At 32.5% G+C, this 60,948-nt stretch overlaps 4 protein-coding genes across 4 annotated transcripts; 3 read left to right on the forward strand and 1 right to left on the reverse strand.

Annotated features, from left to right (window-relative positions):
• Window positions 1-1,348: 1,348 nt before the first annotated feature.
• LOC126686186 (protein transport protein SEC23 E) lies at window positions 1,349-10,655 on the forward strand. The gene is made up of 12 exons (XM_050380233.2): window positions 1,349-2,382; window positions 2,466-2,639; window positions 3,148-3,309; window positions 3,869-4,011; window positions 5,051-5,126; window positions 5,252-5,424; window positions 5,518-5,599; window positions 6,926-7,003; window positions 7,473-7,634; window positions 7,752-8,015; window positions 8,901-9,005; window positions 9,959-10,655. The coding sequence occupies exons 1-12, from the start codon at window positions 1,612-1,614 to the stop codon at window positions 10,103-10,105; spliced, it is 2,337 nt and encodes a 778-aa protein (XP_050236190.1). The 5' UTR covers window positions 1,349-1,611; the 3' UTR covers window positions 10,106-10,655.
• Window positions 10,656-14,905: 4,250 nt separating this feature from the next.
• On the forward strand, window positions 14,906-22,614 carry LOC126653465 (protein TIC 22-like, chloroplastic). Its single transcript, XM_050347365.2, has 7 exons — window positions 14,906-15,498; window positions 15,585-15,659; window positions 17,153-17,209; window positions 21,890-21,949; window positions 22,029-22,109; window positions 22,186-22,221; window positions 22,361-22,614. The coding sequence occupies exons 1-7, from the start codon at window positions 14,995-14,997 to the stop codon at window positions 22,439-22,441; spliced, it is 894 nt and encodes a 297-aa protein (XP_050203322.1). The 5' UTR covers window positions 14,906-14,994; the 3' UTR covers window positions 22,442-22,614.
• Window positions 22,615-35,998: 13,384 nt separating this feature from the next.
• LOC126653560 (xyloglucan endotransglucosylase/hydrolase 2-like) lies at window positions 35,999-38,326 on the forward strand. Its single transcript, XM_050347476.2, has 3 exons — window positions 35,999-36,439; window positions 37,057-37,250; window positions 37,801-38,326. Exons 1-3 carry the CDS (start codon window positions 36,164-36,166, stop codon window positions 38,162-38,164), a joined length of 834 nt encoding a protein of 277 aa, XP_050203433.1. The 5' UTR covers window positions 35,999-36,163; the 3' UTR covers window positions 38,165-38,326.
• A 4,200-nt stretch (window positions 38,327-42,526) lies between these two features.
• LOC126653441 (uncharacterized) lies at window positions 42,527-47,270 on the reverse strand. Its single transcript, XM_050347336.2, has 9 exons — window positions 46,577-47,270; window positions 46,380-46,494; window positions 45,772-46,238; window positions 45,592-45,694; window positions 44,878-45,485; window positions 44,683-44,785; window positions 43,937-44,592; window positions 42,944-43,042; window positions 42,527-42,820 (listed from the first exon to the last, which is right to left on the reverse strand). Exons 1-9 carry the CDS (start codon window positions 47,249-47,251, stop codon window positions 42,779-42,781), a joined length of 2,868 nt encoding a protein of 955 aa, XP_050203293.1. The 5' UTR covers window positions 47,252-47,270; the 3' UTR covers window positions 42,527-42,778.
• Window positions 47,271-60,948: the final 13,678 nt, after the last annotated feature.

Consider the following 60,948-nt stretch of genomic DNA (forward strand, 5'->3'; position numbering starts at 1 on the left):
ATCGTTTACCCGAATCCCGGACTCGACGCGCTCTCGGCCGATCACGTGGGATTCGGTCTTTATGTCACCGAATCTAAAGAGATTCGGCATTTCCTTCATATCTTCGGATCTTCAGGGGGAGTCCGGTATCACCTGAGAGTGGATCTCCTGTAACTCGGCTCCATTATACTTACAATAGGATTCAGTATCCATCTGTAACTCTAAACCTCTATAAAAAGCAATATTCTTCTAGAGTAAGGGTTCAACATATTTTAATTTATTTTTCTATGCACTTAGAATTTTATTAGCTTTGCACCATCAATAAGATTATCGACAACTAAAGACACTAATACACTGAGAGGTGTTTCATTTAATTTTTCTTGCCATAAACTTTTTATTTATTTTTATTATTCTAGCTAATATAAGTAAAACTTTTTTCGAAGGATTAATGGTGTAGTTATTTTTTTTATAAGTTTGATTAATGAATATTTAATTACACGAAAGTGTATTTTTTTTAGGGACGGTGACAAAAGTATCTAAAAATTTAAAAATATTTACAAAAGTACCTGTAAACTTTTTTTATTTACAAAAATACGACTGATTTAAAATTAATTACAAAAGTATCAAAAAATGAAAATTAATTACAAAAGTACAATTTGTATAATGTCGGTATAATTTTGGTATAATTTTGGTATAATTTTGGAATATTAAAACTATAAATCAGATAATTTAAAAATAATATTTAGTTTATTATTGGTATAATTTCAGTATATTTTTGGTATATTGATTATAAATTTTTATATATATTTTCTAGTTGATAACATGTATTTTTTTTATGTGTATTTTTCACTATAGTTGGTAATGAACTAGAAAATTTGTATACTTTTGGTATACTGATGGTATAATTTTGATATATTATTAATTTAATTTTCAGTATACGATTTGATATAATTTTGGTAAATTTTTATTTAATATTAATAAAATCTCAGTATGTATAATGTTGGTATAATTTTGGTACAATATTGATATAATGTTAGTTTATTAGTATACTAACATTATACCCACAGTATACACCGTATGTTTGATATTATTTTTTATTTTTTTGTACTTTTGTAAATATTATTAATATTTTTATAAATGAAAAAAGTCAACATATACTTTTGTAATTATTTTCATTTTTTTTTGGTAAATGATGTAATTTCCTCTTTTTTTAAGCCACAACGAAGTCCTAATAATTTTATTATTTTAACATAATTAATAATTTTATTCTTTGACATAATTAATAATTTGGTTTTCCTTGACATAATTAATAATTTTGCTAAGAAGAGAGACATAAAAATACATCTGTTTTAACTCCAATTTTATAACGCAAATTTCTCCGCCTTTGGAAGAAAAAAAAAACTCCCATCTTAAACGACATCTCCTGATCTCTCCTTCTCTTCTCTTTCTCTCTCCTCTCTCTCTCACTTTCGGGTGACCCCTTTCTTCTCTCTGTCTCCCTGGGGTCGCCAATTCCTCCATCATTCGTCACCAAAAGCCTTTCGTCCAATTCAATTTTGTTTTTAGCGACAATCAAAAAAACAATAGCAACAAAATTCACATTTTATTTGAATTTTCTTCAATTAATCAGAGATGTCTGAGATAGCCAACACAGATCCGGAAGGAATTGACGGAATTCGAATGACGTGGAACGCATGGCCGCGAACCAAAGTCGAAGCCAGCAAGTGCGTGATCCCACTCGCCGCCTCGATCTCTCCGATCCGTCACCATCCCGATATCCCTACGCTCCCGTACGCGCCTCTCCGGTGCAAAACATGTTCGTCGATTCTGAACTCATTCTCGCTCGTTGATTTCACCACCAAGATCTGGATCTGTCCGTTCTGTTTACAACGTAACCATTTCCCTCCTCACTATGCTATGATCTCCGAGACCAATCTTCCCGCCGAACTCTACCCGCAATATACTACCGTGCAATTCACGCTCCCAAACCCTAATAATCCTGTGCAATCAGCTCCTTCTGTTGCGTCTCCGCCTGTTTTTCTGTTTGTGCTCGACACGTGTATGATCGAGGAGGAGTTTGGATTTGTTAAATCGGCTTTGAAGCGTGCGATTGGATTGTTGCCGGAAAATGCGCTGGTTGGGTTAGTATCGTATGGGACGCAGGCGCAGGTTCATGAATTGGGGTTTAGTGATATGTCGAAAGTGTATGTATTTAGAGGTACTAAAGAGATTAGTAAAGATCAGGTTATTGAACAATTAGGACTCGGTATTTCGGGTCGGAGAACGGGTGGGCCTGTTGGTGTGGGTGGGTATCCTCAGAAAGCAATGCAAAATGGGTATACGAATACTGGCGTCACGCGGTTCTTGTTGCCTGCATCTGAGTGTGAATTTACTCTTAATTCTGTGCGTGTTTTGTGTTTGTTTTAATGTTGAATTTTGATTTGAATGTGAATCGTTTTGTTGATTTGAGTCATTTTTTTTGGTAGCTTTTGGATGAGTTGCAAACGGATCAATGGCCGGTTCCACCTGGTAGCCGGGCTTTGAGGTGTACTGGAGTGGCGTTGAGTGTTGCAGCAGGATTGCTTGGAGCTTGTTTACCTGGGACTGGTGCTAGGATTATTGCTTTGGTTGGTGGTCCTTGCACAGAAGGGCCTGGCACGGTAATGTCTTTTCTTTTTCCGAGGATCTATTTTAAAATCTAATTGAATTTGGTAAATGTGAATTGGTTTCATTTGTGGTTTGAACTGTATATTCTTTAGCTTGATAACTGAAGATTGCTTTGTCTGGAACTCTGTTTTACTTTCTATAGCAAGCAAGTTTAAAAAAGAACTTTATTATTCATATGAAACTTGCTGCCTCGTTGGTGATAATACAAGTCAATGTTGCTTATCGTCATACTCGGATTTGGAAGGACAAAGTGTGTTTTAGAGTTTGTGTAAAGAAAGAATGATATTCTGTTGCATGTTCTAGGCTTAGACTATTATTACAACTAATTTGTAAATATGGGGCTGCTAGTGACTGGAACAATGGGTTTGAAGATTCGATTCCCTTCTTGTCCACCATTTATTTGGAGGAAAATCACGATGATAAATTGTTCTGTTAAATTGAGAATCTTCTACTCTCAACATTCTTAGCATTAGAGACAGTGTTGACTTTGACTTTTTGCAGATTGTTTCAAAAGATATGTCAGATCCAGTGCGTTCCCATAAAGATCTTGATAAGGATGCAGCGCCGTATTTTAAGAAAGCAGTCAAATTCTATGACAATCTATCAAAGCAGCTTGTTAGCCAGGGTCATGTTTTAGATCTTTTTGCATCTGCACTTGATCAGGTGTGTGTCCTTGGGTTTTTAGATTCTTTTATGAAATCTGCTGCTTGACTTGCATGATATGATACCTAGTACAGTAGAGCCCCTAATACTTGAGTAGAAGGGACATACACATTTAATATATATTTTTTTGCATGAAAGTATTTAGTAAAGATTTTCTTTGCTTTTTTGAATTCGCCCAACAATATATGGTTTACCGACTTTTCTCTATGTGCATCAAGAGGTGAGACAAGATCTACTACTGTCTTAGAGAATGTTTAATTATTTATGTGACTACTTTGATTACTTGCTTGCAAGTAGCTCCTAAACAATAACCTACAACATGAAAAAACTCGAACGTTGATATTCCAGTAGGTTCAGTAATAGTTTGTTTCTGTTTGTGGTCCTATATGTGCTATATGGAGCTGCCGATGAGGAGTGTAACATGGAATCGGTTCAATTCTCAGTTTTTCCTCCTTAGTTTATAACCAGTAATAAAGAGAGAACAGTGTCTATATCTACATAAAGCAAATGTCGCTGTTATTTAGTTATTATTTGCACTTATTCATGTTGCAACTTCTAGGTGGGGGTTGCAGAAATGAAAGTTGCAGTAGAAAGAACTGGTGGTCTTGCTGTTTTAGCTGAAAGTTTTGGGCATCCTGTATTTAAGGACTCTTTTAAGCAAATTTTTGAAGATGGAGAACAGTCTCTTGGTCTCTGTTTTAAGTAAGTACCATATATATTTGAATGCTTCCTTATCTTCTCTCCTCCTTTATTATCTTCTCTCCTCCTTTATATAGTTTTATAATGAATTATGACAGCATTTTTTTTTAATTATATATATACAAGCACCAATCGTGGCACTTTCTTGCATAACTATATGTTCTTCTAATTCCATTTTTTTTACTATTTCAATTCTTTGCTATCATAGGATGCCTCAAGCTTATTGTTAGTATAGAATTTTAAGTTTACATTTGAGCAATAACCTTTAATTTTTTTGGAACAACTCTATTGAAGAAAATGTTAAAAGTGAAGTGATAAATTATTAGATTGCAAACCTTTGATAAATCATATATGCTATCGTCTTTCTTTTGAATAGAACTGTATACCTTTATTTATTAAATAATACATAGCAAACAAATAAAAATAGAGCCTTACATCCAACTTGCAAAATCTTAGTGATGCAGAATATTTTTATGATAAAAAACTAACATAAATGTTTGACCTAGTTATCTTAAAACAAAATAAAATATGTGACAAACTATATAACAGAGAACTTGGAATTTAGACAAGTATGTTAGCTATAATTATTAATTTTTTGAAAAATAATTGTATACCTGTGTACTTATTGTACTTGTATTCATTTTTTGCACGAATCTTTTAATTATCAACTCATATATCTTGAAAAGGAAAATTTTCTAAGATGGAGAAAGCAAAACCTTAATCTCTTCGATGAAATGTTCAAGAGTTTCAACCTAAAATAGGTGGTTCTTAGAATATGATTTGAGATCATGGATCTGACGGATTAATGATTTGAGCACTTCACTTTGGAAATCAGCAATTTATTAAAGCTAAGTGGCTGATTCTAGTGATGGTTTGAACTAAATTTCTTTGAACCAGAACTCATATTCACAGCTGTGTTGATTAGTTTTTCTGACGATTGTCTTGGTTTTTTTGATTGATAATTGTAGCCGTGTAAGCTGCTTGTATGACATATACTTCACCTTCATCTTAGCAGTCTTATAATATGTTTATTTCTTGACAGTGGAATGCTTGAGATTAATTGCTCTAAGGACATTAAAATTCAGGGGATTATTGGACCTTGCACATCTATGGAGAAGGTTCAATCTTTTATCTTATATATATATATATATTATTTGGTTTTGTATTTACAGTTATCCTCTACAAGTAAGGACTCGGTTGGTTTGCATTTGTTTGATACTGGATTCCATGCAAAATGTTGCAGAAAGGTCCTAATGTTGCTGATACAGTTATTGGAGAGGGGAATACTACTGCCTGGAAGATGTGTGGTCTTGACAGGAGTACTTGTCTGACAGTCTTTTTTGATATTTCATCAAGTGAAAAGTCAAATGTACCAGGAGCTGTAAACCCACAGCTATATATTCAGTTCCTTACAAGGTGATATAGATCATAATGTTTTTATTTTCCACTGAGCAGACTGTTGTAGAATTGACTATTTAATTTTGCTGACTGATATATTGTGCATTGCAGTTTTCAGAACCATGAAGGTCATACTTTGCTTCGGGTTACAACTATTTCTAGAAGATGGATTGATAGTTCTGTTAATTCAGAGGTTTGTTATGTTTATTTTATCATTTTCTGGTACTATAGATGGAACTTTACTTGTATTATCTGTGAAAAAGTTCAAAACATTATTTGTAATAGGGTTTTCCTATTGACTGCCATAGGTGTACTAGTTAAACAGAAGCTATAGTTGTTAAATCTGTTTATGAAGGTAAGATTAATAATTTGTATTTTGAATTTTTGATTCTTTTGCACAATGATACAAATAACTTACTAAAAATTAGAAGTTAATAGAAAATGAAGAAGAGTGTATATACTTAAATTTATAGTTTATCTTTTTTAAATTTTAGGGTTTAGATTTTAGGATTAATTGGTTTAGACTTAGGGTTAAGGTGGTAGAATTGAGAGTTTATGACTTAGTATTTATGCTTCAGAATCTTGGATTTGGGAGATCAAGTATTTATTTTGAGCTTCAAAATTATTATTTTTAGGGGAATACTGTCATTGCACAAAAAGTCTTGCTTAAAACTAATTTTATCTCTTGTAACTAATTTATTTAGTATGATTTCTACGATTCAATGCCCTTAGGGCACTTGTTAAAAAAACTCTTTACAATAATAAATTCATGAAAGTTAGGAATTTTAATGTGTCATTTTTTTTCCTTCTCTCTCTCTCTCTCTCTCTTTTTTTTTTTTTAATTTTTAGATGTTCAGTTGTTTTAGTGTCATAATTTAATGGAGGATCAGTGATACGTGAATTTTGTAGTCCCGAATTTTCAAGTCTCTATTATGACCCAAAAGAAGTCACCCTACCTCCCATCCCTAAGGTAGGTCGGGTGATGATTATGTTAACTTTATGATGAAAGGTACAATTGACTATAGAAGACCTAGGATTACCATTTGGAGGTCTTGTACTTTAATCCTGCTGGCTTTAATGGTGGCAGGTTATGGTAAGAGGAGAACACAAATTTGTCACTCATTTCAACCAAATTTTTCAGAGCTGTAGCTTTCATCTTTCATGTAATTGCTGGATATGTGGAATGTGTATTTTTTTTCCATTTGTGTGAATTAATAGAGAAGCTTTTATCTATTTCGAAAAGAAAAGAAACAAACAATAAGGTTTTGTCATGGAAAGTAAGGAAGGACCTTGAAAAACTGTTCTCAAATCTCTTTTCCATGTTTAAGGATGATTTTATATCAGACTATCGGTAAATAATTGTGTTGGTTACTGCCTAATTCTTAAGACTTGCAGTAACTGATCTTTTTTAGATTTTATTTCTCCATTGCTTTCTACCTAACCAGCACTGACATTGCCTATATTACTTGTTTAGTATATTTTTTTAGAAATTCTTAGATGGGAGAATTTCCTTTTGTAGGAATTAATACAAGGTTTTGACCAAGAAACTGCTGCTGTGGTAATGGCAAGATTAACATCCCATAAAATGGAGAGTGAGGTACTTATCAATTCTCTCTTTTATTGCTTGTTTTAGTTGTAATTATTTTTAAGTAGATGCAATTCTCTATTCTTCCTCATCTTTTATCCTAATGAGAAGTCTTATTGTAATTGGAACTGGCAGTGAGGATGCATTCTATGTTGGGTGTGCACGGTCACTTATATTGTTTCCATGAGCACAAGTAAATTTATATTATTTTCGAAACTCGTCCATTGATGGTTTTGTTAATCATTGATGGGAAACTCTCTTATTTATGTAGATGCTTTTCTTCTCATATTATATATTTATGTTCAGAGTTTCGGATACAGTTGCCATGGTGCTGATTTCACGACTGTTTTTTTGGAAACTTATCTATTTTTGCTGATTCAACTGCTATGCAATCAGTGCTTAAGCTTTTCTTTATATTCTCTCAATCCTTCACCACTGACATTTTCCTTTCTCCATCTCTATGTTGGGGTTTGTCTTACAGGAAGGATTTGACGCCACTAGGTGGTTGGACAGGAACCTCATTCGTGTCTGTTCAAAATTTGGCGACTATCGGAAAGATGATCCTGCATCTTTCACGCTGAACCCTTCTTTTTCATTGTTCCCTCAGTTTATGTTTAATTTGCGTAGGTCGCAGTTTGTTCAGGTAACCGATGGTTTGCCAGTCTATTATCACAATATTATCTCTTTTTTGAATTTTGGCACAATTGAATTACATTTATGTATACGCATAGTTGATATTGATAAATTTGATTTTGGGCAGGTCTTTAACAACAGTCCAGATGAGACAGCTTATTTCCGCATGTTATTGAACAGGGAAAACATCACTAATACTGCTGTCATGATTCAACCATCACTAATATCATATTCATTTAACTCGCTGCCTCAAGCTGCACTGTTGGATGTGGCTTCTATCACTGCTGACCGTATACTCTTGCTGGATTCATATTTTAGTGTTGTCATTTTCCATGGAATGACGATAGCACAATGGCGTAACATGGGTTACCAAAACCAGCCAGAACACCAGGTATATATAATTTATAGTAACCTTTTTGTGCATGTAAATTTGAGATGCATGTAGAACTGCTACATGTTTCTAAATTAGAGATGCGTGTAGAACTAATACATGTATCTTTATTAGAGATGCATGTAGAATTTCTATGTTCATTTTTATCCTATGAAGTGCAAGGAATACATTATGTAGCCATTTATATAAGCATGTATTAATATTAGAATATGCTGCTTCTATTTTTAAAGTGTCGAGTCAAAGATGTTACAGAGCCTTCTGCCGTCATTAGTATCTTCACCTGACGGTTGTAAGAGAAATTAAACTTTCTGGCTCTTGGTTGTGTAAAACATTCTCCAAGTTTTCATTTGAGAATTTTATTATAGGTGGATGGAGAAAAATTGTCAGGCTGGCATTATTTAATTAACAGAATTAATTCTTTTAAGAGTTAGTTTGTGAGATTTCTTGGCTTAGGTAATTTCGCATGTCGATATATCTATTTTTAGTGAGTCAACTCAACTGATTGAAGTCTTACCTTTGTTTATATTATATGTAAGTATTTGGTTTATATTATGATAATCTGATTTTTTTGGGGCCAATTGCCTACTGGTATCCATTTTACCTCTAAACATTAGGAGTATTACGAAGAGTACCATCAAGGTTTTACCTATGGATATCCTTGTCTCCTCCTCCCTCCATCCTTTATCCCAGTCACACAGATCTAGTTTGTGTTAACAATATAAATTTTTGTATAGAAATCTGGTATTTCTTTTATGATTATCTTTTAGCCCAAGGATACTGCTTTAGTTATTTTGGTCCTATATGGTTGCCTTCCTTTTGCTAGCATGCAGTGAAATGGTTTCTGCATATACTTGGCTAACCTTTTTCTTTTTTGGTTTCCATTAGGCATTTGCACAGCTTTTGCAAGCGCCACAAGATGATGCACGTTTGATCATTCGTGATCGTTTTCCAATTCCTAGATTGGTGGTATGTGATCAGCATGGATCTCAGGTCAGTTCATTTTACTACCTTGCTTCTTCACATCCAAGTCAATGCTAAAAAGTTTGATTACCTTTGTCTGTACTTCATGATGGACAAAATAAGAAGAGTTAGCATCTACCGCAATAGAAAAATAGGCCTTTGAACGTTTGACCACTTTTTAAATTGACCCAAATAAAACTTCTAACCTAGTGCATTTTCCTCTCATTTTCAATTCAGCCGGGCCATTTTTTTTCACATAAGACAAAATTTCATTGTTGGAGCTGTGAAAATAATGAAATCGTGTTTGTTGCAGTTTTAAAAAACTATCTTAGAAATTTAGTTTTAAATGAATTTTATTGTCATCACGAAAAAAGCTACACTCAAATTATTCAACTATAGTCAAGCTCTTGAAACACATGATTCTCATTTGTTCTGTTCTCCAAGTTGTGGTAAGATTTAAAATCAGTGTCTATCAAAACCCAAAATTGGAACATGAAAAAATTCAATCAAGAAATATTGAAAAGCCCAATGGTGAACCCGTTCCAGTGAGACAAAATGGAGCCTGATCCAAGTCTTCAAAATCCAATTTGATGTCTTAAAAGTCCTCTGAACTCTTGAATCGTTCAAATTCTTCGCCACCAGCCATGCTTCTTGTTGCTTATCTTGACTGCCAAAATCACTAGGAACCTTTAGCTACACAAGCAACCGACGAGGCCAAGGAACTTATCTTAATAATAACAGCTATAGTCGTGCTCATGCAAGTCCATGTTACTTTGTATTTGTCTACTTTTAAACTTAATTGAGCCTTAAAAAGCTTTGAATCATTTTCATGGTAAGCCAAAGTGCTTGATTAGCATGTTTATCTTTGTTATAGAATGGTTAATTAAGCATATGTGTGATTTGCTGTGCTAAGCGCTGAAATTTCTTTATATTCTTATCCAAGTCTTATTTTGGTTTCATAATCTCATGTCATGGTCGAGCAGGCAAGGTTTTTATTGGCAAAATTGAATCCATCAGCTAATTATAACAACGCCCACGAGGTTGCTGCTGGTTCGGATGTGATATTCACCGATGATGTGAGCCTTCAAGTGTTTATTGAGCATCTCCAGAGGCTAGCTGTTCAGTCTTAGCAGTAAACCCCTGTATGTAGAGGTTTTCAAGTTCAGGGGAAATAATTCCCCCCAAGTGTGAGTTTTGTATCTTCTCTTTTATCCTTCTACTCCGTTCCGTTGTCTGCCTTTCTTCCTTTCTTTCTTTTGTTCGTCTACAAACGGTATAGTTAAGCCTCATGGAAAAAAAATAAGGCGGAAAATTGATTCTTTAGGGGGACTGAGAAGAGGTATTTGCGCCCTTTAAATAATAATAAGGGACGCAAAGGTCGGTGGAGGCTAGTTTTATACAGAAAGAAAGGTAGTCAGGAATACGAGTAAGACGGGATCAATGGCGAGTTGAGTTGGCAACATTTTGACAGATGATTTTAATTAATCTTTTTTTAATTTATATACAATCAGGTCAGATGTGATTTATGTATGTGAATTTTTTTTAATTTAATACTCAGGAATGAGTTCTTGCTTCTTAGGTTTTATAAGTTGAGGAACCTCAGTCATTCTAAACTTTATTTTGTTTGTCATCTCAATTTGTACACCATTTATATACATAAACAATATTTGGGTCTGTCTACACTTATCCCTGTTGGATTCATGTGTTTTTCTTTGTCTAGCGTCGAGTTTTACGATTCTTTTTCTTCAAAAGCGGTGTTGTTTCATACTACAAAAAATCAAGTAAGGAATTTAATATCCATTAAAAAAAAAAATTCATACTACGATCTCTTTCATTTTTGGCTCATCGCAATATTGTAAGCCGGGAGAACAGTTTTTTCTCGTTATGTATTCAGACGGAAACATAAGATCGCATCTTCATCCGCTGCAGTTTTGCTTCGGTTATTTGGGCAGAAGTTCTTCAAGATGGGAATTATTTGGATCATTCCAAACACTCTTCAGAAAAAATTTATTCAATGGCTTGGGTCTTTTCAAGAAGGGGATAAATGCTAATTTGAGAGCAATATTTGGATTCAACTAATCTAGGATATTTGGAATAGTTGACAAGGGGAGTCTCATATTCAACTGCTTCATAAAGGCTGTTTCAATCCTAGTTTTGCTTATTTTTGTATGGATTTCTTTTGAAATTCGGATTCTATTATTCGATCTTCATTGTTTTTCTCCTTTTTTAAAGTCGTAATTTTTATTGTGCATTCATTAAAAAAAAGTAGTTACCGACTTATGCAAACTACTTAAGATTTTAATTTTAAAAAATCTTTTATTAATTTGATTCATCAATAACAAATTTTCAGTTATTCTTAAACTATTCTCGGCATCAATGAACTTAAAAGATGTAGATCTCTTTTGTAATGTTCATTAATTTTAATAGAAACTTATCACTTCGACAATTGTGCAGCTTATTATTCTCCAAAGTCTAGTGCAAAATCAAAATTATGAACTCAATCTTTAATTACAATTTTTTTTAGATTTTGCTTCAACATTTTATGAATTTAATGAACAAATAATTTCTTATCAAAGTTAATCTTAAATATTAATTTTTATCAAAATAATACACTTATTATTATTATTTTTAATTAGAGATCATAGGCTATTTCTTTTAATTTTTTGAAAAAAATTCAAAAGATATTCTTTTTTCGAAAAAAATTGCATGGATGTCTTCGGAAGACGTCTCGTATGGTGGGAGACGTCCTCCCATGGTCAACGACGTCCTCGGAAAACGTCTCTCCCCATGGACGTCTTCCGAGGACGTTTCCCACCATGGAACACGTCTTCAGAGGACGTCCACGTGAATGTTTTAATTAAAAAGGCAAAAGGGTAAAAAACTAGAGGGCGGTACCAAGTAATCTAGGGGCAGTATTTAACAACTCCCAAAAATAAACTAAAATATGTTGAACCCTTGCTCTCGGAAGAAATATTGCTTTTTAAAGAGGTCTCAAGTTACAGTAGGCTTATCGAATTCTTTTGATACAAAAACACTTAGGGGTCAAATTTATAGTTAAATCAAGTCATATAATAATTTTCAGCTCAAAAACAGCAAAGCTCGCACATCATTCAATGCGCATACACTTCTCGCGCTTGTAAAAACTATTGTCAAATCTTGATTTTATATGACCTTTTTGGTTTGTGTGTTTAAATGGATTGATTATCTTGACGTGTTATGCCATGATGGTGCTTCAATACTCATTCCATGTGTATTTTATGTGAAAGATATGATTTCTTGATGTTCGACTTATATCATAATTGTTTCATGAGTTTCACTTAGTTTTTATGTTAAGTTATGGTGATTTGGCTTTTCAACAACCGTTGAGATCTTTCCGACGACGGTTGTTTCATTATTTGTACTCGTTTTAAAGCCGAAAAGTCAACGACCATTAACAAGATGATCAATGAGAGGGGGTTATTAGCTCTGAAATTAAAACTTGGAAGGTTTGATGACTGAAATTGAGGGTTGGAGGGTTTGGTGATAGAGTGTCCAAAGATTAGGGATAGTAGGTCATAATTAGCCAATAAAAACAACTAAATTTATGTTTTGAAAAAATAACAGGAGACTTAAATATCTTTTATTATCATTATTGTTATTCTCTACTCCATTTGACAACACAAAAAAAGACCTTTTTTATGGCAAATGTTAATATTAACAGTACTAAAAACATATGCATAAATTATATAAATTGTTGCTCATTTTATTTCATATGGTACCAGTTAAGTAAACAAATCTGGATTTTCTCTTTAAATAGTGGTAAATTTATTAAAACCAATTGACTAAAAAAAGAAAAGGAAAACTAGAACGAATTAGTGGGATGCAGATTGGTTTTTAATTTTTATCAAAATATAAGAGTAATTGATCACCAGCTCCAGAAACTAATATAGCGGTCAGAATTAATCTATCACAAAAAACTCAATTGATCACTAGAGCTGCAACATCAGACTTGTTACAACTGCACACTCTACTTAATTTCATCACCTAGCTAGAATGCTCAAGCCATTCGACCTCAACTTGGAGGCACATCTCAAGCTCCGGCTTTTGTCGCTCGAGCATAATCTGAGGAGCGGCCCGTCCTTTCAGGGCCGGAGCGAAGAAAATTGCAGCATTGACCGCAACAGGGTTGCCCTGTGGATCATGCAGGTCATCAGCTACAAAAGACCTCCTCAGGTTAATGGTGCCATCAGCTTCCACAGCAGCCACCTTATCAGCAATAAGCGGGATTCGATGGGTGAAACAGCAAGGGCGAGCATAAATAGAACCAGAGACGGCAGCGAGTGAGCCGGTTCGATTCAAGATTTGAATAGAAATCTTGGCCATGGTACATCATAGCCAACCGTGCAAACATTCGGAAAGAAGAACACTTGTTATTACATTCAGACCTAGGGTCTTGAAACTTAACTTCGATGTCTACAACTCGGCATTGGCGGAATCAGGACACTAATTTAGGAGGGTTGAAATTTTACGTTCGGCTATTTAAAAAAAAGAGTTAATTGCAAATTTATACACGAACTTTACCCTAATTTGCAATTACAACATAAACTTTAAAACTTGGCAATGTTAGTAATCAACTTTACACTTTTGGCAAATCGATACACCAAACACGAAAAACACTAACGTGGACATTGTAATATACCGCCATGTGTCGTTGCGTGATTGGTCGGTGTACCAATTCGCCAAAAAATGAAAGTTGGTTACTGACATTGCCAAGTTTTAAAGTTTATGTTGTAATTGCAAATTAGGGTAAAGTTCGTGTATGCATTTGCAATTAACCCTAAAAAAAATAAACTGCAGTAAAACAATTTAAATGTGTTAATTTTCAGTTGTAGGGGCGGTTTTTAACCGCCCCTACAGAGAAAAACCGCCCCTAACACATGTAGGGGCGGTTTCTAGGAGCGGTTACAACCGCCCCTACGGAAAAAAAATCCAAAAAATTCATTTTTTTTAATTTTTTTTCCGGCGAGGAGGGTCAGCCGACCCTCTTCGACCCTCCCTAGTTCCGCCCCTGCAACTCGGTTCTTAAAACAAGGATAATCTATCCGATCAGGATGAAAACCCGTTACTGATTTTAAATTAATACTAGTACATAACCTCGTCATGCTTCGCGATTATAGTAAACTTGGACACCAAGTTTAGGACTAAATTTACATCTAAAAAACAAAACTACAATTTCATTATTAAAAATAATTGCGAATTCTAACACCGCACCAAGTTTATAAATAAATTTCTACATTTGTTTTAGAAATGAATTTCAGTTTAAAACAATTTGAATAAATTTAATAGACAATTATTTTAGTAATAAAAATAAATAGCAACTTAATTTGTAAACTTGGACAGTAAGTTTATTGCTATACTTTTTTTTTTTGGAAAGAGTTTATTGCTATAATTGGATATCAAATTTATTGATAAACTCAGACACTTGCTTTTAAATTGAATTTCAATTTAAAATAATTAAAATGAATAAATAGTTTTAGTAATAAAAAACAGTTTTGGTATTATGAAAATATATCGATATTTAAATGATATATCCATAATTATTTTATTTCCTAGTAAAATTGTACACCAAAATTCATTTAAAAAATTGAAATAATGACGGTGTAAATCGTGAACATGACCCCTCAAGTTCATTTTGAACTTGAGGAAATCCCAATCCAGACGCATTAGCACATTCGACAACTATTAAACAGTAAAAAGAGCCAAATTTTGAGTGTTCTTTTTTCTCCCAAACCATAAATTTTTACATCTTTGTATCAAGTTTCAAAGGCAAAATAAATTTTTGTTGCTTTTCAATGTTTTAAAAAGTATTTAAATTGATAGTTAAGTTTTATCATATTTGGAGTTGAGCAAAAGTTTAGTTAGCAAACTGACCCTTTATCCAACAATACAAAACCCTCTACCTCCCCAAAATCAAACCCCATAAACCCACCAATTATTCCTCTCCTCAGTTCTTCCTTTTCTCACTCAACTTTCCGGGAAAATGAATTCCCGAGAATCACAAACTCCAGAAACTTTCTCGTCATCCAAACAATCCCCAACTCTTAATTTTCACCAAACCTTCAATGCACTCAAAGACCATTTCTCCACCTTAGTTCAAACCCATCTCCAAACATCTTTTTCAAACCTCCAAATCCAAACAAAACATGTAATTGACTCAACAATTTCTCATTTAAACCCTGAAAATTTCTCAAGAAACCCGAGTTGGGCTCGAATGGCAACTCAGTTGGAGCCAATTCGTGCACCAAGAACTGCTGTCTCTATGCCAACTGAAGCCATTGAAGAGAGGCTGGCAGGTGTGCCTGTGTATGCATTGAGTAATTCTAATGAAGAATTTGTGTTGGTTACTGGAGCTTCCACCGGGAAATCACTGAGTCTGCTTTGTTTCAAGAAGGAAGATGCTGAGGTGCTTCTTGAACAGATGAAGAGTATGGACCCCGGAATGCGAAAAAGCGGGTCTAAAGTGGTTGCTGTTGCTTTGAATAAGGTGTGTTTATGTTGTTATCTGATTGATGCTGTTACTTTTGTGATTTAGTTGCGTGGTTTGATGTTTTTAGTTGTTGGATTTTGTAGGTTTTTCAGCTTAAGGTTCAAGGTGTGGCGTTTCGGTTGATACCGGAGTCGACCCAAATCAAGAATGCACTCAGGGTGAGTATCATTTGGTTGCACTGTAAATTCTGTTACCAATCCATAATAGTTATATATTTTGGGTGTTTGTTTGGAGTTTTTTTTCTATCTTTCTGATGATACGTAATAACTAGGTTCTTGAATGAAAAAAGAAGTAAAGAATTCAAACTTTCAAATAGATAGTTTGTTAGTAGCTTTAGAATCGGTGATTGCAAGTGCATAATGTGAGCTAAATCATAGGAGTAGTTTAGTTTATTGAAAAAAAAAAATCAATTGGCAGCATAGATGCTGCTTATCTCCAACTACTTTATCCGGTAGCGATGCTAGAGTTTCCTGTGTCGGTTTGGACCAGGTTATGGTGTGGTCCTTCATTCTTGACCTCTGTAGTCCTTTTGTTAGTAACAATTAATTCAAAGATTTTGTTCTGAATCAAAATCAAATATATGACCTGGATTTGCTGATGATACAAGGTCCGAATAATTCAGAACAATGACAAGAGTTCTATAGATAATAGAATAGACTGACATCATGAGCAGCCAGTCTTGAGGTGGAAAATAATAATCTTGGATCTCAGAATATGATTGTAGGACTCCAACAGTACAATCAATGAATAAGACGATTCGGGATGCATACTTTTCAAGTAAAAATATCTGCTCTGAGTATTGACAATTCTAGCAGTCTTGTAGACACGTGCATAGAGTTGTCAGATACTAAAACTGAATTTCGCTTGTGCGTTCGTGGTTTTGGATATAATGAATTGGTTACAAGAAACAGTGTGTAGAGTTGTTACTCATGAAACAGTGTGTAGACGCTTACTGCTTTTGGTTGCGATATGAAGCATGGAGGAATAGCCAAAGATTAGGAAGGAAACTAGGAAAGAATCATGAATGTTCTGTCGAGGTATCCATGATTGTTTTAGCTTGTATCTAATCTCCAAACATATTCCTTTTTCCATGACAACATTCTTTCAGGCAGATTCTGGTATATTATGGTAGCTTTAGATACTTGTGATTAGCTTTTCACTTAAATTGATTTCATTAGGTGTTTAAACTCAAATTTAAATACCATCTCGTACTTGTTTCATTTATTTTTCTCGGTAGAAATATAGAGTGATGGGGCTGGTTGAATGCATGGAGATGGATCATTGTATTGGATTAACAATTTCTTTTTGAACAAATATGTCTTGTTTACATTCCAGGACTTTGTTCAATTTGATCTACTTTCTTAATAAATCTAAAATATTTGTATTTCTTGACCTGGTGTAAGTGTATGCCAATAGAAAGTAAATAATAGGCTACAAAGTGTGTGAGAAATCTCTCTACGACTTCAAGAATGTGCATAGATCATTTGCATGATAATTTTGTCTTTTAATAATATTAAATTTGCTCAACTAAAAATTAAATTAGTCAGCATTCTTTATTTTAATTTTGCTTATCAATGACCAATTTTTTTTATATATGTGTATGCTAACTCTGTTTTATTTATGCCTTCTGTTTCATTCTGTGTTTCTTTAGGAGCGAGAAAAGGTCGGATTTTCAGATGATGGCTTCTCCGGGGTTCCAGTTTTCCAGGTTCCTATTTTAAATTTACTGGACCAATTTTTTCATTTTTCCAGAGTTGTTTCATGTTTATGTCATTGGAACCGTGATGAATGTTGAGCATAACACGATTAGTTGCATAAGAATACTACTCAACTCAACTTAACTACTTAGTCCCAAATTAGTTGGAATCGGCTGTATGGATATTTTTATTCCATTTGCACAATTTAGACCCAATTCTTCAATAATTATATAAGAATTGGAAAAATCTTCCATTACATAAATTAGTATGACTTGCAACAACAACGGGTCTTCTACTAGCTTTCGGAGCTGTCATAATTACACTATGTTAGTATTTGATAATAGTTGATCTTTGATGCTTGGACATGATTGTATGCACGTTGATGAAAAACTAGAACTGAGGCCTTATCATTGACTTGGCAATTAGACTGCCAAACTATGTCCTTTTCATGTTTTCTAGAGCTTCTAGTAATTTAAGCTTCTTGTGCAATATGTTTTGTATCAAATAAGTCATTGTAGATCTGTAGGAATAGAGCAGAGACAACAGTGATCAAATTAACCAAGGTTTATTTTTTTAAATATGCTCCCATATTTACATTTTTTCATGTTTATACACCAAGCTGAAGTTATAGATCAATTGACTTAATAAAAAGAAGCTCTGTGTGTGTTAAAAAAATTCCAATTTCAGATGCATTTTGTTATGATAGATGTAAGGTGCCATAATATATTCCTATATCTTAGCTTAAATTAAATATTAAATTAGTAAATAAATATAAGTCTTAGACTTATTTAGAAAGTAGTTTAATTTATTTCTTATCTAGTAATAGTATATGTTTTATTATTAAAATAGGATTCTTTTAGATACGTATTCTAATTAGGACTCTTTTAGATTACCTATTGTAATCACGAAAAGATTCTTCTCTATTTAAAGAGAAGGAATTTAGAATAATAAATCAATCAATAATTTCAGTTAAAGTTTGAAAAGAGAAAGTCTCTTGTTCATTAGAAATAGGTCGCTCGAAGAAAGGAGGAAACAAAGGAAATCTAGCAGATTTCCCGGCGAACAGACCCGTGACGAGATCCTATTTGCGGGACCATAACTCGAGATCCTATTTGCGGGACCATAACAATTTGGTATCAGAGCCGGTCGTCATGGCTGATCAGAACCAATTAGCAAGCAAAGTCGAAGATTTAGAACAGAGAGTGAGTCAGGAGATTCGCGAATTACGCGAGAGTGTCAAGGCAATACAACAGATGTTGGAGTTACAATTTTCAGTCAAAGAAAAGGGGCAGATTAGTGAGGCTCGGTCAGGTTGCAATATCCAAAAGATAAGTGGAGAAGAACAGCCAGCAAATCACTGTGGAACAGCAATTGTTCCAAAATACTCCAAGCTGGAATTTCCTTCAGATAATGGAACAGAGAAACCTTTGATTTATGTGGAGATACAAGATCCCCCAAATCTGGCTGTGGCTGTGAATTTAGCGCGAGCTAGTGAAAGAAAAATACAATTCAACTATGGAAGCATCAGTGTAGGGCGATCTCCAATCGCATGGGCAGTCCCATCTTCATCAACTTGCCAAGAAAAAAAAACACAAGGCGAGAATTTTGAATCAGCTCCCAACATAGGAAGTGAGATTGTTACTCCACCAATTAAGCTTTTGACGAAAGCTGAGATGTCAGATCGAAGAGCAAGAGGACGATGTTTTAATTGTGATGCACTTTACTCTTCAGGAAACATTTTTCCCTTTTATTATACGACCCGGAGGAAGAGGAAACCACCTGATTGGTTAGATCAGAGCTTGAGGACAAGCTCTTAGTCCAAGAAGGGAGTAATGTTATGATAGATGTAAGGTGCCATAATATATTCCTATATCTTAGCTTAAATTAAATATTAAATTAGTAAATAAATATAAGTCTTAGACTTATTTAGAAAGTAGTTTAATTTATTTCTTATCTAGTAATAGTATATGTTTTATTATTAAAATAGGATTCTTTTAGATACGTATTCTAATTAGGACTCTTTTAGATTACCTATTGTAATCACGAAAAGATTCTTCTCTATTTAAAGAGAAGGAATTTAGAATAATAAATCAATCAATAATTTCAGTTAAAGTTTGAAAAGAGAAAGTCTCTTGTTCATTAGAAATAGGTCGCTCGAAGAAAGGAGGAAACAAAGGAAATCTAGCAGATTTCCCGGCGAACAGACCCGTGACGAGATCCTATTTGCGGGACCATAACAATTTGGTATCGGAGCCGGTCGTCATGGCTGATCAGAACCAATTAGCAAGCAAAGTCGAAGATTTAGAACAGAGAGTGAGTCAGGAGATTCGCGAATTACGCGAGAGTGTCAAGGCAATACAACAGATGTTGGAGTTACAATTTTCAGTCAAAGAAAAGGGGCAGATTAGTGAGGCTCGGTCAGGTTGCAATATCCAAAAGATAAGTGGAGAAGAACAGCCAGCAAATCACTGTGGAACAGCAATTGTTCCAAAATACTCCAAGCTGGAATTTCCTTCAGATAATGGAACAGAGAAACCTTTGATTTATGTGGAGATACAAGATCCCCCAAATCTGGCTGTGGCTGTGAATTTAGCGCGAGCTAGTGAAAGAAAAATACAATTCAACTATGGAAGCATCAGTGTAGGGCGATCTCCAATCGCATGGGCAGTCCCATCTTCATCAACTTGCCAAGAAAAAAAAACACAAGGCGAGAATTTTGAATCAGCTCCCAACATAGGAAGTGAGATTGTTACTCCACCAATTAAGCTTTTGACGAAAGCTGAGATGTCAGATCGAAGAGCAAGAGGACGATGTTTTAATTGTGATGCACTTTACTCTTCAGGAAACATTTTTCCCTTTTATTATACGACCCGGAGGAAGAGGAAACCACCTGATTGGTTAGATCAGAGCTTGAGGACAAGCTCTTAGTCCAAGAAGGGAGTAATGTTATGATAGATGTAAGGTGCCATAATATATTCCTATATCTTAGCTTAAATTAAATATTAAATTAGTAAATAAATATAAGTCTTAGACTTATTTAGAAAGTAGTTTAATTTATTTCTTATCTAGTAATAGTATATGTTTTATTATTAAAATAGGATTCTTTTATGATAATAATTATATTTGAAAGCTTAGTGAAAATGTCATCTATTTATATATATTGTTTCTGAAAGCATATAACTGAACTCAACTAAAGTTACGTTTCAATTTTAAAGTATTTCAAAAATGACTTTGGAAAGGATCATTTGAGGCTTGTGATCTGATTACACTTGCTAACCTCCTCAGACTTTCTCTCTTGTGAATTTTTTATGGTATGACTATCTGTGTTCAGTGAGTTTGGGTTTTCATTCAGCTCAGTTTGTTTCATTTCCACAATGAGAAGAACACTAAAGATATTAGAAAGACATCTGTAAAGGGAATAGAAAAGGGCAAGCTACAAAGTATTTTGAAATAAAGACAAATGAAATAATAGCTGCGGGTGTCTATTATTTTCAGGAATAAGTGGAGAGAAGTGGATCTCTTGAAATTCTGTTGATGTTTCTTTTTTTCCTTCTATATTTTTTCTGCTGTTTTGTTTATGAAAGATTTCTGTAAAAGTATTCAGTTCACCTTCCTTGACGAAGTGTGAATTTCTAGCTCAAAATTTTATCAAAAATCAGGTCTAACTGAGCTCATCTATAAGTTGTCTCCTAAGCTGGCCAAAAACTTATCGGGTTAAGATTATACTTCCGCCAGAAGTTTACGCATCAATACCCCCTTTTCCTAATTGATAAAATTAAAAAGCCTTGGATACCAATGAGATTTTAACTGAAGTACTTTATTTCTTTGATCAGTAATCTTGAAGATATGGATAGAAAAGCTTAGTGGCTTCTGGCCTGTGGTAAAGTATTGAACTTTATCCAATTGCATTATGTTTGTGTAGCATTGAGGTTAAAACCTCTCTTTTTTGTTCTTTCTAAAAGCACTCTATTTAAAAATTTGGCATAACATTTTAAAGTTATGTCTGATATCTACTTTCAAATAAGTTTTTAATAGCTTCTATTTTACATTTCTGAGATGAATTTTTTTCACAATACAGCTACAGTAATAATACCAAATATTGCATGAAAAATCAACTATTTTTATTTTGTGATTTGCATGTGCTTGAGCTTCCTTTAATTAACAAATTAGTCCTTAATGCCTCTAGTTGTTGAAGAGAGAGCTTCCCAACTCATAAAGCCAAGTGTTTTTTGTTCAACAACTTTCAGTAATATGATTTGAAGATCAATTATATTCTCTTTGGGATTGACACGAGCTTGTGTTTGCTAATTGCTATCATTACTTTAAGGATTCTGTTGTCTTGAGTACTCTTTATCATTTGGTCTCCCTTAGTAATTTGAATTTTTTTTTCTTGATCATATGAATAGTTTCTCTTAGCTTATGATGCACTTGGCTAATTTCAAATCTCAACATAGATTGTGCATCAGAGTTGATTGTGTTAGATCATTACTTGGGGTTTTTGGCTTATATTTTAATACTTTTGGTGCTCACCTAAGTATTTAATGTATAATCTGCATTTAACTAGCCCTTGGAGGTCGTAGGGGATTCAATTTGCTGCATGTCACCCTGGCTCTATAGAGTTGGGCACTTGCTTCAAACTTTCTTAAAAGTTATATTTTCAGGTTTAACTCTCTAAATGTTTTGAATTTCAGTCGAGAAGCTTGGTATTGAGAAGTCAAAACAAAAGTTATCGTCCGGTATTCTTTAGAAAGGTTAGTACAGAAGACTGGCCTTCTTGCATCAGTTTTTTAGTCGATCATGATGGTCCATAAACATTTCTTATTGGTGCAGGAGGATCTAGAAAAATCTCTCATGCGAGCTTCAAGCGACCAAAAGAAGTTAAATCCTGCATTTAGGCAGGGGGATATACAGGTTTGCCTATCGATGTCCATTGCTGGTAAATATTATCTTCTTTACGAATTACGACTTATTTTCCTCTGTTTTACAGGTTGCTGTTTTTGAAGAAATAATCAAGTCTATGAAGGTACGGAGCTGTCTACCGAATGTTTATCTTTCTGAATTATTCTGCTTTGAGATCTCTTTCCTTTCATCTTCTATGTGTATTATGTGGGAAATTTGATTTTGAAAAGCTAAACCAAGTATTAAGTGTCGATCTTTTGCAGGAGGGTTCTGCTTCGACGTGGGATGATGTCGTATTTATTCCTCCTGGTTTTGATGTTTCAACTGTTCCTCCCCAGCAATAGGCTGTTGCAAAATGAGTAGGTTGATAGACTTTTTCGGATGGTCACTTTAGTAGTATGTAGTTATTTCAAAAGCAGTTTAATCTAAATCTGCAACTTCATTTTGATTTTAGTTACTCTCTTCTCACTGCACCTCTGTTTCAATTTTCAGTATGCAATATCATTTTCTTTTGTTCTCCTGTGTGCAAATTAAACCAAAAAACTACGTTTTTAATTACCCGTCTTCAAAATTTGTCTTGTTGATTAGCACGGGAAATTCTACAGTAACTTTGTTTTAATGTTATTTGTTTATTTAATTAGTGGATGAAAGGGAATGGTGTGATTAGTTGAATTGTTGTTTTCTAACCTTTTGTTTTGTTTATGAGCTACCAGATTTTGATATACTTTTATTTGTATTTCTGTAATTCTATATATTTTTGTAGTTGTGCAATATTAATTTGCAATTTCACTGTGATTTTCTTTTAAAAATAATATCTATAATTTTGCATATTTTTGCAGTTTTGCATACTGTTCCTGTAATTGTGTTAAATATTTTTTCTTTCAGTTTTGTATATAATTATTTTTCGTAGTTTTGTAATTTTTTTATAATATTTCTTTGATTTTTCTGTACTTCTGCATAAATTTTTGCTAAAGAGATTTAAATTGTTTATATGGTTGAGCATTTCGGCCATAAATATTTTATTATTTTCTGCAGTTTTGCTATAATTTGAGTTCAAATATATATTGATCTATATTTTCTTTTTGGTTTATTTATGATTAATTTTCAACTGATTGTTTTTGTTGCAATTGTAACTTCATTGTATTAGTTTGGGATAATGTCATAAAAATTCACAAACTTTACAAGTTTTCTCAATTTAATCACGTTCTTTAAAAATTTTCATAAATATACACAAACTTTCATTTTTTTTTCCAAATTCATACACGATGCTGACGTGGTACTCATTCATTGGTGCAATTTGCTGAGGTGTAAGTCATTTTTAACCAATGAGTGAGTGACACGTCAGCACCATGTATGAATATGAGAAAAAATGAAAGTTGATGTATGTTTATGAGAAGTTTTAAAAACGTGATTAAATTGAGAAAACGTGTAAATTTGGTGAATTTTTATGACATTAACCCTATTAGTTTTAAAATTCTTTTTATGACGGAATTAAATTTTCTTCTGATTCTTCAAAGATTTACACTATTAAAATCTAAATATTTATGCTTTTTAGCAATTACGATCAAACTTTTAAATTTTCAAATTATGTTATAATTTGAAAGGTTTGTTGCAATGTGCTCAAAAAAATTTACTTTTTAAATTCAAATACTTTCGTTCTGTATAGATTATAACCAAATTTTAAAAATATTATCTAACTTTTAAAAATGGTTGCCATGAAAATTTAGTCTCAATTCTAAATATGTTTGCTAAATTATTATTATTTTTTCATTTTCACTAAAAAATTCTCTTTCATTTTCAATAGTCTAGAAAAGTATAATTTTATTTTAATTTGGTAAAAAATCTTTTAAAAAAACACACCCACATCTTAGCTACTTTTCAATTATACTCTGACCTTGTAAAATTGCTAAGTTTGTTCAAATTTTTATCTTTCACTTTCAATTGTATCCCTAGTACTAAATTGACCTCTATTCCATTAAAAAAAAGTTTATATAAATCATCCATCTTAAAAAAAAATTGAGTGGAGAATAGTTCAAATAAGTCCTTCATAAGGATTTTTCTTGAATTTTTTTCGAGTAAAAAGAGTCCAATTTACAAAATTAGGAACACTTGAAAGTGAAAGGTAAAATTGACGATTTTAAAAGGTTGGATTATAATTGAAAAAGGGTTAAAAAGTCGGTAGTTTTTAGGATGTTTTTCTTTTTATTTAAAGTAAATTTTTGTTTCTTTATAATACAAAATAATGTCATGGTTATATTATGTTGACCTGATAAATACGTGCATCGAAATTGAAATCATTTTATATGCATTTAATTATTAGTAAATCATGTGATAAGATGTCAAATAGTTTAAAAAATTTACGTGGTTAAACAGTTATACGTACATCAACAATAAATGAATAAATCTAATTCGTCGAATAAAAAAGATAACAAAATATTTGGAGGAACTCTAGAAGGCAAAGATAAAGATACCACATGATATCTTATGAAGGTTGAGAGAGTCATTTACAACTAAAATTATTAGGGAAGTACGAAAATCTCCATCTATTATATTTTTGAGCAAATTATTCTAAGGTCTCTCACGTGTTTCATAATTCACACGTGTGTCATAATTAACAGTTTGATATTTTTTATTTGATCCTTTGTTCGCCCTTAATTATCAGGAACTAAATAAAAAATAAAATTCTGTTAAAGACTCATCAACAGTTTACCAAGATCGTACGATCAAATTTTACCGCTGGTGCCAAAATTCTTCACTTTTCCAAATAATAATAATAAAAAAATGGTTAAATTAGTTATATGTTTATTTGTACTTTTGGTTTGTACGAACGTCTGATCCTTATCCAAAGAGTTGATGGAACATTGTGAAAAACTTGCAAAATTTCAGATCTCAGCATACGCGAAAGGGATGTACGAACTTCCCTAACCCATACCTCCCATCATTCTCGGACCTCATTTTCTTGCCATCCAAACATATTCTATTAATTCCATGCCTATTTACTTCATTTTCATTTTAGATCATAAATTATTTTTATTGAATGTATCATTTAATTTATTTATTTTTAAAAGTTAGATTATATTATATTGATGTAAGCATGCAGACCAACTGATATAAAAAATTTAAAACTAGAATAAAGCAAAATAATTGATCTATTCAAAATGAAACTACAAATAGAAATCTCAAAATGAAAGTTTGGTAACATATTAATTGTGAAACCCAGTGATGAAAAATATGTGAGCCCTTACTATGTCTGGACCTGATAAAAAATTTCGTGTTGAGTCAAATTAAACCGTAGGCTCCATTTTTAATGGTGTCCTTCCGTTAAATCTTTTAAGTTTCAGCCTTACGACCATATTTTTTTCGGAGTTTAAAGACTTTAATTTCTCATAAGGTGCCGGCGGAATTCTAAAAAACAACATCCGTCGATTCCTGGTCGGCATCTCTATGGAAAAATATGTGAGCTCACACTTACATCTATAGCTAGATCAATAATTAGATTTAGGTGTTTTTGAGTTTAGTTGGTGGCATTTAATAACTAAAAAACTCTTATAAGGTTGTTGTAATGTTTAGTTCAAATATCGTGGTTAGAATTGAGACTCTTTATAATTGATTTATTTCATCTGGTAAAATTTCATTTTTCGACAAAAAAAAAATCTTTGAAACCTACTAGTTCTTTTTTTTTGATTAATTTGTTTACTAGTTAGTTTATAAATACATTTTATTAGAAAATATTTATGAGTTGTTGAAACCTACCAGTTTAATATTTGATTAATTTTTAGTTTATTTATTGCAGTATCAAAAGTAGAAGATATTTGGTTGATTTGCATGGTACCTATAAATATTAAGGAGTTGTAAGCGAGCTGATAGATTCATGGAACATTGCTGAGGGAAGAGACATTACTTATAAATGAAGTGGACCTTTTCTTTTATTTTCTCGAGAAATTCTTATGTAGACTCGGTCTACCACGTCATCCATAAACTAACCTATCACATTATGACACGTTATTAAAGTGATGGCAATCTTGTAAATTCGTTTTTTACTTATTTACATTTTTGAATAGTAATATTACAAGATTGCCATCATTTTAATGACGTGTCATAATATGATAGGTTAGTCTATGGATGACGTGGTAGACCGAGTCTACCTAAGAATTTCTCTATTTTCTCTGGGAGCTACCGATTTATATTATCCAAGGGAAATTATGCCTTATATCTCTCTTTTAATTTTTTTTTATTAAAATACCCTTTTCACCATTAGTTTATTGATAAATTATCAATAATCTACTAAAAAGCGTGCTTTTACAAACAAACAAAAACTCAAAAAATAGATTTTGAGAAAAAAAAAACCCTAAAATTAAAGCCTCCGAATTTCATATAAAATATATTATATTGTTTATTAATATTTTCGAAAGTTTCAATTTTCAATATATCTTAAACAATTGAATTTAAGTATAGCCGGCACCGCATTACTTTTACTTTCACTTTAATTTAAATGGTGACTGCAATTAAATTATACTAAAATTAAGTTTTTGCAAGGTTCTCCATAGATAAAGAAAATTTAATTTTTTTATAATTAATAGATTAATATTTTTTCAAGGGATTTGCAATTGATTATACAAACAAACAGAAAATAATATATATTTAGAGTTGCGGAATCAAGGAGCGGAAGGAGGTGCCTCTCGCTCGGCTGGAGAGATGCCTAGGTCCGATACCAAGGTGCCGCAGCCTCCCTTCTCCACCTGTGTTGTTTGCATTGTAAGTTCAATTAAAAATTTAGAATTTAGCGATGAAGAAGAAATACAAATAAATGAGTATGTTTTTGGAAGTCATAAGTATTAATTTTAAAGCTAGTGGTGTTTTTTTGTTGTTAAAATGTACAAATTGATATTTAGTCATTCATATAATATTAGATTCCATTAAATAATAATATACGAAAAAAATAAAGATAATTTATAAAAATTTAGAATCTTAGTTTTATTTTTCTTAATTTTAAATATAGAATAAAATAAATAATTATTTTGAAATAAAGAGAGTAATATATTTATTTATTATTAATTATAAAAAAATTACTAAATTCATAAGTGTTCTAATATTTTTATTAAAATTCATTTTTATTACAATTTAATAAAAAAATCTAAAATATTTGATGGAATCTAATATTATGTGAATGATTTTTCATAAACTTACAAAATCCAGCTTTGAATATATGGGAAAGGTATCTGAAAACTCCCATTGGATTAGCTAACCCATGCTTCCTCCATCATTGTTTGGGCCTCACCTTCTTAGAGAACCATAATTTTGTGGACTATTTGTCAGGGAATGATGTGACACAATTTGTTGCCATGTAATTATAGTTTATATATTATTGACTGAATAAATTAATTATTGATATTAGTTTTAAAATATTTTTTAATATTCTGTTTTAAACATTTACTTTTATTGTTTAATAAATATTCCTATTATTTTAAAAATACAAAAATAACAATATCTTTGCTTGTATTCAAATAGTTAAGATGATAAATTTTAATGAGATTTTGATACTTGATTTTAACATCTTTTTAACTTTTTTATCCTTTTAAAAAATGATATCTTGATAAAATTTAAAACTCAATCTCATTGAACTGAGCTGAATTTTTTTAATTTGGATTTATTATTCTAAATTGATCAATTTTTGTTTTTAAAACTACCTCAACTAAAATATCAAATACACATTATTAGTCATAAATATGCTCGAATTTATTATTTTCATGGTAAATTTTAATAAATTTAATTATTAAGTTCTTGGTTGCCAAATAAGGACACTGAACCAACATAATAACTAAAAGATCGATCATAGAATCAATTTTGATTATCTCAAATTATTTTAATAAAAAAAAAACTTTTTCAACCCGTTAAACAGACTGGTATCCTTTGTTCAAATGACTTGTATATAAGGGCGAGCACGGCTTATGGTCTGTTAGGTTTAGTTCTAATCAATTTGTAAATGACCGAAACGGAACCAAACTTCACTAATTTGGTTATGGTTATTTTGGCTCGGTAAACTGAAATGTTGGTTCAGATTTTTTTTGTTCAATTCGGTGAACCGAGTCCCAAAACTTAACTAAAATCAAAAATCAGAAATTTCATAAATCGTAAACCAAATCAGATGATACTAACTATTTTAATCAATCCGTTTTCTATCAATTTGATTTAGGTTTTGCTCACCCCAATATAAGTGGTTCAACCAGTTTTAAAAAGTTTTTATGTTTACTTTACTTTTATTATTCTTTTACTTATGTATAAAGATGAATAATTCATTAAATTCTATTAACTTTTAAGCTGTTATATTTATCTGTTATAATTATAAATAATTAATTCTTTTGATTTGATTAAATAATGCATCAATTTATTGAGATCGTTATAGAAACTATATTTATTTCACAAATAGAATAATTTATTGTAAATAATTAAATTATTTTTATTCGTTTATAGTTTTAGAGACCTAAATAATTACTACTATTATAGAATGGGTCTGGATTTTTGTTGTCCTTAATTACTCACTCAATAATTGTGTAGTTCCTACATACCTTCCATTATAATTTAATCAAAAATCTACTTTATCATTCTTTGCATAATTCTTAAATCTTTCAGTTGCCATAATTCATTTCTCTAAAGTAAAGAATATGTTCTACTACATGAATATTTTTGCTTTTTAGGTTTTAAGTAAATGTAAGTTATGTAACACCATTGCTAATTATTAAGTTTGCACTAGTTTTATAAATTATACCTCTCTATTTTAATAAATTATACTTTCTCCCATCAGTAGATAAAATTATTGAAGATAAATGTTCACCGTTGCTAATTATTAAATTTGCACTAAGAAATAAATTATACTCTCCTTAATTTAATAAGCCATACTTTCTCCCATCAATAGATAAATTTAATGAAGAGCATATACTTGATTGCTGCACTACCACCCTAAGAATTATATATATGGTCGATGAAAGTGTTGTTTTTCTTATAAATGTTTTCATACTTGAAAGTTGTTTTAATTAATTAATTAAAATTAAAGTTGAGGTGTATGATCATTAAAAAGTTCGATTTAAACATTTGGAGAGTGAATTTGTTCGTCTTCCATGAAAAACGAGTGATTGCTCGTACGGGCGAGCGGTGGCAGGTCGAGGAAGGCGGTGACAACGGTTAAAATCGGGGTCAATTCCAGATATATAGTGAGGGACTTGGCCGATGGGGAAAAAAGTTATGAATAGGCTGGCGGCAGTCATATAGTAGTCAGAGTTGGAAGAATGTGTGATTATCAAAAAGAAAAAGGAAATCACAAAAATAATGGTAATAATGATTAAGTTTGGTTGGATTTTTAGGTTGGAATGTGAAAGTGATGCGTATAATGTGACGGTCCAATTAGGAAAAGGCAATTTCTTTCCTAGAATCACTACTAATATGTGGACGTTTGACCTACTTACGTACCTCTAATTGCACCGCCCCGCTCACTTGCCCATACAATTATGTATTGGCTGCATCACTTAATTATATCTATACTACTATATACCAACTCGAGTTGGTTTAAGTGATAAGCGGTTTGATAACGTTTAAAAAAATCCCGAATTCGAGTATTGTGAATATAGAAAATCTTCACTGACAGACTCACCCACCATACCAGATGCACAACACGGGTCGGATTCGGATTAATCAGGGTGAAGCCCTATAAACCGGATAGACAAAAAAAAATAAGCATAATAATTTATTTAACACAACCATATAAACAAAAGAAACCCCAATACCGAAAGCAAAACATACTCGGAAAACCCTTTAAAGTTCTAAAAATTGCTCCTGCGGCTCCCGGTGAACCAAAAGCATAACCGTTAGTATTGATTTTTATCCGATTATAAGAAATTGATAGTTTGTATTTTAATAAATTAAAATCAGAAATTTGTAATAAAATCATAAAATAGAAAATAATTCATAATTTTTCTTAACCCTATTAGTTGATAGCCTCCGAATAAGCATTATCAACACCACCAAATTTAATTATGACGGTAGGTATGGTATGTATCTAAAATTTGTAGGATCTAAAAACAGTGTTATATTTAGCTGTTAGTAGGGTACATACTGTTAGAGTTGTTAATTAATCATGTATTAGTTCAATTTTGTATTTAGACAAGATTATAGATGTTCCTTAATTCACCTCGAAAAGTTATTGTATAAACTTGATTCACGATGAACTATTTTTATACAGAGACAGTGACGGAGCCAACTTAATATTCGCAATAATCATTATAATTTATATGGAAGATGTAATATTTAAAAATTAAAAAGATTAAATCGTAAAACATAAAAAATTTATATATAAATTATTATATTTTAAAAATTTAAAGGGGGCTCATGCCCCTCCCTTCGTTACGATACAGGGGGTGAGCATTTGGTCTCTTCGGTTAATATTGAACCGAAATCATCTAATCATATAGCGTAGCTAAGTCAATATTTGGTTTGTAAATAAGGCAGAAAATAATTAAGAGGATAGGATATGAATCTCTCCATCCAAAAATATATGGCTTCTAGTCATTAAATAAAAATGCAGTGATGGTGAAGCATGCATGAACGTTGATGACTGCAAAAAAAAAATATAAGCTTTCACCTGATGACTGAGCCAACATAGAGATCAGAGATTGAGATTTTCCATATCGGACTGGCTAAACTAAACTAATATATTTAGATAATACTAATATATAACATGATGTCACAACATTAATTTCCTCAACTTGATCCAATCTTCGATTATTCTATAGAATTTATTTTTATAGTAGCATTTTGTTTTCAATTTTCTAAGTGTTTATTCATGAAATTAGTCAAAGACCCATTTGATGAGAATAAATAAAGAAAGAAAATCTAAATTTAAGTAGCATATTGTTTTTGTATTCGTATTTTAATCAGAATTTTAAGAACCGGATTAGATAGGCTAGTTCAGCCGGTTTGCATAAATTAAAATTCAGTCTAATTCGATTTTTGAAAGAAAAAAAACTGCAAAATCGTTCAACTGTTTTGAACATAAAAATCCTTATAAATCAATGAACCATTAAAATTGAACTGTAAACACCGACTAATTCATATACTTAACTATATTTATTTATTTTTTAAGCTATATATGTAGAAGAAGCTCATATACATATATATATATATATATATATATATATATATATATATATATATATATATATATATATATATATATATATATATATATATTCTAAGAGAGTCTTAAATAATATATGTATAATTTTACTTGCAAATATATAGTATATGCTGTATAAAATTATAAATATATTTAATTTTTATGTGGTTCGGTTAGTAATTAAAATGATTAGATTATGAGCCAATAACCATACCGATTTAATTTTTAAATACCAATTTTTTGCAAAATTTAAAATACTATTTTTAATTAAATCAATTTGAGGTGTGTATGATGCATGAAGTGGAGAACTATTATTCCTTCAATTTTTACATGCGTTTAACCATCTAGGCCTCAAACTCAAAGGTCAGCTCAAAGTAGATATACATTCTAAAATATTACCAATGAGCTATAGTTCAAATGGTATAAGCGCTGCAGCAAACTGCTAGGTCGTGGGGTCGATTTTTCTTACAAACGCATTCTTCCTCCCCAAATTATCAAAAAAAAAAATCTAGAATATTTTTTTATATATCGGTTAAATTCTAAATACATAATACTTTAATTTTGAAATGTTTTGAAATGTTTTGAAATATTAAAATTTTATTTTAAATGCTCGTATTAATTGGACTATTAGTAAAAATATCTTTTTTAGATGGATTATTATCGATAGTTCCAATAAATTTCTTAATTGTTAACCAATATTAATTTGATGGTATTTTAACTTCCACTTTATGAATTAAGGTTAGTATTGCCTCAAATAAATCATCAATTGTTATAAATTTCTTTACAAAAATCTCTCTAATAATTAATATTCATGTAGAATATATTTTAAATTTTATTAATTATTAAATAATAGAACTATTAATTATCCAACGTGGAACGAAGTTGGTTCTCTCAATTTTTTATTAATTATTAGAATTATTAATTTATAGAATATTAACTATTAGAGAGTCGAGTGTACATATAACTTTAAAGGTGTTAAAAAACTATTTATAAGATGAAGAGAATATTATCTATTTTTCATATCATATAATAAGCTCATGTTGGTAATTGGTATAAATTTGCGGACAGAGGAAGGATCTAGATGGATAAATCTTAGGTTGAGACTCAAATTTCAAATGGAACAAAAGAATTAAAGAAAGAAAACCAAGAATTAAAGAAAGAAAACCAAGGACGCAACGCTCATAAGTGAAAGGGACATATATTAAAAAAATAAAATTGGAACTATATATTTAAGGCCTAATCACTCAAAAACCCCCGACCTTTAATGTTTTTTTCAATTCTACCCTGACGTTGCAAATTTGTCAATTTTACCCACTTTTGAATTTTCCGTTTTCAATTGTACCCCAATTTTTTAACTTTTATTAATTTTTTTACTTAAATGATGAAATCATTCAATTAACTAAGTATAAAGATGAAATTAAATTCTTTTGTATTCAAAAAAGTACAAATAAGTCCTTTATTTTTAAAAACTAATTAAAAACCATAATCAAATTAACACTAATTTAAATTCCTAATTAATTTAACAAAATTTAAATAAATTTTAAAAACATGCAATTAATATATATTAGACGTGGAGAATGTTTTTAAATTTTTTTCAAATAAAAAAGGCATTAATTTAATATTTTAGGGTACAATTGAAACACAAAAATGCAAAATAGGGTAAAATTGACAAATTTACAACGTCAGGGTATGATTGAAAAGGGGCTAAAAGGTCGGGGTTTTTTAAGGTATTAGGCCTATATTTAAAGTATAAATACTTTTAGCTACCAAGCCTTCTTTGTCTCGTGACTTGCATTAATGCTCTTTAAAATAAATATGCTGGCTGTTTTGATGGAATTCCCGTGCTCCTTAGTCTATCTCAATGGAATTTTAGTTTACATGTTTAAATTTTATGAATTATGAAAATAAATATTTGTATGACAAATATAACCTATATATATTCTCAATATAAACATGAAATAATATTAATTTAAACCCTCTTAAATTGTCAAACATCACATTTTGTGTATGCATAGTCCTTGAAATTTTATTCAAAATCATAATAATCGCAAATTTTGTTATTTGAGAAAAACACAGTATCTTATATTAGTACTCTTCAAGAATTCAATAATTACCAAATAGTTGAATTATAAAACATTTTGTACTATTGGTTGAAATGAATATGTTCCTAATTAATTTATCTAATGCTCATAAATTGTCCTGTGTCATGACTATATCTGTGTACAATATTAACGAATTGACAAAATACAGATTTGGATTAATGTATGCATCTGTTTATTTTTTCGTCAAATTTTTATAATTTTATTTGTCAAAATCAAATTTCTACAATTTTAATTTTATATATATTAGCTTCTCTTGTCATGAAGAAAAAACACGTACACTATTAGTACATAACACATATTTGGTTGTCATAATTTTTTCATTTGTTTTTATATTTTAATTTTATTAAAATTTAGTTTTTATAATTATATCTTTATCAATATTAAATTTCTAATTGAACTTTTTTTTTTCAGTCAAAATTGATATTCTTAACAATTTTATGTGACGGAAGGACTCAATGTTCGTATAATTTAAAAATATAAGGTCTCAATGTCAATGAATAAAAAACATGGATCCGACTCAAACAAAATACAAAAATTCAGAGATGTGTTATGCCTAATAAAATTAAAGTGTAGAGTAGACAATTGTATTTTAGGTTGATTATTTATAGTCTCCAATTATTCTTTTTATATTTTATTTATTTTTTAGATAAATCAATTTCACTTTTTTATATTATTGTTTTTAATCTTTTTATTCCTATATATTTCTCTTTTTAATTATATTATACCCCTTCTTTATTTTTTAAATTCATCATTGTTTTAATTATAATTCCTTAGCATGTGACATATATTAATATAGCCTATTTCTCACATGATTAATGAAAAACTCTGACAGTTTAGTAATAATGCATATTCTTTTTTATATATAAATATATAATATGGATCAGGAATATTTGTTTTGTCTAATAATTAAATTTACATGAACCATATGCTCGTATAAAATCCACAACTTTTGAACTCTAATATGATCGATCTCATCTGAGTATGGATTTATGAAGAAGATTCAGATTAAACAACAAAATTTCATGGATCATATAAATAATTGAGAGTAAAATAATTAGAACTCGCAAAAATTAAAACCAGCTGTTATATTTTGCATGTATGCAATAACCCCTAAAACAAGTTAAGTAATTCAAAATGGGTAAAAAGAAAATGACAATAAAAAAAGTGGTCCAGTCTCTAACCTATGTAGAGCCATTGCACCTTTATTCCTCCATACCAAACCCTAGTTGTCATCCACCACCAAAATTTCCTCTAATCATAACTTCATGACCCTACCTTAAGTTCCATGGGGACACACACTCATTCTTTTATCTACATTATCATTTTCCTTCAAATATTATCAGGGTTTAGTATATGATCGATCGGTACGATTAGAAACCGACCGGTTTGAAACAATCGAATTAATTAAATTATTTTATTTTTAGATCGATTTGGCTAAATTAACCAAACTAATCAAAATCAAATTATCATTAAGTTTGAGTACGAAATAAAACCAGTTGGATTAGTCGGCTAATTCGGTTAAATCGATAAAATATATGAAATAACAATAAAAATAATCAAAAAATAAAAATGTTCAATTAATTTTGTCAACTAGAACTTTAAATCTTAATCCTAATCAAACTAAAAAAATTATTAACTAATGCAACAAACTAACCAAATTAATTAATAAAATTAACCGAGTTAATCAAAATACATTGGTTAATATGTTTAAAGTAATTTTTTTTGCTCAACCTATATATCATTGCATTCTTTTTCTTTGTGGTCTATGGAGATCTATTTTATCCCTATCACTTTTGAGAGTGTCTTTTTTGAAAAAAATAAATATATGAACTTAGTTCATCGCGTATAATTATAAAGCATCCATTAAATATATGACAAATAATCTTTTTAAATGTCATGTTCGGTCAACAATAAATAGTAGCATTTAATTTTAATTATAATATCACTAATTGATAGTTTATAATTATAAGCGACGAAATAAATTCACATAAGTATTTATCCTCTTTTCTATATGGTCTATAATGCATTCAGGTAAAACTTTGAAATGTTTCTTATCAAGTTCAACTCTCATCGATAAAGAAAGTATATGTTACATCAATTAAATAAAACTTATCAACATTAATACATATCTTGAATATTTTACACTTGATTAACAAAATATTGACATATATCCATAAATTAAACTATATTTTAAGCCCTATAATATAATGATCTGACTTAATTATTAGTATTGTTTTCTAGAATTATGTATATACATAATACAGCAATTGAACTCAAATTAATTAAAAAGGTCTAAAGTCATCTCCAAAAATATTAATGTTAGATTTCAATCAAAAAATAAACTCCTCAGTAATTAAAGTAACATTATTACTTAAACTCTATTTCATATTGTATTTTTTTTATCTGACATAAATTTAAGTACTAAACAACTAAACTCTCTTTACATGGGGTCGTAGTTTAACAAAATTAAAATCTTAAAAAAAATGACTTTATAGATAAAAAAAATCTAAATTAATAATTATTCTACTTTTTGTTCTTTCAAAAATCCAAGTACCCAAAAAAGAAGGAAAAGAAAAAAAATGAAGCCACTGAATGCCCAAACAAAAGCTTACAGCTTTGATAATTATGCAAAGCTGGCACCAGCTTCGGTGCCTTAAGCTCCTCAACTTATTACTCACGCGTCTCTCTCACATTCAAACACCTTTATAAATACACCCCCTCGTCTCTCTTAACCCTACACCATCAAAAATAACTCACATTTTTCTTTCTATAATCCTCTGCATTTCTGATAATTAAAAATGGGCTGTTCTTGCAAAAATGGAGTATCCATGGCTGTTCTGGTAATGGGCATGTTCATGGTCGGGTCAGTAGCGGGTAATTTCTTCCAAGATTTTGATTTAACATGGGGTGATAAGCGAGCTAAGATATTTAACGGCGGCCAGCTTCTTTCTCTGTCGTTGGATAAGGTTTCCGGGTCGGGTTTTCAGTCCAAGAAAGAGTATTTGTTTGGGAGGATTGATATGCAGCTTAAGCTTGTTGCTGGGAACTCTGCTGGCACTGTCACTGCTTATTATGTGAGTATTTTTATGCTTTTTTATCGTTATTTTTTCAACTGTTTTATTGTTATTTTACCCGTTATTTTTGTTTCAAGAATTGAATTAGAAAGTTTTTAAATTCGGATTATATAACTTATTTTCAGTCACTTTTATTGCAATAAAATTGCTGAATAAGTTCATAGACCGAAACGGTTTAATTTTTTAAAATTGATCTAAAAATAGAGAATATTATTTTTAATTAACTTGAAAATAAAAATAGTATTCTCAATTAATTAAAATAATTATTTAAACATGAAGGACTAGAATGACCTTTTAGTCAATAAAAAAAGGTGTCACTTTCAATATGGAATGGAATTTGGAAACTAGTACTTTTGGATGTTGAATTTATTTTTTTTCTAATTGGTCAAGAGATTAATTATAAGTATGGCCTACTTTGGAGACATTTTATTTTATGAAGTGTGGGAAAAAGGCAAGAAATATAGAAGAAAACTACTATACGGTCTTGCTTCTTAAATTCTAGGGTTAAATACTTGATTGGTGCCTAAATTCTATGGTAAATGTGAAATTGATACTCAAAATAAGACTTTATTTTTTGCAAGAAATTTGCTAAATTAATTTGAATGGCATATGTGCAGTTATCATCTCAGGGGGCAACACATGATGAAATTGATTTCGAGTTCTTGGGAAACGTAACCGGTGACCCATACATTTTGCACACAAATGTGTTCACTCAGGGCCAAGGAAACCGAGAACAACAATTCTATCTCTGGTTCGACCCAACCAAAAACTTCCACACTTACTCCATCATCTGGAAGCCCCAACACATCATGTAAGCAATCCAAATCAAACTAATTTTTTGAATTAAACCAGATTGAATCTATAAACCAAACCAGCCGATTCGATTAATTTTTGGTTTAGTTCGATTTCTCTATTCACTTTTGTAGCAAAACTGTACTTAAATCTTTTTACTTCCAAAATCAAACCAAATCGAAAAACTATTTTATTAATAATATCAAATCAAACCTAACCAACTTGAATCAGTTTGGTTTGATTATTAAATTTGGTTCGTTTCTGCAAATCAAATCAAACTGAATTTATAAGAATTTTAAAAATATTAAATCAAACTAATTGATTGAGTTGATTTTTTGGTTCGCTTTGATTTTTCGCTTCAATTTGTAAAGCCAAAATACTTTTACTACAAAAATCATGCCGAATTGAAAAACTAGATATTTCCATAATATCGAACCGAACTAAATTATTTTTTATCGGTTTGATTCGATTAATTGATTTAGTTCGGTTTTTACCAGCGACCCGCTATACCAATAATCTTTTACTACTATTTATTAATGCTAACAATAAATATTATTGGAAATTTTCAGATTCTTGGTGGACAATACACCCATAAGAGTATTCAGAAATGGAGAATCAATGGGTGTTCCATTCCCCAAAAACCAACCAATGAGAATATACTCAAGCCTATGGAATGCTGATGACTGGGCAACAAGAGGAGGATTAGTAAAAACTGACTGGGCCAAAGCACCATTTACAGCTTATTACAGGAACTTCAATGTCAATCCCTATACTTCTTCTAATTCATTCTCAGACAATGATTTACAAACCAATGAGCTTGATGCTCCTGCTCGAAGAAGACTGAGATGGGTTCAAAAATATTTCATGATTTATAATTATTGTAGTGACTTGAAAAGATTCCCTCAAGGTCTTCCTGTCGAATGCAGACATTGATGATCGAAATAATTCTGGTTTTTTTTATGGTTTTTTTAAGGTTTAATTGTTGAATAAGTTAGTAAATTCTTTGTTTTGTTGTTCTTTTGTAATTCTCTCATGTTAGGAGAGTGTTCATGTTTGTATATTCTGTTTCAGATAATAAAATTTCTTGTTTTTTTAGATCCGTGGGTTTGTATAACAGCAAATTACTCTCAAGTTGCTCGTATATATCATAATTTATATTTTTGGTCTTTTTATTTAAAATTAAGAGTATAAACGAGTCGAGTGGAGATATTGCCAAACTCGTGCTCAACTTGACTCTAACATGCCAAGTTTAAAACTTGACTCAAATTTGATCAAGTTTCATTTTAGGAGTTCGAGTTCAAATTGAGACTTGACCATGACTTGATTATCTATTTAAATATTTAAAAGTTAAATTTAGTATAATAATAAAAGTATTACTATTATAAAAAATATAAATATAAAGGGTCAAAAGAATAAGCTAACTAAAGCTCAATTATACTAGCCAGCTCATCTAATCAAGTATATTAATTAAGTATTTAGAGTTCGAAGTCGACTCGATAATTAATTTGAGTAGTTCGAATACGAGCTCGACTCGATATGAGGCGAGTCGATTGTGAGGTTTTTTATTTGAGTCAATTCCGAGTAGACCGTGAGTTGGATCGACTCGGTTGTATAATTTGTTTTAAGACTGTTAATGGATTAACTATGAACAAAGGGTCAACGCGCCTCCTGAACTTATGACACGGGATCATCTAACTCAATTTATATTTTTTTGAGCAACTAACCCAAAAACTCTTCATTTTTGGGTTAAATAACCCCATAATTAATATTTTTATTTCAAAAAATAGATTTAGAATAATAATATCACAACAATTAGGAAAGTATCTAATTATATTTTTGCATCTCTCATTATATTTTACGCGTTTTAAAAATATAATTATGGGATTATTTGATCCAAAAATGAAGAATTTTGCAGTTAATTGCTTAAAGAAATATAAATTGGTTTAAATGATCTCGTGTCACAAGTTTAAAAGGCGCCTTGAACATTTGTTCGGTTAACTATTTAAGAATAAAAGAAGCTTTATTGGATTGAGTATCATGTTTTGATTGGAGTTTTGTGATGGGATCAAGCTTAAAAAAGTTAATCAAATGGATGGATTAATTATAAGTAACATGAAATGTAATTATAGATGTTGTCCACTTCTGATCTTAATATTTCTTTATACTTGGTTTTAGATCAAAGATTCAACTTCTTGCTCTGTTCATGTTCTCTTTTCCCACTTTTGCTTCAAGTAATTATAGCATTTTTATTTAGTGTATATTTTGTTTTGAAACTGAGCTTAAATTCTCATACATATCTATTTCTAACATATATTCTCTCCATTTCCATAAAGATAAAAAAAAAGTTTACTATATAAAAATAAAAATAATAATAAAGTGTAACTATTTTAGTAGAATATTCCTACACCACCTTTTCAATTTTTAATAATTAACCATTATAAAATTGTTATTTTTTATTTAACCATGAGATGACTTAAACGACTTCCAACTATAAAACGGCACATTTAAACCTTCCATATTTATAATTCTCACTCAACTTTTTTCCTGAATTTATTTTTTTAATAAAAAAAAGAGTCGGGTTGGTTTCTTGCGGGAGGCAAAACTTTTGACTTCAAATTTTAAACGGCTACATATATGAATACGGTTCGAACCCGCAACCTTATTTAAATCAGAAGAGCGTATTAAGTATTAACAACTCACCTACGTTATGTGGTTCATTTTAATACACATGCATTTATAAGTGTATTTTGATAATTTAATTATTAATTAACTTTTAATATAAGTGTTTGGTGTGTATGGTTATGGCAGGCAAAAACGTATTGTTAGGTGTGCATCTCCAAGAAAATTTTATCGTCTCTTTTAGATTGGCGCACCTAAAAAATAATTCATTTCAGAATCCAACACCTTCATAATGCCTTCATTTTTCTGTCATCTATGGCAGTTTACAGCAATGCCCAAACCTGACACTTTCCCTTCTCAACTTATTACCATTTATTCAAAAAACATTGAATCTGTATCAGTGGGGCAATTCTATCATAATCTCAGATCACATTATTTGTGAAAAAAATATATACTAAACTACATATTCATATATATTTACACATAATGCAAATTTAATTTCTACTACTGATAAATTACTTAAAACTTTGTGAGCAAATCAATCATTAATTTGATAATTACGTTCAATTAATCACATATTGACAGTTTGTCCCGTCAATTTATAATCTAATTGTCTGCTCAATTGGTAATTTACCCCCTGTAAGTTATTTGTCAAAATGAGGTTAATTGAGCATAACTACCAAGTTCATAACTGATTTACCCACAAAATTAATTTATGTGTTAATTGTCCGTTGCTTACAAAGTTGAGGAGGGAAATTGCTACTTAAGTCTTTTCTTTTATGTTTAGTGGTGTTAAAAAGTTAAACTTATTCGACGTTTCATATATTTAATGAAAACTTATAATGTTTACAAATCTTTCCAAATTTAATAATTTTATTACAATTTTATCCATTATTTCTAATCAACTTTAAGTAGAATATATATACTAATTCTTGCATTTTAAACTTTTAAAATTTAAGTCTTATTCCAAAAGGTATAAAACTAACGTCAGAATATAATTTTGAATTTCTAAGTTTGAAAGTAAAAACGACCAAAAAGACTAAATACGGCAAATAGTATTATATTGTTGTAAAAAAAATTATTGACATAACTAAATTAATTGAAAATAATTGGAGAACAACAATGAAACTACCAAATTTGAATTAATTTATATTTTTATTTCAAAAAATGGATTTAGAATAATTATATCGCAACAATTAGAGAAATATCTAATTGATTTTTTGCATCCCTCACTTCCAGTGACGGATACAGAGTTTTCTTTTAGGGGGGTCCAATTTAAAATTATATAAACTAAAATTTATAATACACTTTTAAATAAAAAAAAGATTGATTGCTAACGTTTATAAACACGTATTTAAAAATGTAGTAGTATGGCAATCATTTTTTTATTTAACAATTTTAATGTTATTTTTGTATTTTTTTTCTGTTTAAATATGCTAAACTATACTTTTAAATTTTAGACAAATTGAACTGGAATGAATGTCAGTTTTGGCCGAACTAGTTGAATTGTCGGTCTGATTTTGTTCTTAAAATATCAAATAAATACAATGTATTAGAAATTGAATTGGACTAATCAATTTAGTTCTAATTAGTGTTTTAAAAATTAGACCGGAGCAATCAGTTCAACTGAGAGATTGAAAGACTAATTTGAAATTTTTGCTAATCAATCCAACAAAACCCTACTTAATAAAAAAATTAACAAGATAATTTGGTAGATTTTTTAGGTAATATTTTAATTAAATACGATAAGTAATCGTGCATATAAATTAATTTGAAAGTTGATGTAATAATTTATACTAACTTTTTGTTTGTTAAATTCATTGTTTTACAATTATTTTAATAGGATGTCCAAAATAAATTGTTGCAATGATTTTTCAAAAACTATTAGTGTAAGAAATGTGATATTCAGTGAACTACTCATCAAAATTCAAAAAAAAGACACATATTTTAAAATTAGAAAAAAAGATAGTCAAAATAATCTTTAAGAACCGGTTATAATTGGTGAACTATATTAGTATATACATGGGTTGGTGGTAAATTACAACATATGCAAGAGCCATAGTACTTAAGGAAAAGTTGGATCTGAGGGGGTCCAGTGAACCCCTTGTATCTTGAGTGTATCCGTCATTGCTCACTTCCGATTTGTATTTTACGCATTTTAAAAATACAATTATGGAGTTATTTGACCCAAAAATGAAGAATTTTGGGATTAGTTGCTCAAAAATATATAAATTGGATTAGATAACCCCACGTCGCAAGTTTAGGGAGGCTCAGTTGATCTTTTGTTCGAAGTTGAACTATACTTTTTGCTCTTATGTTCCTTTCTCGGGTCTTTATATTGCTCGAATAAGGCTAAGTATGTTTGACTCGTTGGACTCCGTAGATTTAAAGGAATTTTAGCTTTGTTCCTAAATGTATTGTAACCTATTACCATTATATTCAAGGAAATTGCAAAAGGGAAACAATTACATATGTTTAGCAAATGGTTGATCTCCAAGGATTTAGTTCAGCTATGGTTCAATCAGATAATTTCAAAGATTCACAAACTGCTATAAATTTTCACAGTGATTTGTGTAGAGTCAAATAGCCTGATTGGTATTCTCATCTCGTAAAAATTTGTAAATGTCTCGAATTCGACTATCCAAGCGACAATACCATAGCGAGTTCTTTACGGTGAATGCTTGGGAATCAAGGAAGGTATATTATTTTTGTTTTCATGAATAAACAATGTTTACCAACTCATACTCTATGGCTCTATGCAGCAACTCCACTATCATTAGTTCTGTCTGAATGTACATTGAAACAACTCTGCGATTCATCATGCATGATGGAATTTATACCTTACGCAGACGAACACAGTCACGAAATAAGTATGGTCGTATTTTGAAGCCAGTTTTGCTGGAAATTCAGCCATGATAAACTCTGCTTTTAAACATTATCAGCAAATGTAACTCTTGGTCTGTCTGCATCCTGAGAGAAGATAAGATTAAACCAAATTTAGATTATGTTTTGAGGAGATAAAAAGTTGAATATTCCAAATTTAATGTAATGTTAAGAAGAATCGAAGGCTTTTGACAGTTATTTAGCACATACCGAGATTCTGCAGTGAATGCTAAGGTCATATTTCATTTGGTTTAGGTGAGCTTTTGCTAGTTCTTCTGCTTGTGATGCTTTCCTGCAAGCCTCATTCACCTGAAGTAGATGAGAGAACTGAAGTTAGTCGGTGCTGTCGGTGCATAAAGTTATCCCTGACTATTCCAGTGCAAGGAGCTGAATGAAAGAACATTAGAATGAAAATGCTAAAAGAAAAACACAGAAACGGAAAATCATCGATGAACAAATTTATAAGAATATGTCATAAAAATAAAGTTTCCGGGGTTACGCGAGTGTTTCTGGAAACAAAATGAAATGCTGAAACATAGGACTCTACAAGTTTTCATGCAAAATACAAACCAGGTTGCATCTAATCATAATGGAATATGATCAAATATCAGTTCATTGTTATTATTAGAAGAAAATTCTGCATTTCGTAAACGTTGAGGGAATAAGGAGTCATTAGCTCAAGTACAAATGAGACAATCAGTTTTCAGCATCATCTCATGTGTAAAATGAAAACTAGATAAACCTCGTCAAAGATAAGAGGCACAAAAGAGTTTATTTGGTCACTGACATTTTCTCATTTGATATTACAAATTTTTGCTTTCTTTCAGGATTAGTTATGGAACATATCTCCATAACTAGATGCAAGCCATTCACTGAGCAAGGATATGAACAGCACAAAAGAGAAGCAAAAATGAAGGAAATGTATAAAGTTGCAAAATAGAAGCTGCTAGCAATCAAGACATGGAATAGTTAATATGTTGCATGAAATGGAAAATGCTAAAACTGAAAATGGCAAAACAATATTTTTTATAAGAAAAAGTTATAGATATAAAGAATTGGTGTTTTAAAAGGATTTCGGAAATTAAAATAAAATGCAGAAGCATAACACTGGACAGCTTACATGCAACATAGTATTAGTTATGTACAACAATAGAAAGAGTAAACAGGGGGTGTCAATAAATCTCGAGTTGAAGTGAAACTCACCTGATTGTTGCATAACACGAGATTATCATTAGAGTCAGGCGCAGCTTTCTCAAGCATATTTCGTACATGAGACAGCTCCTTGATCAAATCAAGGGCGATTTCCTCAGCATCCTGCATCTGATTTTTGGAGAACTCAAATGCCCTCTCCGCGTGAAGGTGAAATGAAGCACATTTTAAACAAGTACAGAGCCCTCTGCATCCTCTTGGATGTCTTCTTAGGATACTCTTTGACAAACCATTGGCAGGAATTCCTAAAGGAACAAAGGCTTCAAGCTTGAACAACTCCTGAGAAAAGTTGTTGGCAGATAGTTCTAATGAAGATACTTCACGAATATCTCCAGAAACAGGTAGAGGACTAACAGATAGTTCTAGTGACTCGCTATTTTTATTTTCTGATAGGTTCACCATTGTTCGTGCTTCCGTTTCTTGTTGTGAACCAATTGATACTGGACTAACAGTGTTGTGATCGGAAGGTGTTGGATTTGGTTCATTGCTACTCGATGGATCAGTATCATGCTTCATATGAAAACTTTTGTCATTTAATTTCTCTTCTGGAATTTCTTGAAGTTCGGACGAAAATGATGGTGAGACTTGGCTTTCTTGTGGACTCTTCTCGAGTTTTGGGCAGCTCACATTTCTGTTATCGCCTGATAAACCTTTTTGAAGTTGAGCAGATTGATATCACAGTTAGAACTTACTATAGGTGCACATGTTCAAAAAGGTAAAGAAAAGAGCGGAGAGCTAACCGGAGTAATCTTTAGCGATGTCCATAAGAACAGGAAGCATTCTTCTATAGTTGAAGGAGCTTCTTGTCTTAAATAGCTTGGATCGTGGGCATGGGTACATATCCTATTCCATACAAAATTAGTACAAAAACAAAGAACAAACACTACCATTTATTTAGATAATAATAACAAATTTTATACTGTTATTTGTCTTACCAATATTCTTTTAGAACTGGACTCCATTCCGTTGTCACCAGATTGATCATTGATTTTGTGAATATTTCCATTTATTGGCTTCTCGGTCACTTGGTCAGCATTCTGAGACACAACAGCTTTACCAAAAATGTCAGCATTTGGCCGTGTCATTTTGATAGATTTTTTATTTGCATCCTGAGCATTACAAGGAGAGTTTTCTGATGGATTTGTGCTTGCAAAATATCCAACGACCTGAGGGCTATCAGACGGTGAAGAGCTTTCCAGGGTTGAGCTTTTCATATTCTCATTATCATTTACATCAACTGGAGATTTTGACAGGTTCACCGTTACTTGTGCTTCCATTTCTTGTTGTGAACCAATTGATACATGACTATCAATGTTGTGATCGCAAGGTACTAGATTCTGTTCATTACTACTCGATGGATGATTGCTACATGGCAATGATGACATTTCCAGACTACAAGAATCAGTATCATTCTTCATACGTAAACCTCTATCATTTAATGTCTCTACTGGAGTTTCATGAAGTTGAGATGAGGATAATGGTGAGACCTGGTTTTCTTGCGAACACTTCTCAAGTTTTGGGCAGCTCACGTTTCCGGAATTATCTGAAAAATAATTTTTAAAGTTAAGCATATTGGTATTACAGTTAGAACTTACAGCAGATTCTACACATTTTCAAATAGGTGGAAAAAAAAAGAGCATAGAACTTACCAGAGAAATCTTTAGCAAAATCCATAAGAACAGGAAGCATTCTTCTATAGTTGAAGGAGCTTTTTGTCTTAAATAGCTTGGGTCGTGAGCATGGATATAAACCCTGTTCCATAATGAAAAAGCTTAAATTGGGTAAAAAGAATACAAAAACAAAGAACAAAACACTAATGATATTCTTACCCATTTTCTTTTAGAAGGCGAGTCCATTCTGTTGTCACCAGAATAACCATTGATTTTGTGAGTACTTCCATTCAGTGGCTTCTCAAGAACTTGGTCAGAATTCTGAGACGCGAAAACTTTACCAAAAATGTCGGCATCTGGCCGTGTCATTGTAATAGATTGTTCATTGGCATCCTGCGTATTGAAAAGAGAGTTGTCCAATGGTTTTTTACCATCAGGATATCCAATGACCTGAGGGCTACCGTCCAATGAAGAGCTTTCCAGGGTTGAACTTTTAATGTTATCATCAACCAGTAAAGCAGGGGAGTCAGATTTATTGGAATTGTCCTTTTCTAAACAGATTAGCACAGATGAATTGGCAACTTTTTCACAAGTTTGAGCCTCCATGTAAGGCTTCACTGTCCCAGTTTTACCTACTGAAGTTTGCCGGCACTCAATGTTTGGAAATTTAGCATTTTGGGTAGAACCTGTTCATAGGAATAGAACAAATTTTGAACTTTCTGGTTTATGCTCTATTATTTAAGGACTATGTTGCATGAAAATCAAAATACTCACAAGTTCCAGTGCAATATAATTTAACTAGTAGAGCGAAAAACACAAGAACTTACCTGCAAGTTTAGTGGCTTGATCTTGGACAATATCCATCAAATACGGAAGCAATCTTCTATAGCTGAGTGAACCCGGAGCTTTGAACACTCTAACTCTAGACCATGGATTAACACCCTAATTTCACAAAATCCAAGACCTGTATGAGAATCCATATCAGTAAAAAAAATCAAAATTCATAATTCACAAGGGGACTTACGGATTTAAGTGCCGAACTATTTCCAATTTTCTTATCTATGCTATTATCCTGAAGATCGTCACTCTTCATAACACATTCCATATTATTATCCACACGAACCATCTCCGCGTCGGGCGGTGTTGCCTGCACACACTCCTCATTTAAATTGGAAACCTCCACCAAGAGATCATCAGTACTGTTCTGTTCTCGACTAAAATTTCTCGCATTTTCATCCAATTTCGCCTCATCGTGGAATCTCTCATTTTTATCATCTTCAGCATTGCAAGAATCCGATATCATCAGTTCCGAATCCTTACAATCATCAACGCGAAGCCTATGATCATTTTCAGGTAGAGAGAAAACCCGTCTAATGCGAAGATCTTTGATGAAAACACAAGACCGGTCATCTTGTTCAGCTGAATCAAGAATCTCTTTTTTCTTGGAGCGGAACTGGGTCTTCTTCTTCGAATCAAACCCAGCTTGGTTTGAACTAAAAGTATCAGAACGAGCGCGGCCAGAGCGGTTACAGTGGAGATAGATCTGGGATTTGCTGCGGGTGGATGTGCCCATGAAAGGATGGGATGATCTCTTCCGTTTATTGGAGACGAGCCCTTGAGTTTCTGCCATTGATTTGATTTGAGTTTTTGGCGTGTGGGGAAGAGAGATTGGGGGAAGGGAAGTGGGAGGGGTTTGCATAGAGCAAGGTTTTGGCGGGAGAGTTATGGAGATTATGGCGGCAAAATGTAGGAAAGATAGTGGGAAATTTTGGCGGGAAAATTGGCCTTGAGTTAAGGGCTGTTTTCCCCAAAAATATGGAGCCGTGCGGGCCAAAAAGTAATGAGGAAATTGCATTATCTAGCAATTTTTTTTAAAAAAAATTACAAATATTTTCAAAAAAAGTGAAAGGAAATAATAAAATCCTAAATTTACTAAAATATTACATGACCGTTTTAAAAAGTTGAAATTTTATATTTAATATTTTCTCAATAAGAATGTAACACATATACACACAAAATAAATAAAGGAAATCAATAACGCGTCAAAATAGGTCAAACACACTTTAGAAGAGGTCAGAAACGCGTCTGACATGCGTTTCACACGCGCGTCAGAACCGTGCATCAGTCACGCGACAGTTTGTCGAAACTATTCAAACATGTGTCATTTACGTATCTGCTATATATCATATATGTATTAAGGACATATTTAATTATTATTTTTCATATTTTTAAAATAAAAATAAATGATAACAAACTAAATGAAACAATCTCAAAAAGGAACTTAATCAAGTATCCTCACCTCTAAAACCGATATCACCCAAAAGGATAAACAAAACAAACACCAATAGCAAAAGACGAGCTCGGCATCAACCGAGCTGGACTTCCCTAAGAATGAGATATCATCTCGGCAGACAGACCAAGCTCCATAAATAAAAGACATGCTCGGCCAACCGAGCAAGATCTCTCAAAGCATAATAGCCATCTTGGTCGACCGAGCAGGATTTGCCCTGATTACAAGGACAGAACCTGGCAGAAGGTACTATTATATTTCCAACATTCTCTACACAGACAAAAGAATTACATCAGACCTGTCGGCCCAAACAAAGAGGCAAATAGGGCATCGTATAAAGACTTAGGAAAGGTAGGTAAAAGGTTAATACTCTTTTTCTCTCAACTCTAAACTTCTTTCACTTCTCATTTCTTTTCTTTTTCTCTCAACTCTAAACTCCTTTCACTTCTCATTTCTTTCTTTCACTAAAACACATATTGACTTAACCGTCTGAGATGTTTGCCGGAATCTTCTTTCGGCGCCTTCTAACGGTTGTTATATGGATTTTAGGTACTTCCCTGAAGACATTGCTGGACATGGGACAATCATCATATCCAGAAGTTATCATTTGGCATCGTCTGTGGGAAAGAAACCAAGAAAGTTACCCCCTTTATATCTCACTGGCGGGCGGTGGAAAATGAGTAGAGTAGAAGACGACGACCCTCTCACGAGAGAGACAGACACCCAAGACAACACCGCTAGGGGGTGGCCTCAATGCACCCGCATGTAGAGGAACCGGCGATAACTCATCCTGCCCAGTAACAACTTTGGGAGGTGGAACCCACATAGGCACAGCCTCTAGAATCAATACATATCATTGGGGAATGCCTTTCTCAGGAGCTATCCCATCAGCCTCATTCTTTTCACCCGCACATCAGATGCCTCAAAAAATTTCACTGCGCCCCGGCATAGCACCTACCCACCTCACTTTCACCCCAGTGATTAACCCTACCCTTCGGCAACACCTGTGGCTGAAAACCAAAACCCTACCCCAGCACAAATACAGGAATACATAGAGTTCCATAGTCGGCAATTAGCATTCCTACATCAGGTCCAGCAAGGCTATGCTCGACCAACCGCTGAAACAGCTTCCCGAGGAAATACCACCACACCCCCATACATACCAACGACGCCTCCTCATCCCCCATAATTTTACCAGAGACAAACTGTCACGACCCAAAATATTAAGCCGCAACCGGCGCTAGGGAACAGGAGTGGTAGCTCCGGAACCCGTAGCAAGCCTTAAATCACTATTAATTTTTCGCAAATAATAAACAAATAGCATAAAGCAACAGAAGCAAGTATACATAACATGTATACACAAACATTTACACTAACTGTTCTGTTATCCTCGCGGGCTCTAGTTACCGTACCTCGTACGAACTGGCCTCGCGGTATTATATACATCAGTTAGTGTATCCAACATATCACTGGCACCTAGTGCCATGCACCACATATAAAACACGTAGCCTACAAAACATCTAAACTGGACAGCAAGTAATATGTACACTCAATGTGTACTGCTGTCTAGGCTACGACTCTGTCAACGCGGGACCACTACTGCAGCATTCACATAAGTCAGATACTAAACATATACAACTGACTTCTGGACTTCAAAATTGGCCTCTAGCTAGGTCCACATACTAAGTACCTGAAAACATCAAAGGTGAGGGGTCAGTATTTGGGAAAATACTGAGTGAGGTTGCATTTTACTAACGGTATTAATTTAAAAACATAGCATCGCATCTCAAGAAAACAATAATATAAAACATATAAACATGTATTCGATCCGTGTGAAACTAATATCCTAGCATGCGACACATCTCTCGAATAATCATATATCATTCAACCCAATCGTAAATATCAATTGCGAGTCCAACTCGCTGGTGGCCCAGCCACTCGATACGGGGACTTCCAGGCTACACCGTAGCCGAGTTCACTCTGCGTATCGAAATCATAACCCAATCGTAAATATCATATTCATCAACAGCTCCCAGCTGTGTCAAGTCATTTCTCAATGCAAACATACTAGACTGACTCGATACTGGTGATCACACAGCCTATTGACACCCAATAGGTAGCTAGTTTCTTCGGATCGCATACTAGTTCTCGTATATACATTTGATAGAAACATATAATATTTAATCAAATCATCTAACATGCGATGCGTAAAAACAGTATACATATCAATATAAAATAACTTTATATGTATAATACACGAAAGTAAAGAGCAACTCACAGTGACCGCAATCCAATCACAAATATGGTCGATGAAATGATATGCCCTTGCTATCCCACGTCTACTGACCTCTCTGCTCTGACACGTCTGATAAATAATTAATGTTTAATGATTAGACGTGAATCTCGTATTCCCATACGTATAATACTTTTAAGTTTTAGGGTTTAGTTTCATTTCAATGAAGTTTTAAGGAGTTTTCAAGACAATGTGCATGTGCTGCCTGCACACTGACACTGTTTAGTAAAACGACGATCTCTCCCAATTGAACCGTTGGATCGAGCTGAAATTTGACAGACGCGTTCCTAAGAGGCAAATCTATAAACTGACCGTTGGGATTTTGAATCTGCCAAATTTTAGGTAGTGTGCGAACGCACACAATGAGTGTGCGAACGCACACCCTAAATTTCAAGGAGTGTGCGAACGCACACTCAATGTGTGCGAACGCACACCCTTGACAGCCCCCCGGAAAGTCGTTTTCCGGGGCTTTTCAGCTATCCCGACGTGCTATACATCCAACTATACAAAACCCGCATCTCGGTTTTCATTAAAACGCTATAATAACTTCAAAAACGTCAAATTCAATCCAAACAAAATCCTAACTCAAAACAGCCCTTTACTATCCAAATTTAACATCCAATATGAAAGAATTACCTTATAACGGAGTTTGGGATTGATAGAGGACGGGATTCTGAAGAAATCGCCGCGAAAATCACTCGAATCGGACGTCGAACGGAGAAACGGCGGCGAAACGATCGAGAACGATGATTTGCTTCTGGAGCTTTCCTTTCTCTTCTGATTTCTTCATTCAAATGGAAATCTCATATATGTATGGTTAAAAGTATGTTTTAATCCCTCTTTTCTTTCTTTGTTACAACTTATCTTTAAAACTTTTCTTTTGTACGATTTAGTCCATAACTAAATCGTTGACTTCTCTTATTATAACTTATACGTATTATTTATATCCAATAAATAATACGAAGCTCGATATCAATACTTTCCCGTCAAAACTTATAAATTTTCATTTTTCGACACAAAGTGGCTAAATTACCACTTTGGTCCATGTACTCTATTTTGGGCTTTTCTTGCCATTTTTCCTCTTAGAATTGAAATATGATGTTAATTTCTCCGCAATAATCCTTTCCAAAACCGACCTACTAAAACTTATTTATCGGAAAACTTTCCGATTTTGCCACTCTGGCAAATCCAAACTGGACACGTGATCCAATTAGATAATTAAATATTTTGGGGTATTACATTCTTCCCCCCTTATAAAAATTCGTCCTCGAATTTTCATAAAACTTGTTGGGACTTTAAATTATTCTTATATCTTCCTTGACGTCCATTACTATGTGTCAATCATAGCTTTTTCTTTTACTTTAACTCTTAGCTTTCCGCCTAAAGCTGTGACCTTACACTTATCACTAATCGATTATCTATCTTGCTCATAGTAGTCTCTTATCATAGCATAGCTGAGAATCTTCTTATTGTTACTCTCGTCTCGTCTCTTTTCGTCATCTACAACTAGTCGTGATCTTCCTGGTCATCATTAGCGTCGACTAATCCTCACTTGATACTTTCCAAATTTATTGTCTCATTCTTAATCGTCATCGGGTCGCTACTTGTCTCTTTTATACGTGAATAGTCACGTCGTATTGATTACACCTTTAATGACGTACTTACTTTATTCATATTCCTATGAATATTTTCTCTTGTAATCATAACTTGCAGTTATGATCTTTCCTATCGTCTGTAGTTATCACTTTCCTTTCTTAACTGGTTCTTGTCATTTTCCACTCCTTACTGTCATTCTCTGACACTTCATTCTTCATTAACCAATCTTTCTCAACTTGCACTATGTTTAATACTTTCACTTTTTCTTAACATAGCTAAACTTGATACTCTTTTCATTATCTTCCATTTCTCTTTCCTTTGCTCCTTTAATCTATCGTGAACTTCACGTCGTTCTGTTGGTCGTGATCCTTCATCCTTTACTGTTGTCTTAAACGTTTCATTTCACGTTACTTTTAATCGTATGGCTTGTACAGTTGCCTTTGTTACTAATACTATTCGTATTCTTATCCTTTTCACTTCTCTCTCATTATCCTTTTGAGGTACGTTTCGAGTCTTTTATTGACTTTCCAGCCAAAGCTGTCTTACCTTTGTGTTACCGTTCCTTTTTCATGATGATCTCGTAAGAATCTCATATGTTTCTTTAACATTTAACTATTTCAAGAATCCTTGTCGTTAGTTAGCCTTTGCTTAACTTCATCTCTACCTTTAATCTTTAACAGATTCAGTAGATTCTTAATAACTTATTTACTTTCTTTATCGTTATTCCTTCTTACTGTATAAACAACTTTCTTTTTCATCTTACACTTCTACTTCTTGCTTCTGAGTAGTTCCACTATTTTATTCTCACCCTTCAAGGTATTGGCTCAATACTGATTATGATTGTTTCTTAGTTTGTCCTTATTCTGATTTTCATCTTCTTCTTGAAGTGTTTTCCGCTTATTCTTAACATTTTAGATTGTACTTGACTTTGTGTTTCCCATAATTAGGGAATAGTTCAGTTTTATTGTCCTATATACCTTATGCTTCTTCAGCATTTATGTCCAGATTCTAGTTATCTTTTAAACAACTTATTTTCTCTGTACTAGTATCATCTCTCGTGCTTATGACACCGTGGCTTCTTAGATACAGTTCACTTCTACCTGTCCAATAGCAATGAAATATCATCCTATCCTTTACTTACTGTATCAGTTACGTCTCTTCTCCATTTATAATAGCTCCATTATTATTGTTCTATTCTGATAATCCTTCTGACGTATTTCTAGAACTTTCTCCTCTATTCATCTTACTAAATCTTAAAGGTATATGAGTTTCCTCATTATACTTTCTTTCATATTATCCACAATTCTTACATTTACTGACACGTATGCCTATACGTGTGCCTTTCTCCTTATACTAGAATTTTACAATTTAACTTTTCTCCTTTCTGTTAACACAACTTATAACTCTTAATGCTGATATTAGTGACTTCACTTAATATCAGTCATATAGCATCATTATCTCTCTTGATCTATCAAATTTCTAACTTTCATATCTTGCAAAATCACCTTCACATTTTGCAAAATCGTCTGCTTTATCATTTCGTATCCTTTCTCTTTCTATTTCTGTATCTTCGAACACTGATATTGATGAAGTTATATCCTTTAAATATCACTTCATGTTCATCATTTATAGTATCATCTTCTCTTCCTTTATACTTTCAATTTCTTTTCTCTATTGTGTTCCTCGTTCGCTATACTACTTATTTCACCATATGAATAATCGTTATATTCTTCGTCCTTACGTATTTGTTACGTTTTTTTTTGTCTAACATGATTCTCTGTCATTTCATTCTTTGTTCTATCATAAGGATAAATACTGTATCCTTAGATATTGCCAGTGCATCGCATCTTAACCACGTATGCTCTTCGGCGATAACTTCTTATTCAAACTTTACTTTAATCTCGTTTGCTTCGTCGCAATTAATCGTTAATACGGCTTTGTTCTATTATTGGGGTTTCTTTTACAATTTTATTCTTATTTATTAAGAATCTTTTATTATTCGTCGCAGAGTTTCGCATCTGAGTTCACTCATCAAACAAAAGATTTCAAAACATCCTTTGGCTGGCCAGCTCTTTTAAATCACTTTTCATAAATCGTTTGAAATCATTAGTACAATTGTGGCTCAGAGTGATGACATCTCTCATCACCAAAGAGTTGCTCAAAATCGCATTTTTCTATATTATTATAAAGATATGATGCATGATCTACATTTCGAAAATCATTTTCTTATGCATTCTTATCGTGATTATGCAATGTCATATGCGATGTCTGAGCACAATTGTATTTTGAAAAATCTTAAAATTTTTCATAAAATCGTAAGTTACTCTAGATTGTACACTCTGCGACTATTAACAGTTTTCTTTATACTTATTGGGTATGTTTTAAATTTTTTGTATTGCTGTCACTTTCTGTCACCTTTCTGACTATTCGTCTGTCATATCATTTCTTTCTTCATATCTCCGATAACTTTATTTAATTCAACATTTTCTACTGTTGTAATCACCACATCTACTTCTGCAACATTCTATTGCTGTAAAAACGCAGGTACCGATGTTTCACATCGATTCCCTGTCGATAATCCATCTATTTCTTCACAACTTCTAAAACGTAATATAGGGATTACGTTTACAACAAATGTATTATATGGTGTTTATTATGTTATTGCTTTTGTAAATTATGTTTATATATTCTTTTATTAGTCGCGTGTTTAACAACAGCGCTTCCTATAGGTTCTTACTTCTCTGAGGTATTATCCTATAGGTACATTCTACTCGTTATGCTCTATCATGCATACAGTAAACATATACACAACAATGCAACATATAAACACAAATACTCAAAGCATATTAATCATTTATACCTAAGGGTGCCTGATGTAGAACGCTAGGTTTCTTAATAACTATTCCAGTGTGTCGACCCTTAACTCTTCTACTGGAGTTGACTCCGCCTCTATGCACGGAGTGGGGGTTAGTCCTAATACCAGAGGATCGACTATAATAGTCTGGATAGAACGCAAGTTCCAAAAAGTAGAGTCGAACAGGATTTCCATCCCACTCGCGGCCAGCCTCGATCTTACGGGCCATCATAGTGAGCGTCTCAAAGTGCTCGAGAACATACTCAGATAGCTCATCAAATTCGAGTCCCAAACCCCTAACGTATCTACGGTTAATCGTCCTATTGTCTTCATTAAGGTCTGGAACTCTTTTGTCCACGCGCAGAAAGTCAGAGGAATACAGTCCCACTGGTAGTATTCCTCTAGAAAAGGAGCGCATTTGCCTCCTAACCTGATTCAAAACCACTTGTGCCTGGCCATTTACTAGCCCTCCATCTTCTCTCAAATTGCGGTACCTCCGCACATTGGACCAGAAATGTTCACTTCGGTACTCCTCAACGTCTGACTCATCTAACAATTCTTCTTCTTCTAAGTCCTCCTCTGGATTCTCCTCACTTTCTTCACTGTATTCTATCTCTGATGAGTGAGTTCTACCTCTAACCCTAGAAGAACTGTCAATTTCTGATACTGACATGAAACCATTCTGATATATCTCAGATGATCTCCCAATATCTATGTGGAATCCATTCTGGTGGATTCCAGATGGTCCGCCTACTTTGTTATGAAATCCATTCGGATATATAGGAGGCACTTCCTCCTGTTTCTCTACAGCATGTAGCTGAGCTCCATTTTGCTCAGACATGCTGAAAAGAAACAATATCTAACGTCACCGACCATCTGAGCCCCTTTTTCCTCGCTTAACTTCAATATAAACTTATAAGGTGCTATAAATATTTAACATTCAATCAATCTGTATGTAATTCGCAAATACGTAATTACTGAATACCCCCTTGCACAAGTAATAAACACTTAGTTACCTTAGCCGCTCACATTTGCAAACATTTAACCATTTTCTATCTCTTAGCATAAGCAACAAATACTTAGTTGCCTTAGTCATCCGTATAAAGAGATACTAGTCACTTGCTAGCTTAATAGTCCTGGTTCGCGCGCGTTATTCCATATACTACTAATGCACAGATCAAATGAATGCAAACAACTAAGGTTTGACTCTCTTGCTGCAGTAGTTCCTAGGTTTACTTACTGACAGAGTTTCACAATTCAGACAGACATCCGAAACAAACTAGCAGTGGTAACTGGACCAACTGCTCTGATACCACAATTGTCACGACCCAAAATATTAAGCCGCAACCGGCGCTAGGGAACGGGAGTGGTAGCTCCGGAACCCGTAGCAAGCCTTAAATCACTATTAATTTTTCGCAAATAATAAACAAATAACATAAAGCAACAGAAGCAAGTATACATAACATGTATACACAAACATTTACACTAACTGTTCTGTTATCCTCGCGGGCTCTAGTTACCGTACCTCGTACGAACTGGCCTCGCGGTATTATATACATCAGTTAGTGTATCCAACATATCACTGGCACCTAGTGCCATGCACCACATATAAAACACGTAGCCTACAAAACATCTAAACTGGACAGCAAGTAATATGTACACTCAATGTGTACTGCTGTCTAGGCTACGACTCTGTCAACGCGGGACCACTACTGCAGCATTCACAGAAGTCAGATACTAAACATATACAACTGACTTCTGGACTTCAAAATTGGCCTCTAGCTAGGTCCACATACTAAGTACCTGAAAACATCAAAGGTGAGGGGTCAGTATTTGGGAAAATACTGAGTGAGGTTGCATTTTACTAACGGTATTAATTTAAAAACATAGCATCGCATCTCAAGAAAACAATAATATAAAACATATAAACATGTATTCGATCCGTGTGAAACTAATATCCTAGCATGCGACACATCTCTCGAATAATCATATATCATTCAACCCAATCGTAAATATCAATTGCGAGTCCAACTCGCTGGTGGCCCAGCCACTCGATACGGGGACTTCCAGGCTACACCGTAGCCGAGTTCACTCTGCGTATCGAAATCATAACCCAATCGTAAATATCATATTCATCAACAGCTCCCAGCTGTGTCAAGTCATTTCTCAATGCAAACATACTAGACTGACTCGATACTGGTGATCACACAGCCTATTGACACCCAATAGGTAGCTAGTTTCTTCGGATCGCATACTAGTTCTCGTATATACATTTGATAGAAACATATAATATTTAATCAAATCATCTAACATGTGATGCGTAAAAACAGTATACATATCAATATAAAATAACTTTATATGTATAATACACGAAAGTAAAGAGCAACTCACAGTGACCGCAATCCAATCACAAATATGGTCGATGAAATGATATGCCCTTGCTATCCCACGTCTACTGACCTCTCTGCTCTGACACGTCTGATAAATAATTAATGTTTAATGATTAGACGTGAATCTCGTATTCCCATACGTATAATACTTTTAAGTTTTAGGGTTTAGTTTCATTTCAATGAAGTTTTAAGGAGTTTTCAAGACAATGTGCATGTGCTGCCTGCACACTGACACTGTTTAGTAAAACGACGATCTCTCCCAATTGAACCGTTGGATCGAGCTGAAATTTGACAGACGCGTTCCTAAGAGGCAAATCTATAAACTGACCGTTGAGATTTTGAATCTGCCAAATTTTAGGTAGTGTGCGAACGCACACAATGAGTGTGCGAACGCACACCCTAAATTTCAAGGAGTGTGCGAACGCACACTCAATGTGTGCGAACGCACACCCTTGACAGCCCCCCGGAAAGTCGTTTTCCGGGGCTTTTCAGCTATCCCGACGTGCTATACATCCAACTATACAAAACCCGCATCTCGGTTTTCATTAAAACGCTATAATAACTTCAAAAACGTCAAATTCAATCCAAACAAAATCCTAACTCAAAACAGCCCTTTACTATCCAAATTTAACATCCAATATGAAAGAATTACCTTATAACGGAGTTTGGGATTGATAGAGGACGGGATTCTGAAGAAATCGCCGCGAAAATCACTCGAATCGGACGTCGAACGGAGAAACGGCGGCGAAACGATCGAGAACGATGATTTTCTTCTGGAGCTTTCCTTTCTCTTCTGATTTCTTCATTCAAATGGAAATCTCATATGTGTATGGTTAAAAGTATGTTTTAATCCCTCTTTTCTTTCTTTGTTACAACTTATCTTTAAAACTTTTCTTTTGTACGATTTAGTCCATAACTAAATCGTTGACTTCTCTTATTATAACTTATACGTATTATTTATATCCAATAAATAATACGAAGCTCGATATCAATACTTTCCCGTCAAAACTTATAAATTTTCATTTTTCGACACAAAGTGGCTAAATTACCACTTTGGTCCATGTACTCTATTTTGGGCTTTTCTTGCCATTTTTCCTCTTAGAATTGAAATATGATGTTAATTTCTCCGCAATAATCCTTTCCAAAACCGACCTACTAAAACTTATTTATCGGAAAACTTTCCGATTTTGCCACTCTGGCAAATCCAAACTGGACACGTGATCCAATTAGATAATTAAATATTTTGGGGTATTACATTCTTCCCCCCTTATAAAAATTCGTCCTCGAATTTTCATAAAACTTGTTGGGACTTTAAATTATTCTTATATCTTCCTTGACGTCCATTACTATGTGTCAATCATAGCTTTTTCTTTTACTTTAACTCTTAGCTTTCCGCCTAAAGCTGTGACCTTACACTTATCACTAATCGATTATCTATCTTGCTCATAGTAGTCTCTTATCATAGCATAGCTGAGAATCTTCTTATTGTTACTCTCGTCTCGTCTCTTTTCGTCATCTACAACTAGTCGTGATCTTCCTGGTCATCATTAGCGTCGACTAATCCTCACTTGATACTTTCCAAATTTATTGTCTCATTCTTAATCGTCATCGGGTCGCTACTTGTCTCTTTTATACGTGAATAGTCACGTCGTATTGATTACACCTTTAATGACGTACTTACTTTATTCATATTCCTATGAATATTTTCTCTTGTAATCATAACTTGCAGTTATGATCTTTCCTATCGTCTGTAGTTATCACTTTCCTTTCTTAACTGGTTCTTGTCATTTTCCACTCCTTACTGTCATTCTCTGACACTTCATTCTTCATTAACCAATCTTTCTCAACTTGCACTATGTTTAATACTTTCACTTTTTCTTAACATAGCTAAACTTGATACTCTTTTCATTATCTTCCATTTCTCTTTCCTTTGCTCCTTTAATCTATCGTGAACTTCACGTCGTTCTGTTGGTCGTGATCCTTCATCCTTTACTGTTGTCTTAAACGTTTCATTTCACGTTACTTTTAATCGTATGGCTTGTACAGTTGCCTTTGTTACTAATACTATTCGTATTCTTATCCTTTTCACTTCTCTCTCATTATCCTTTTGAGGTACGTTTCGAGTCTTTTATTGACTTTCCAGCCAAAGCTGTCTTACCTTTGTGTTACCGTTCCTTTTTCATGATGATCTCGTAAGAATCTCATATGTTTCTTTAACATTTAACTATTTCAAGAATCCTTGTCGTTAGTTAGCCTTTGCTTAACTTCATCTCTACCTTTAATCTTTAACAGATTCAGTAGATTCTTAATAACTTATTTACTTTCTTTATCGTTATTCCTTCTTACTGTATAAACAACTTTCTTTTTCATCTTACACTTCTACTTCTTGCTTCTGAGTAGTTCCACTATTTTATTCTCACCCTTCAAGGTATTGGCTCAATACTGATTATGATTGTTTCTTAGTTTGTCCTTATTCTGATTTTCATCTTCTTCTTGAAGTGTTTTCCGCTTATTCTTAACATTTTAGATTGTACTTGACTTTGTGTTTCCCATAATTAGGGAATAGTTCAGTTTTATTGTCCTATATACCTTATGCTTCTTCAGCATTTATGTCCAGATTCTAGTTATCTTTTAAACAACTTATTTTCTCTGTACTAGTATCATCTCTCGTGCTTATGACACCGTGGCTTCTTAGATACAGTTCACTTCTACCTGTCCAATAGCAATGAAATATCATCCTATCCTTTACTTACTGTATCAGTTACGTCTCTTCTCCATTTATAATAGCTCCATTATTATTGTTCTATTCTGATAATCCTTCTGACGTATTTCTAGAACTTTCTCCTCTATTCATCTTACTAAATCTTAAAGGTATATGAGTTTCCTCATTATACTTTCTTTCATATTATCCACAATTCTTACATTTACTGACACGTATGCCTATACGTGTGCCTTTCTCCTTATACTAGAATTTTACAATTTAACTTTTCTCCTTTCTGTTAACACAACTTATAACTCTTAATGCTGATATTAGTGACTTCACTTAATATCAGTCATATAGCATCATTATCTCTCTTGATCTATCAAATTTCTAACTTTCATATCTTGCAAAATCACCTTCACATTTTGCAAAATCGTCTGCTTTATCATTTCGTATCCTTTCTCTTTCTATTTCTGTATCTTCGAACACTGATATTGATGAAGTTATATCCTTTAAATATCACTTCATGTTCATCATTTATAGTATCATCTTCTCTTCCTTTATACTTTCAATTTCTTTTCTCTATTGTGTTCCTCGTTCGCTATACTACTTATTTCACCATATGAATAATCGTTATATTCTTCGTCCTTACGTATTTGTTACGTTTTTTTTTGTCTAACATGATTCTCTGTCATTTCATTCTTTGTTCTATCATAAGGATAAATACTGTATCCTTAGATATTGCCAGTGCATCGCATCTTAACCACGTATGCTCTTCGGCGATAACTTCTTATTCAAACTTTACTTTAATCTCGTTTGCTTCGTCGCAATTAATCGTTAATACGGCTTTGTTCTATTATTGGGGTTTCTTTTACAATTTTATTCTTATTTATTAAGAATCTTTTATTATTCGTCGCAGAGTTTCGCATCTGAGTTCACTCATCAAACAAAAGATTTCAAAACATCCTTTGGCTGGCCAGCTCTTTTAAATCACTTTTCATAAATCGTTTGAAATCATTAGTACAATTGTGGCTCAGAGTGATGACATCTCTCATCACCAAAGAGTTGCTCAAAATCGCATTTTTCTATATTATTATAAAGATATGATGCATGATCTACATTTCGAAAATCATTTTCTTATGCATTCTTATCGTGATTATGCAATGTCATATGCGATGTCTGAGCACAATTGTATTTTGAAAAATCTTAAAATTTTTCATAAAATCGTAAGTTACTCTAGATTGTACACTCTGCGACTATTAACAGTTTTCT

The sequence above is a fragment of the Mercurialis annua genome, linkage group LG6 (genome assembly GCF_937616625.2).
Source record: "Mercurialis annua linkage group LG6, ddMerAnnu1.2, whole genome shotgun sequence".
Lineage (NCBI taxonomy): Eukaryota > Viridiplantae > Streptophyta > Magnoliopsida > Malpighiales > Euphorbiaceae > Mercurialis > Mercurialis annua.

Bases quoted from the DNA above. Each gene is read 5' to 3' on its own strand.
- LOC126686186 (XM_050380233.2), top strand. From the start codon at position 1,612: ATGTCTGAGATAGCCAACACAGATCCGGAAGGAATTGACGGAATTCGA. The intron at 4,012-5,050 runs GTAAGTACCATA...ATTTCTTGACAG, and splicing joins TCTCTTGGTCTCTGTTTTAA to TGGAATGCTTGAGATTAATT. The intron at 8,016-8,900 runs GTATATATAATT...GGTTTCCATTAG, and splicing joins AAAACCAGCCAGAACACCAG to GCATTTGCACAGCTTTTGCA.
- LOC126653465 (XM_050347365.2), top strand. From the start codon at position 14,995: ATGAATTCCCGAGAATCACAAACTCCAGAAACTTTCTCGTCATCCAAA. The intron at 22,110-22,185 runs GTTTGCCTATCG...TCTGTTTTACAG, and splicing joins TTAGGCAGGGGGATATACAG to GTTGCTGTTTTTGAAGAAAT. The intron at 22,222-22,360 runs GTACGGAGCTGT...GATCTTTTGCAG, and splicing joins AAATAATCAAGTCTATGAAG to GAGGGTTCTGCTTCGACGTG.
- LOC126653560 (XM_050347476.2), top strand. From the start codon at position 36,164: ATGGGCTGTTCTTGCAAAAATGGAGTATCCATGGCTGTTCTGGTAATG. The intron at 36,440-37,056 runs GTGAGTATTTTT...GCATATGTGCAG, and splicing joins GCACTGTCACTGCTTATTAT to TTATCATCTCAGGGGGCAAC. The intron at 37,251-37,800 runs GTAAGCAATCCA...GGAAATTTTCAG, and splicing joins TGGAAGCCCCAACACATCAT to ATTCTTGGTGGACAATACAC.
- LOC126653441 (XM_050347336.2), bottom strand. From the start codon at position 47,251: ATGCAAACCCCTCCCACTTCCCTTCCCCCAATCTCTCTTCCCCACACG. The intron at 46,495-46,576 runs GTAAGTCCCCTT...TTGTGAAATTAG, and splicing joins ATAGTTCGGCACTTAAATCC to GGTGTTAATCCATGGTCTAG. The intron at 44,593-44,682 runs GTTAGCTCTCCG...AACTTCAAAAAG, and splicing joins CATCGCTAAAGATTACTCCG to GTTTATCAGGCGATAACAGA.